Source organism: Pelobates fuscus, chromosome 4, assembly GCF_036172605.1.
Source record: "Pelobates fuscus isolate aPelFus1 chromosome 4, aPelFus1.pri, whole genome shotgun sequence".
NCBI classification, from domain to species: Eukaryota; Metazoa; Chordata; class Amphibia; order Anura; family Pelobatidae; genus Pelobates; species Pelobates fuscus.
In genome coordinates, this window is record NC_086320.1 from 297,563,031 (window position 1) to 297,635,119 (window position 72,089).

A 72,089-nucleotide genomic window follows, 5' to 3' on the forward strand; every position below is an offset into this window, starting at 1 on the left:
ATCACAACCCATTGGTCTGGCTGAACTGGGTGGCAGGGGACAATGCCAGGCTGCTGCGCTAGAGTTTGGCGCTGCAGCCCATTAAACTTCAGGATCCACTACCGCCCCGGGAAACAGAACGGTAGCATCGACGGGTTATCCAGACAGACTGATCTTGAAAAATGATCTGTGAGCACCCCCGGACACCCTCAAGCCGATCAGTATCGGCTCGTGGTTACGAGGAGCATTGTAGCAGACTCATTCCTTTTCTGTTCGGTTGGTCCACCTTTTATACCTCCCAGACCACCGACCACCCCTGGCTGTTAACCACAATTAAGTATTTAACTCGAGTGCTTTCCCTAGGTGGCCGCCGTTCATATAACCGAATGCATATGCTCCAATGAATGGCGGCCATTTTGTCTCCCATACACGGGCAGCGGTACATAGAACTATTTTCAGTCACGTGATCCTGCAAACCCAATCAAAAGATTGTACTGCTGCCCATCCAACTTCCTGACCAGCTAGACGAACGACGTTCAAGACATAGGAACTACCGACTGGGGGGAGCATTCACTCCCTAAAAGTCAGGGGGAACGTTCGATGGTCTTCACACAGGAACCCCTGAAAGTAGACCGGCCGTTGCCCTAGTTTTTCTGGAACTGTTTTGGGCCATCGCCTCGTGGTCGGCCGGTCATAACTTTGCACGCATGGCGATTTCGTTCTGAGTGCTATTTGGACAACTTGGGAGCTCAGATCCAGGATATTCGGGGACATAAGACTTGTAGGGTTCCTGTCAAATATGACTTAGTTTTGGGGTGTTTTATGTAAGTTTCATGTAGTTTCCTATAACTGAGAGATAATTGAGTTACTCAGTTTTGACTCAATTATCTCTCAGACACAGATGCCTGGGAGGGGCTTGTGTATTTTTGAATGAAAACCCCATGCTGTGGGTCTGTGCATAAAAGGCTGAGTTTGTGCAGAATAAATCAGTCGTACTCCCAGGGAGGGATAGAGCTATGCACTTCAAAGTGCCTTGTTCCAGAGTTCCTGTCATCACAGATCCAGTGGAGGAAAAGTCCTTGTCAGGACTAGGGCTCTGCTACAGTGCGTAACATTGAGCATGTATGTGTCAGTAAACTTGTCTGTAGTGAGCATGTGTATCAGTGAGAATATCTGTAGTGAGCTTATGTGTGTCAGTGAGCTTGTCTGGATTGAGCATGTGTGTATCAGTGGGCTTGTTTGTAGTGAGCTTGTGTGTCAGTGAGCATGTCTGTAGTGAACATATGTCAATGAGCTTGTCTGTAGTGAGCATGTATGTCAGTGAACTTGTCTGTTGTGAGCATGTGTGTATCAGTGAGCATGCCTATAGTGTGCAAGCGTGTGTCAGTGAGCTTGTCTGTAGTGAGCATGTCTGTAGTGAACATGTGTCAGTGAGCTTGTCTGAAATGAGCATGTGGTATATGTATATATATATATATATATATATATATATATATATATATATATATATACACACACACACACTCTACATGGCTGTTGTGCCTAATCTTTAAATTCATGAAGCTCCAATATCAAAAAGCAATACTCAATTACCCTAAGGTTTTTAAAGATATTGGTGGGTACCAAAACCCTATTCAGTATGAGTGAATTGAGTATTTGAGAAAGGGAAATACTCTCACCAAGTACTTGTAAATTATCAATACAAACTTCATTGATTAACAGAGACTTAATTAATAAGTAATAACATTTAATCTATAGTAGACATTCAGCTTAAGGAAACAGTTTAATTATCTGATTTTCAGCTTAAGTAAGACATTACCATTAGAGAAGCTTAGTTGTCACTCCGCTGCATACGACTGAAAGAACTTCTGGCAGTCAGGCTTGAAGGGATCCTCTCTTACTGGGAACCAGCAATACGCGTCTGTATTACAGGTGGGTAGTACTCCAAGCAAGTGCCACGTTTTCTTGTCTTTTATACCTTTTTTACCAATGGGATGGATAGTCTGTACTTTTCCACCAAGTTTCCTTATCAGTGCATCCCAGCAAAGACCTTGCAAAAGCGTTGGATGGGACCGGCAGCTGGCCATACTGTTCAGGACCACCAACAATGCCATGCCATGTCTGTGCGGTTTATTATCTCTTATCTATAAGCTAGCTCTGTACTAATAATTATCTTGTGATGGTACCCATGACTCATTCTGATGCTGTGTTTTGTGGTTTCAATAACATTTTTAGTGCTTTGTATTAATAGCTGTGGCATCCATGCCTGCATCTAGTGATACTGCCTGTGTGTGCTTATGTGCTTACCTTATCTATAAGAGTTGAATTTGCTCAATAATGATCAATCAATCATTCTTAATTAATATGGAATATTATTATCACAACGGCACAATGACTTATGGGGCTGGCATACATTTTTTTCAAGGACTGCTTTGTATCCCCAGTCCAGCCATGACCAGAATCACAACAGATTGACAGACTTCCTCGAGTCCAATTCTCTGCTCAACCCACTTCAGTCTGGTTTCTGCGCTCAGCACTCTGTGGAAACGGCTCTGACCAAAGTATCAAATGATCTACTCGCTGGAAAATCTCATGGTCACTACTCTATTCTAATTCTCCTTGACCTTTCCACTGCTTTTGATACTGTTCTCATTCTCTGTAATCTCGGTCTATGAGATATTCCTCTCTCCTGGTGCTCCTCCTAGCGCACCCAACGTTCTTTTAGTGTTTCTTTCTCTGGCTCTGCCTCTTCCTCCCAACCTCTCTGTTGGTGTCCCCCAAGATTCAGTCCTTGGTCCCTTACTGTTCTCAATCTACACTGCCTTGGTAAACTCATCTGCGTCCTTTGGCTTCCAATATTACTTCTATGTGGATGACACGCAAATCTATCTGTCCTCCCCTGATCTCTCCCCGCCCCTCTTGGCTAGTGTCTTTGACTGCCTCTCTGTTATGTTTAACTGGATGGCTGCCCTCTTCCTTAAACTTAACTTATCCAAAACAGAACTTCTGGTCCTCCTCCCTCAAGTGTTGCTACTCCCATCTCTGTCTCCCTCCACGTTAATGGTGCTACCATCAGCTCCACCATGCAGGCCTGCTGCCTAGGTGTTCTCTTTGACTCCGACCTCTCCTCCACCCCATATGTCCAGTTGATCGCCAAATACTGCCTCTTCCATCTCAAAAACATTGCCGCATCCGCTCCTACTTAACGCCAGATGCAACTAAGGTGCTGGTGCATGCCACAGTCCTCTCTCGCCTTGACTACTGCAATCCGCTTCTCAGTGGTCTTATATGCTCCCAACTTGCCTCATTGCAGTCTATAATGAATGCGGGTGCGAGGCTCATCTTCCTGTCCGCCTGCACCTCCCATGCCTCACCCCTCTGTCAGTCCCTGCATTGGCTTCCTGTAAGATATAGAGCTCAATATAAATTCTTGCTTTCAAATCTCTACATAATGCTACTCCCACCTATCTATCCTCCCTAATACAAATATATGTCCCATCTAGGCCCCTATGCTCGGCCAAAGACCTATGTCTACCACTGTTTGTACTTCCACCTCTGATGCTCGCCTTCAAGATTTCTCTAGGGCTGCACCGTTCCTGTGGAACTCCCTTCCCTTCTTTGTTAGATGCTCAGCCAGTCTCCACTCCTTAAAAAATCATTAAAAAACTCACTTTTTCACAAAAGCATATCAATTAAACTGTTAATGGCTAAAACAAAAAAACACACTAAGTCTTTATTGAATACTATTCTACTAATCTTCTTCCCTAATACTTCCCTTACCTTTTGTGCAGGGGAGGGCTGGCAGCCTTAGGCCTGCGGGGCAAATTCACTCAAGTGGCCCATTGCACCAAGAGGAGAGTAAAAACACCTTTCCCATGTGATTGAAGGGGGAGGGGCGGTAGTCACCTTAACAGACACTCAATGACAGACACACACACACACACACACACACACTGTTACAGGCATACTGAAACACACACACACACACAGATATACTGACACACACACAGAGACATACTTGCACACACACAGACATACTGACACACGCACACAGACAGACATACTGACACACACAGAGACATACACACACAAACTTTCCCCTTTTAAAGCCAGCAGACAGGGGCTGAGTAAGGGGACAGGGGTGTGTAATAGGGGGCTAGGGGCTGTAGTGGTGGGGATAGGGGCTGTAGTGGAAGGTATGAGCTGTAATTGGGGGGTTAGGAAATGTAGTGGGGGGATAGGGGCTGATGGCTACAATTTGGGAAAGGGTGTGGGTGATATGGGTTGCAATTGGGGAATAGGAGCTGTAGTGGGGATGTTATGGGGCTGAGGGGGGCGGGGCAGGGGCTGAGGGGAGGCAGGGGCTGTGGAAGGGGATACAGGCTGAGCAAGGGGACAGGGCTGCTGAGCAGGGGGGGGGGGGCTGGGGAAGGAAAGGGACAGGGGAAGGGGGACAGGGCTGAGCAAAGGGACAGGGGAAAGGGGACAGGGCTGAGCAAAGGGACAGGGGCTGAGTAAGGGAACAGGGGCTGAGGAAGGGGATACTAAATGTATTCCCCCCCCCCCCCCGAGTCTTAACTTAGGCCAGGAGCAGGAGCCTGCAGGGGCAGGAGCAGCAGCCAGCAGCCAGCAGGAGAAGCAGCCAGCATACAGCAGTCAGTGAAGTCGGACTCTCCAGATGATGTCAGGAGGAGGGGCGTGACTTCCTTTGCTCTTCTCCCAGACGCACCAGCAGTCTGCAGGGAGAGAGGTAAGTTGAAAAATTTGAGTCCCCAGCCAGAAGCAGGGGATTCAGATTGTTTTTCTTTTTTTGCTGGATGTGGATGGCCCTGGGTTTAGGGCGGCCTGGGGGGCAATTGCCTCCCTGCCCCCCGTCCCAGCCAGCCCCTGCCCTCTAGCATGTAAGCTCATTGAGCAGGGCCCTCAACCCCTCTGTTTCTGTGCGTCAAACTTGTCTGGTTACAACTACATGTTCTTAGTCCACCCATTGTAAAGCGCTACGGAATTTGTTGGCACTATATAAATTTAATAATAATAATAACAACAGGGCAACAAGGAGTGTGAGAGGAAATTTTATATAAATAGAGCTTCATTTTACTCGTCAGTGGTAGAAATCCTTATTAGCATACTTATAAAGTACATATTTTGCGCCGAATTCTGTCCAGGGAATTCGTCATCCTCAGCATTCAGTGTCATAGAGAACGTCGGGGTATTTGGGCAAGAGGTAAGCAATCCTGACAGAAGCTGAGTGAACAGCATAAAATTGGAACTGTTCTGTCGAAGCTGGGAAATATTTGGGGCTTATATGAGAAACCCTGTCGTGTAGTGTATTTAATTCATATCCTGATAAAAGGAAACCAATGCATTTTTTGACCTAAAGTAACATCCCTGAATTCATTTCCCTCCTGCAGTATTTGCACGTTTCCCCTTCAGTATTTCCTGCAGGATTTCAACATATCAGTTCAACACTTTTCATGTACTAATCATCAGCACGAAGATGTGATACATGCCCAGAAGATCATGGTGGTTACCATAGCCCCTGTTTCAGGTTCACCAAATCAAACTGGGATGGTAATCACTAAGTGTTGTCATTAGAAAGAGGATGTGGCATTTGTGTGTTTTCATTGTTAAATCAATTAACTAATCATGGCCGTGATCCCAAAAGGAACTTATGTGATTAAATGTGATTACAGCAGCAGCACACTAATTCCACATACCGCTACGTAGCAATTTCAAGTCTTGCCCAAAAGGATGCCGAACTCCCACAAGTTTCCCACAATAGGCAATCTTGCAGATATTTTGGCTATACTCTGGCAGACTATATACCTGGTGATCCTTACGCAACAGAACAACAGAAGAAATTGGGGAACTACGATAGTATACCCCAACTCTTGCCATCGTTAGCCTGGGGAGCCGGCACTGGTTTTCCAGTATTTAGTATTGTATGTAATAGCCAGTGCTCAGAAAATTGGATGGAGAATCAAGCTTTGCTAAGGATCAATTCACAGACCATAGATGGCTAACAGGAGTAATGTTACTTTGATTAATTACCTTCTATCTGCTGGGAGAGATAGAAGGATATTGCCTGTAACACTGTACAGAGCTCTGGATCAGCACACACACATGTTGACGGTTACATGGCGTACAGTAATTATATCTCCAACCTGCGTCAGCCGAGGCCCTTTGTATTATCACATAGGTCACGCTTACTAATGCATATTCATAATCGTTCCAACCCTTATATAATACACTTATGGGTATATTTTCTTTTGTCTATTAAACGGCAAATAGCTACAAGGTGAATGTATAGCAGAACTTTTGAATTATAAATAAAGCATCACTGCTTCTAATTCCATTCGTTTTTATTGACCATGAATGTAATTGTTACGCGGTTTATAATATGATATGCTATTGTTATTTATTGACTGCAATCTGTTCATTTGACGAACAATATTGATTCTTCTTTATTAAATGTTAGTATATAAGACGGTTGACCGAATGTTTTACTCAGCTGTTGTTGGACTACAGTGCTCACAAATCTCCTCCTGTCGAAGGATTTCCATGACATCATTGCTACAGGATTCATTCTGTAGCAAGCATTGATACATATTATTTTGCTGTATTGCTATACATAACATTTTGTAAAAAAATTATAGATCCATACTATTATGTATAATAGTGTTTAGTAATATTACAATAACCAGGGTATAAATTCAGTTGTTAGGTACATTCATTAGTCTCTATTCGAGTGTGTTTTTCCCCTTGAATTAGATCAAAATTATGTATGGTAAAATAATATGGTTATAATACAAATGGGAGGGGGGGGGGGAGGGGTGTGTGTGTATGTGTGTATATATATATATATATAGTGAGTGACATCAGCAAAGGAGGATCAGGCTGCAAGGAGACCTTGGCCTAAGTACTGATAGTTTTTGTTTTATTTTTTAGAGGGTGACCAGGAAGGGTTAATCTGACCATAAGCAGTGTTTTGGATGGAGTAATATATAGTTTTTCCCACCTTTGCACTTGCTAGATTCATTGTTAACCTAAACATGTTTTCTTTCTTAACATGTTTTTTTTCTTTTCTTCTTTCAGAGTGCAACACAAATATATTTCTTTTACATAAAAATGTCATCACTAAACATGGTTATGTGGAGGATGGAAAAACATATTGCAAATTGTAGGCCAAATCAGCTAAAATGTAAAGATACATGAGTTGCAGAATTTTTCCACATTTGTAATGAAAATGTGCCATTCTTCAATTAGTTCTTAAAGGGACAATATAGTCACCAAAACAACTTGCACAACTTTCACAAACACTTACTGTAAAGAGTCATATAATGTTTAAACTTCATTTACTGCACATTCTTTTTAATAGCCTTCTAGGCCCTAAAAGAGCCTCCTGTGTTTGATTAAAGTTCAATTTGCAGAGCAGGAGATAAAAAAACATCTAAAGCAAATTAACATCTGATTGAAAAAAAACACAATTTATTTCATGCAGGCTGTGTCATTTACAGCCAAGGAGGTTTGTCTATAGTGCGTAAACAGAAACAAAAGTGATTGAACTCCTAAAAGGCAGAGAATTACATGGGGTGTGATCTATACCAGGGGTGCCCAAAAGGTAGATCCCCAGATGTTTTAAAACTACAGCTTCCATGATGCTTTGTCATTCTAAACACACGCACAGCATCATGGTAATTGTAGTTCTACAACATCTGGGGATCTACTTATTAGGTGCCCCTGATCTAAACACTAAACCTGCTTTGTTAAGCTAATTGTGATACCTATAGTATGCATTTAAGTCAGGGCTTGACAAATTTGCTTGGAATCGTGGAACCAGCTTTACTGAGCAAACCCTACAGTACATATGATGTGTTGATTTTGTCACATTAAGCACTACTGACATCTACAGGAAAATAATAGAATAGCACGTTCATATTCAGTTATATACATCAGCAACTACATCTTAGTGAGGGACACAATCACCGCCCGACACCACAAAGGCATGTATTCAGTTCCATCTAAATTCAGACTAAATTCAGAATTCAACAGCTACATATCAACAGGGTTGTTTACTAAAGTAAGGATTCAAAGTCAATTTTAAATTTAAACTATCCAAAGTAACTAAAGTAGAAGCATAGCTGAAAGAAATTTTCTGATTTGGCTATTTTGACCTTAAAGCGACAATTTAGTCATCAGAACTACTACAGTGTAATGTAGTGATCCTTTTCAGAGCAATCGTAGTGGGGCCAGTCACCTAAACAGCCACACCACTACTATAGTGTCATGAAAACATGTTGGCCTTCCTGACACTATAGTGTTCCTCTAAATTTTAAATTCACTTTGGATTCTCCCTTCAGTGGTGAATAACCCTATATGTGATTATGTTTAACCCAGTCATTTTCTGACAAACGATTATTGACGGAGTATTAAATACAGTGTCTTGAGAGAAACCAGAGGATTTTGCGGCACTAAATCCTGCTGCAAATGCTTGGGATGTGAGGATCACATGGATTCACAACCTTAGTATTCATCCTAAATATTTATATAGCTAAGCAGGATCCCACCATGCTGAACAAAAACCAGAGGGACCAGATCTAGTCACCTTAGGTCATAACCACTTCCATAGGCTGCAGCAGTTAAGGTACTTGGGAGTGTACCAGACTGAAACACCTTGCCATGTATGCCCTTGGCTCTTTGCGTTTAAGGGCAGTTTTGAAACTTAACTAGTATCTTGAATACATAGCCTATCTAACTTTTATCCTAACTATAAGATAAGGCTAGGGACTAATGAAAGTATTTAGAAAATTGGACAGCCTAGATGGGCCAAATGGTTCTTATCTGCCGTCACATTCTATGTTTCTGTTTCTTTGTAATTCTTTATTTTTGTGGTTAATCATAAACATCATATTACACCGTGTGTGTGATAGGTATTCAGCATTTAGTACATTTCACGGTAAGAACAGCATCACATGCAAATTCATAAACCAATTTTTATGTTTTATCTAGCATAATTTCCTCTTGGCTGTACGATCGGCTAGGTTGTCGCTTAGCTGGAGGTTGCGGGACAGTGGCTAGCGCACCTTCCAGGTTGTCGGATAGGGTTGTGTCTGGGCTTAATTTAGCTTAGGGTGCGTGAGTGTTGGGTGATCATGGCATTTTCCTAGGGCTGGTAAGAGCCTAGTTTGCTCGTGGCCGTGGGCCACTGGGCGGTTGAGCCATCATGCCAGCTGTTAAGCGTGAAGGGGCTTGTTTAGGTAAAAGGAAGATGACGGGGGGGGGGGAGGGGAAATGGCTGTGCGAGATGCCTGGCTGTCAGCTGTCGGAGCCAGATATAAGTTATGGGAATCTGTACATTTAACTAAGACATAGTAGAGCCAACAGTAAACTTATAACAAAATAATACGCTGTCAAGACATAATAATAAGTCTGCCGGCGCTGCTTGTTTCAGGTGGGTGAATCGGGTCTTGTTCCCCTTGGCACAAATGGACTGATATGGGCAATAGTCCATGAAGGTTGAGTTTCCGCTGAGGCCGCGTCTGCTGGTAGGCCCAGGGCCTGTAGGAAGGCCGGAGCGTCAGACTTGTGTGTTAGGAGGTGCGTCTTGCCTGCTTTGTTTGCCGTCAGTCGGTGCTGCCCCCATTTGTATGTAATGGAGTTCTCGTGGAGCAGTTGAGTGATCTGTCGAAGAAATCTCCTCCACGTCAAAGTGTGCCTGGAGATGTCCCTATAAAATGTTAATTGTGCCCCCTCAATTTGAATCGTGGGTGAGCCTCTTGCGGCTCCCATGAGCACCCCCCGGTCAGAGTCCCGAACAAACTTCACGAGTATATCTCTGGGAGCTTCTTGGGGAGCTTTGGTGGCTTTGGGTAATCAGAAGCAGGAATCTACCCCTATTTGCTTTACTTGTTTGGGTAGTAACAAAGTGGCTATCAGCCTTCGGCAGTAGTGGGTCAGCTCAGGATCGGTAACCAATTCTGGCACCCTTCGGATCCTCACGTTCCGTGCCTTCGCCCTGTCTTCCTGATTAGCTAGTTGTGTTGTTAGGGTGCTGCATTGTGTTTGCAGTGACAACAGGGCTGCATCTGTGGCAGTTTGGGCTACCCCTGCGCCCTTGAGGCCCTCTTCCACCTGCACCACCCGGTTTGTGAGTCTGGAGACTTCCTCCCTGACCAGCGCCATGTCAGCTTGGAACATCATTTGTATCTCTTTCACTAGTGCCTTTATGTCGGCTTTTGTGGCAGTGGCAGAGTCACCCAGGTCCGGGGATGTCATGGTTTTTGCTTGTACCTTTTTTGTTGGTGAGTAAGTGGCTGTTGGGCTCTCGTCTTCCGACGATGGGGAGGTGTAGGTCCCGGTCGGCGCCATCTTGAACGGGTCCGGCCGCGTGGCTGTGCACAAGAAAGCCCCGATATCTCGGGAACCCGAGCTCGGGTCTGCTTTGTATTTCTTCGCCTTCTTGCCCATGATGTAAGGCACTTGGGAGGCTTATGGTGGCTCGGTAAACTTGCTGTTTTCTGCCTGTAGTTAGCAATGTGTTTTTTTTCCTCGAGGAGCTGCTGCAGGCTGCGTCCAACTCGCTCGGGCGCTGGCTCCGCCCCCCCGATGTTTCTATGTTTCTATGTAACTTTAAGATGCTGGGTGTTCAGCTCCTCGCTGCTGTTAACTGCAGAAATGTGGGACCAATTAGCAAGGACAGTTAGGATAGTCCAATGACTGTGTGTTCCAATAACAGAGTTATACTATTACCAAATTCTGGCACATTACCAGAACTATGTCCCACTTTGATCTAAAGTCATGCTGTCAAATCAGATCAGTCAAATCTCTGATATCATGTTTATGTACCCAGTGATGGTCTCCACACTTAGTGTGCCTGTGTGCTGCCACAAGCAGTCGAATGGAAAATATTTGCCCAATAAATTGTAATTACCTAACCTACCCCATGATCACCACACTACTAACAGGGCATATTGAAGGGTAGTCTTGCTGTTTAGGAAGTATCAGCCATTGAAGTGCAGGGAAACATTATTTAAAACAATATTCACATGGTTGAGCTTTTTAAAACCAGTTTGCCTCTCACATTCAAGTTATATGGTTGGCATATAAAGGGTTAACATATCATAGATTGGTAAAATAGGTGAGCTTCTTAAATTGTGTAAATTAGAGGGTGCTGAACGCAAGGTAGAACCAAAATACAACTGTGGTAAATCAGTCAGAAGGAAGGATGGGCAAGTCTGTAAATGTAATGTGAATATACACTGCTGCAATACAACCTATATTGTGCACTGCTATCAGAGTGTAATAGTTGCAATAAAAGTAGGTTAAAGGACAGCTAAAGGCACCCAGACAAGCCCAGCTCAATAAAGTGGTCTGCATACAAAGGTCCTTTGCTTTAAAACTTTACTTTACGGAAAGCAAAACTCACCTTTCAAACTCTCACAGGGTGTACTTTGAATTCCTTTCTCGATTTTCAATTGTCATTTGAATAAAGAGAAAATGCTCTTAAGTGGTGTTGGTGCATAGAGTGTCCTTTAACATTAAGAAACTGCAAATATATAACTACAGACACAACTTCACTTCTGATTAGTCGATTTGTCTTCTGGATGGTAACTTTTGGCATAATTTGAATAATTAAAATTAGAGAAAACCCTTAGTCCTTAGCATGCCACTACTAGCTGATCTACTCAAATAGTTCTTGATTCTTCAGTAAAAGGTAGTGTTGATGTTGTTAGGATAGAAAAGCTATCTTGTAGGTGCAGCCTTAGGAAGTTCGAGGACCTTTCCCCCCCTGCCCTTATCTAGCATGGTGCACTGTATAAATGCATAATTGGAAGGGAAAAAAATGAGAGTATGTATGCTGCCCCATAAACGCTCAGCATTTAACTTATGATGAACTATTGCTGTTTCTGTCTGCAGTCCATGGTCCAGCTGTCAGTGGTTAATGCATTACTGAGCATGTATGTGTCTTTTTTTTTATTTTTTTGTGCCATACATGATAAGTATCCTATTATCTACTGGCATGTAATCAATATGTTGATGGCAATTTTGTATTGTATATTTGTTTTGATACCGGAGAAACTGACGGAAGCCAAGCACAGAGAGATGGACACAGGTTTCTTCAGGAAGGAAGAGATTCTTTATTGGATCACCGATCGGGACTCAGAGGGACTAATGTCACCAAAATACAGCAAGTTCTGAGCCCCGGACAATAGTGCAGGCTCCTTATATAGGCATATAACTCCTCCCATATTAAGCTCCACCCGCACATTCTCTCAACCAATCAACCCAAATAAGAATTAACTTCCTGTTTGACCGCATGGCTTGTCCAGCACAATGGAGGAGGGGGAATACTATATCCTGTATTCTTGCACATGCTCCGTACACTACTGATCGTATCTTGCCTCGTGCAACCAACTGATCGATACGTCAGCATATGCACGTACACATGCCACGTGGTAATCTCGGCCTACTAAATTTATTTTTACCGAGATTCCACCACATTCCCCCCTTTGATGCCTCTTGATATTTTACAATTACTTGAGGCATCACATAACCTTAGTTTTGCTTACACCGCAAGTTACCTTGAACCAGACCAGACTTATCTTATGATGTGAATCTTCAACATTCATCTTCTTGCATTGGTTCTCCCTGATCTAGAGCCTTATATTTATATATCGCCATTATCTGTGCAGCAGCCTTCCTCTCTGCTATACTTCCTATCAGGCTTTGCACAGACCTAACTACTAGGGGTATAAGACACGGTAGGAGTAGACACAACAGTAAAATCAGTAGGACTCCACCTACCACTGCCTTAAGCCCTCCAAACCACTCATACCAGCTACCAAACCAACTACTTGGATTGTACCCTTTCCATACCTGAGTAGGCACATGCGCTAGTTTAACCATATGGCTAGTAAGCTCAGCTATTGCTTGCCCTTCGTCATCTATTTGAAGACAGCAATTGCTTAGGTTAAACTTCCCACATACACCTCCCTCTACTGCCAAAAGGTAATCCAAGGCTAACCTATTCTGGTATACTGCTGTCCTCATCCTGGTATTATGTTTCGCTAGAAGATTGAGCGCTTGTGATGTTTCATTTGTGATAATCTCAACCACCGCCTGTAATCTTATAATGCGGTTGAGCATATAAATAGGGGTTCTATAACCAAAGGTACCATCCTCAGCCCACGTGGCTGGCCCATAATAATCTATGATACGCTGGGGAGGCCATTCATTATCTTCCCAGGCGCCTATCTCTATGGGTCCCCTTTTCTTCCTATGATTCACATCATACACTTTAACACCTAAAGTCTCACCTGTTTCAATCGGTAACAAGAAGAAGGATGGTTTGAGCATACCCAACACACATGCCCCTTCCCAGTCCTGTGGCAGCTCCGAATAGGCTTTCTTACCACAGATCCAGTACAAATTTGCTGGGGCTCTCCAGGTAGATGTGATAGATAGATCAAACCACACATCCTTTAAATTGGCGTATCTAGCAAACGGGTTTGATGGTTCTGAGACATTTGAAGCCGACCACCAAGTTGTATTTTTAGTATCATCATCATAAGCTTTTTGCCCTAGACAAGTTAATTCTCCTACAGAAGTATTATACATTATTCCTTTCCTTGCTATGCAAACATAACCTATGATGGAGGTCTTTAATCTCCACTCAGATTTACCTCTAACACTCATATGATAATCGGCTTGTGTAGATATTAGTTGGTCAACTGCCTCAGAACCGGACATTACCTCCTTTGCTTCCCAAGGCCATTGGTCTCCCATGTTAGTACCTCCACACACATAGCAGTTGGTAACATTAAGACTACCGGCAATACTTTCAGCTAGGTCTATGAACAGGTTTTTAGCGTTATGGGGGATCTTATTATCTATACTCATCTCTTCATAAAAGGAATGGTATACTTGATGAGTCTGGGAGGATACCGTATCAGTCTCTATTCCTATAAACAATAATGTCCCAGGATCTAAACCCGTCCCGTATATCTGAAACCCAAATAAATTTCCATACTTATCTAGGAACTTGTCGGGGTTATTAATAAGTATATGGACTGGGTTGCATTCCATAGACTTACAATAAGGGCTAGTCGGCAACTTAGTCACTATCATGTCTTTATCTACTGTCTGTCCCCAAGTCGCCCACCCCACACAAGACCAATATGGGCAAAAGTTATAGTCTTTATTTGGGCATCTAGGACTTACATATTTATTTTTACTACTGGGACAAATATATTTATCATTAGACCCATACGTCCTCTCCCATCTAAGATCCCCACATACATTCCACGGTTTTCTACCACTCGATATTGCTTTACACGCATCAAATAGCAGAACACCCGAAGAATGTACGGATTCTAACACCGTCTTATTAATTAGGGTCCCCTGAGGATCTCCATTCCTGAGAGTCAACCAAATTGTACGAGGTTGATACTCTGAACTGAAGCACTTAGGTTCTCCTACTCCTAAATGGCACACACTATAGTCTATATTTAGGTATCTACATCTTGATACCTCTCCTTTACACTCGTATTGTGAATGCCAAATTAGGGTTTGGGAAATATGGTTACCTGTTCTCGTAGTCTTAATGCATACCTCACAGCTAGGAGTGTCGGTACCTCTACCTTCCTGAATATAAAAACACATATAAATAAACACAATCAAAAGCACATCTTTCGCCGTCATCCTCAGTCTTCGTCCGTGCGATGGAACCTCAGCTTCCAGGATGTGAGGGCTGCAGGGAATGGAGTTCTGCTCGTCTTCACAGGTGTCCCTTCGAGACTTTCCTGGCTTATACACTATGTGTTGGTAAGAGGACAGGCTTTATTATGGCCTTCTCACTCACACCTGTAACAATAAAATTTGTAATCCACAATAATTCCTCGTTACTCCGACTGAGTAGTGCGTTTCAACCGGATCTTGCAGGGATTCTCTGGATCTGCTGTAACTTGCCAAGAATCGACTGCTGCTGGCTTAACACTGGAGTGATGTATCCACGGAGTCACTTCTGCTACTTTTATCGCTGTAGGGGTAGACAAAAGAACAACATAAGGACCTCTCCACTTGGGCCCTAACGGTACATTATTCCACTCTTTAATCCACACTTGGTCTCCTGGATGATAACTATGAACAGGGGGATAAATATTCACAGGTAATCTATCTTGTACCCATTTCTGTACCTCCTCCATAGTCTTACCCAACTCTACAACCTGCTGCCGGGTAATTCCTTCTCCCAACTGACTCAAATCCCCCCTTAAGTTACCAAGTACGGGAGGTGGTCGCCCATACATAATTTCAAAAGGAGAGAGGCCCATCCTTCTGGTAGGGGTACTGCGGATTCGCAATAGAGCTATAGGTAAGAGAACGTTCCACTTAAGTTGGGTTTCCTGACACATTTTAGCCAACTGGTTCTTAATAGTTCTATTCATTCTCTCTACCTTACCAGAACTCTGGGGTCTATATGCAGTATGAAGCCTCCACTTTATACCAAGCATATGAGTCAGTTGTTGTAGGCACTGGTGAACAAAAGCTGGACCATTGTCCGATCCTATAGAACAGGGTAGTCCATATCGGGGTATTATTTCTCGTAGCAGGAATCTCACAACTTCTCCTGCTTTCTCTGTACGAGTAGGACATGCTTCTACCCAGCCTGAATAGGTGCACACAATTACCAGCAGGTAACGATGTCCACCCGATTTAGGCATCACTGTAAAGTCTATTTGTAGATCGGACATGGGGAGTCCCCCCATAAACTGGACTCCTGGTGGCTTTACTGGTCCTTGTCTTGCATTATTCTTAGCACACGTTACACATCTGCGTACAATGGCCTGAGTCAAGTTGGACAATCTTGGTATGTAGAAATGTTTCCTGAGAGATTCTTCAGTACTGTCTCTCCCAGAATGTGTCCCGTTATGATAATTTTGGACAATTTCTACTGCTAGTGATGCTGGTATGACTATTCTTCCATCTTCTAGCTGATACCACTTGTTCTCCAGATACTTTCCCGGTTCAGTCTTTAACCACTCCTCTTCTTGAGCTGTATAAACTGGAGTCCATTGAGACAGTGGGGTTGGTATTAGAGCAGCTATATGCCCCACATACTCCTGTCTTCCTGATTCAGCAGCACGCTTAGCTGCACTATCTGCCATCCGATTTCCTTTGGTTACATCACCATCTCCTCTCAGATGCGCTCGACAATGTATAATACCGACTTCTTTCGGCTCCCACACTGCTTCCAATAGTTGTAGGATTTCAGCTGCGTATTTGATTTCTTTGCCTTCTGAATTCAGTAGTCCTCTTTCTTTATACAAAGCTCCGTGGGCATGAGTGGTTAAGAACGCATACTTAGAGTCCGTATAGATATTTACTCTTAAACCTTCAGCCAATTGTAACGCTCGTGTTAGTGCTATCAATTCTGCCTTTTGTGCTGATGTTCCTTTCGCCAGTGGCCGAGCTTCTATCACCTTGTCTATTGTTGTTACTGCATATCCTGCATAGCGAATCCCTTCTTTCACATAACTACTGCCGTCGGTATAATATTGAACATCGGGGTTCTGGATGGGAAAATCACGAAGATCTGGTCTACTTGAGAATACTTCATCCATTACTTCCAAACAATCATGTTGACTTTCAGTAGGTTGTGGCAAAAGGGTAGCTGGATTTAAGGTGTTTACAGTCTCTAAATGCACTCTTGGGTTTTCACACAACATTGCTTGATACTTGGTCATACGGCTGTTACTAAACCAATGATTTCCTTTGTAATCCAACAACGTCTGTACTGCATGTGGGACTCGTACATAAAGTTCTTGACCCAGAGTGAGTTTATCGGCTTCAGCTACTAGCAGGGCGGCTGCAGCTACGGCTCTTAGACAAGGTGGAAGTCCGCTGGCCACTGCATCCAGTTGCTTAGACATGTAGGCAACAGGTCTTTGCCATGATCCCAAGTACTGTGTCAATACTCCCACAGCCATTCTTCTTTGCTCGTGTACATATAAGTAGAATGGTCGTGTGTGATCAGGTAGACCTAATGCTGGGGCACTCATCAAAGCCTTCTTCACATCTTCAAATGCCGTTTGCTGTTCTTGGGTCCATAAGAAGGGATCGTGCTCTGTACCTTTGATGGCTGCGTACAGAGGTTTTGCTAATATCGCATAGCTGGGAATCCATATCCTACAGAAGCCTGCTGCCCCCAAGAATTCTCGCACTTGTCTTCTATTCTTGGGTATTGGTATTTGGCAGACAGCTTCTTTTCTCTCTGGCCCCATAATCCTTTGACCTTCAGAGATATGGAATCCCAGATACTTGACAGTTGGCAAACACAACTGAGCCTTCTTTCTAGACACCTTGTATCCTGCCTTCCAGAGAATATGTAGTAGATCGTGCGTTGCTTGCTGACATTTTTCTTTTGTAACTGCTGCTATCAACAAGTCATCTACATATTGTAACAATACACATTCTCCTGGGATAGACTCGAAATCCAGTAAATCTTGACTTAGAGCTGAACCAAATAGGGTAGGTGAATTTTTAAACCCTTGGGGCAGTCTTGTCCAAGTCATCTGGCGTTTTGAGCCCGTTACAGCGTTCTCCCATTGGAAAGCGAAAATACATTGACTTTCTGCGGCAATTCGGAGGCAAAAGAAGGCATCTTTGAGATCTAAGACTGTGAAGTAAGTAGCCCCGCCCGGAATTAAAGCAAGCAGGTTATATGGATTGGGTACAACTGGATGTATACTAACAACCGCATCATTGACTGCTCTCAAGTCCTGCACAGGTCGATACTCATCTGTACCGGGCTTTTGAACAGGCAGCAATGGGGTGTTCCAGGGGGAAGTACAGAATTTTAGGATACCATACCGTATGAACTTATCCAGATAGGATTGGATGTTCTTCTTAGCCTTCTGTGGGATGTGGTATTGTCTTAGGCTCACTGGATAAACCCCAAGTTTCAGTTCAATTTTTATAGGTGGAATATTGCGGGCCAGTCCTGGTGGGTTGTTCTCTGCCCAAACTCCTGGTATGTTAAATAATGTCTCATCACTCCTAGGGTTTTGGCTAGTCAACACTGTATAAAGTCGCCACTCTTCTTCCTTTGGTACGGATAAAGTCATAATACCTGAAGGTCCATTAAACTTTAAAGATGTTGTTCCATTTGGTAGGAACGTAATCTGCGCTTGTAATTTTGATAGCATATCACGTCCCAGCAATTGGACTGGACATTCAGGCATATAAAGGAATTGGTGTTTTACTACGTGGCCTCCCAATGTACAGAGTCGACTTTTAAGAACCGGTCTTTCAGCACTTCTTCCAGTTGCTCCTATCACAGTAATAGTCCTTCCAGATGGAGGAGCAACTAGATTAGTCACCACTGAATGTTCAGCACCAGTGTCGATCATGAACGCACTCCTTTTTCCCCCTATTGATACATCGACCATAGGCTCCGCTCGACCAAGGGGGATGGAGCCCGGTCGGTATCAATAGTCCTCCATGACCGTGTCAGCCAATCCTACGAAGTCCCTACCTTCTCTATCGCGGGACCTTTGCGCTGCTGGAATATACCTGTCTTCCCTAACACTTCCTCTGTTCCCATTACTCCCTCTATAACCATTACTCCCTCCGGGGCCTCCTCTACCTCTCGCTCTGCCTCTAAAGTTTCCGTAGCCTGCCCTGGGTTGGTCTCTCTCGTACTGCTCTCTTTGCGGACATTCGTTCCTCCAATGCCCTTCTTCCCTGCAATACGCGCACTGATCCCTACTCAAAGGCTCCCTACTCCATCTATTATTGCCTCTATCTGGGCCCCGTTTATCTACGCCTGCGATCGCTACCGCTAGCATATCAGCCTTTTTACGCATCTTGCGCTCTTCCTCTTTCTTACTTTCTGTATCCCTGTTCATATAGACCTTATTTGCTACCTCCATTAGTTGGGTGATGGACATACCTGCAAACCCTTCTAACTTTTGTAGCTTGCGCTTAATATCTCCGTATGCTTGGCTGACAAAGGCGGAGTTAACCATTCGGGAATTGTCTGTGTCTTCCGGATTAAAGGGGGTATACAAGCGGTATGCCTCCAATAATCGGTCATAAAAGACACTGGGCGCTTCATCGCTTTTCTGAATCACCTCAACTGTCTTCGACATGTTAATGGCTTTCTTTCCTCCTGCTTTCATGCCAGCAATTATAGCGTCTCTATAGGCTCTGAGTTGAACCATATCAGCACCATTTACGTTCCAATCGGGATCAGTGTTGGGATAATGTGTTGCGGCCCATGCTGCTGGATTAGCTTGGTTCAAAGCACGGGCTCTATCCTCTAGTGCTTTAATGGCTGCTTGATTTATTCTTGTCCTTTCCTCATTGTTAAATAAAGTCATTAATAACTGCTGGCAATCAGCCCATGTCGGATTATGCGTCTGTACTATTGAGGTGAACAGATCAGTCATGGCTTGTGGTTTCTCAGTATACGAGGAATTATGGGTCTTCCAGTTTAAAAGGTCGGTAGTGGTAAATGGGACATATACGAAGACTGGGTCAGCGTGTGCCATTTGACCTGCGGCATCGATATAAGCTGACCCGGGATTTAGGCGAAGAGGCATCTGATAGTGCTTTAATTGTTGGGCACCAGTCAACTGTCGGGTTTGGATGGGGCTACGTAGAGAGGCGTCAGTCATGGGTTCCGGTCGGGGAGAGATAGGGTATGGGGATGTGGGAGGTTGGTTTTGGGAAAAGGTCGTAAATAAAACACTTCGAGCCGAGCTAGATGAAGCTTGACCGGAAGTCTGAAGTGGCGCCAAATCAGGATATTCGTTTTTAATGGGGGTGGGTTCTGGTTCCGGAAGGGGAGATTTAGTACGAGGGGGGGTGGATCCTGTACTGGAGGAGGAAGCGGAAGTGGATGAGGGTAATGAGGGGAGGGGTGCAGGACTTCCTGCGTTTGCGTCACTTCTTCTTAACGGAAAGTAAGGGGGCGGCAAAGGGATCTCGGACTCAGGGGGCGTGTCCAAAATGGCGACACTGCTCCTCGTGGCATGTCTGGAGCCATTTTGGCGAGTCATTTACGGCCTGTCTCCAACAGTCAATATAAGGAAACTGGCCGTAAAGTTCAGGCCTACCTGATACAGCCACGTGTAAGCGCTGTACCAGAGTTAGATCCAAACTGCCACGTGGCGGCCATGCCGCAACCAAAGTAGGCCACTCTCTAGTACACAAAGTAACTAAACGCACAGGAGACATCTTAACCCCAAAATCACAAGTTTTGAATCCCTTTTTAAAATTCTTCACCATACAACCTAAGGGATCCGGAATCGTTGACTGCGACGCACCCATACTTAACAATGGAACGTCGTCGACAACGAATACTATACACGCGTACTATTCAACAGTCACACCCGTTTCCTCTGGCAACAGCACCACGTGGTACGGTTACCAAGTGAAACGTACACAATAACAATAAACACTCAGGGAATTCCCGTACACACACAGCTGTTACACCAGTCACTATATAATCAATATTATGCCCTTTGGCGTAACTATACAGTCACCCACGCTATAATTCTCTATATACGAATTACCCGTCTATAACACACCCCAGTAACATCGTCTTTTACAAATAGCGGTTACAGTACGGTTAGCATAGGTCAAAGCACAAGTTAAGGTCACAATACAATTATTAGTGGTTATGGTGTTAAAACATGCAATTGACGACAATGATTAGTACTTATATACAATGTCAGTAAATATACAGGGTTATGGTACCGTGCACTATAATACAGCAACACACTATTAACACTCTCGCTAGACGGCTGAGCTCGCGCTATCTAACAAGATATACACTTTACTAAAACAATCGTTAACACATTTACAATTCCCAACTAAACTATTGGCCAGTACCTTGAATGGACTACCTAAAACTATATACACCCGTTTTGGTTAGCCACACTGCCCAATCACCACATATATAGCGAGCTAGAGAACCGAATTTACACAGGCGCCTCTTAGTCGCACTATCAAAAGTCTAGTGGGTTCCAAATTTACACGCCTTCCCACTTAGCCCAGATAGGATGAGAACTAGCGAACCGAATTTACACAGGCGCCGCTTAGTCTCCCGGTCCCTCCGACCTAGCGAACGTAATATACACCCTAGAACGCTAGTCTAGACAAGACACCGGTGTCCGGCTAGGGCTATTTACACCAGAACCCCGCCTGACTAACCAAATCAAACGGTCTGACTAAAGAGCGTTCGATCGAGCGGTGCGCCTTCGCTCCTTCCCTCCGACAGAGGGGGCAGATACACAGATTCAAAAACCCCTTTGGGCCTACCGCACAATCGGTATACCCCTAATGGGTCCTGCCGTCTAAAACAGCAGTTGTCTTACCTCCTCGTTCCTGAACCTGAGTTCACACTCATCGACGGGGACACCCCAGCACTTCTCACGTAGAGGCCGATGATCTCCTGGACAACAGACCAGTGGCGCCGAGACGAAGGGAGGTCCACGCAGAAGTTCAGGGGTGCAGCCGTAGAGAACGTGGGCAAAGATAGACCGTCTCACGCCTCTGCCTCTCAGCTACCGTTGAACGATGAGCTTCCCGGCCAATGCACCAAATGATACCGGAGAAACTGACGGAAGCCAAGCACAGAGAGATGGACACAGGTTTCTTCAGGAAGGAAGAGATTCTTTATTGGATCACCGATCGGGACTCAGAGGGACTAATGTCACCAAAATACAGCAAGTTCTGAGCCCCGGACAATAGTGCAGGCTCCTTATATAGGCATATAACTCCTCCCATATTAAGCTCCACCCGCACATTCTCTCAACCAATCAACCCAAATAAGAATTAACTTCCTGTTTGACCGCATGGCTTGTCCAGCACAATGGAGGAGGGGGAATACTATATCCTGTATTCTTGCACATGCTCCGTACACTACTGATCGTATCTTGCCTCGTGCAACCAACTGATCGATACGTCAGCATATGCACGTACACATGCCACGTGGTAATCTCGGCCTACTAAATTTATTTTTACCGAGATTCCACCACAGTTTTATTGAACTTATTGAATTTTTCAATAAATAAGTTAAACAAATGCATAATGTAAGGAATTTGTAACTGTACTGCCTCCCTAATTTAATATTCCTTGCTAGTGAAGTCAGCCAGAATCAGCTGTGTCATTGCAACACCTCTTAGGTGAGTACTAACAATTCACCTTGCTTCTCTCCGCTTAAAGGTAAGGAAAGAAGCCAGGTGAATTGTTTGTGTAGGACTCACCTAAGAGGTGTTGCATTGACGTGGCAAGTGAGCTTACACTTAAATGGCCATTGGAGTGATACTAAAAACCTCCAGTTATTCAAATTTGCGATATTGAGCAATAAATTCTTTTTAAAACATTTTTTTTTTAATTGTATGTATTGGGGCTAATGTGTATTATAGTCATTGCTGTCACCCAGTAGTAGTGGGAGTTTGAACGCAGGGCTTAGCAAGAGTTGAACATTATCTCGTCATTTAAATGGATTTCAACATGGCAGTAACATTTGCCTTAAGTCAATGAGTTTCCAGGCCCACAAAAGTAGTAAACAGAGAACAGAAAACAATGAATTCCTTTAATTTGTTCATATTACATACACACAACAAAACTTCCTGTAAAATATTGTCACTCAACTCACGTAACTGCGACAAAAAAACGACAAACAAACAACAAACCATTATACCATTATCAAAGTATCATGATCGGAGTGGCCGTTAAGGTCCTCTTTGGTTATCGTTTAACCTTTTTGGTGATAAATGCTTCATACCATCCAAACAGAAAACAGCTGCTAGCATAGTTTGGATCATGTCAGGAATATGGATTATTCCATGTGAATTCCATGTGAATTCAAAAACTTTAATTCCATTTGTTCTGATAACAAAAACGAACAAAACTAAAATGACAGTATAACCATTTTTTAGCATTCATTTAACAAACGTCCCTGAGAGTTTTTATCCCTCTAAAAAACAGATTCCTATAATATCTTCAAGGGTTGTTTCCTAAACTGAGAATTGACCAGGAATTGAAAGTGTTGGGCCAATAAGGACACATTTCAACAACATTTCTGTTTTTGAGGGTTTTTGGATCAGCATTTTACCCTAAAATGTATAATTCCCTAAATGGGTCCAGTTTAGCGAACGACTTTGTTAGTGTACAGTGAACATATTCTCTTCATCTTGGTAACTGGCACATTGCCAAGATTGTCTCACAGTCAAGAGGATTATATTTAGTTAGTTAAATATTACAGCTTCACATTGGTTTTGGTGTTCTATAATTATACACAGTACATTACAGTGTGATTCGCATGTGCTTTTAATCTGGCATCTCAAATTCTGAGTATGGCTTTGTAAATGTCAGCATACCCGCTCTGGCACCTATCAGAACACTATTTTCAGGGATGAAATTTCCAATGGCCACATTGCCTTTAAATCGGCCAAACCTACCCTTCACGTATTGTTTCCCATTCTCTTCCTCTATCAGAATCTGTTCTTCTTTTCTGATCTATTTTTTGGGCGGGGGGACTTCTTTGTCTTTTGTATTTTTCCTACACTTCACTTTCTCTGACACAAGGAGCGGCTTAAAGGAACACTATAGTCACCTAAATTACTTTAGCTAAATAAAGCAGTTTTAGTGTATAGATCATTCCCCTGCAATTTCACTGCTCAATTCACTGCCATTTAGGAGTTAAATCACGTTGTTTCTGTTTATGCAGCCCTAGCCACACCTCTGGCTATGATTGACAGAGCCTGCATGAAAATAAAACTGGTTTCACTTTCAAACAGATGTAAGTCACCTTAAATAATTGTATCTCAATCTCTAAATTGAACTTTAATCACATACAGGAGGCTCTCGCAGGGTCTAGCAAGCTATTAACATAGCAGGGGATAAGAAAATCTTAATTAAACAGAACTTGCAATAAAGAAAGCCTAAATAGGGCTCTCTTTACAGGTAGTGTTTATGGAAGGCTGTGCAAGTCACATGCAGTGAGGTGTGACTAGGGTTCATAAACAAAGGAATTTAACTCCTAAATGGCAGAGGATTGAGCAGTGAGGCTGCAGGGGCATGTTCTATACACCAAAACTGCTTCATTAAGCTAAAGTTGTTCAGGTGACTATAGTGTCCCGTCCCTTTAATTTAGCTCCATTTCCTGTGTCAAGGAGAAGGGTGAGTACTTTCTCTGACACAGGAAATGGAGTTGACTGAAGCTTCTCCTTTGGTCAAAGAAAGTCAAGCGTAGGAAATATACATAGGACAAAGTAGTTCCTACATCAGAAATAAAACTATATCAGAAATAAAGAATATAACAGCTTCTGAGAGAGGAGGAGAAGAGGAAACAATAGTAGAAAGGTATGTTTGGCGTGACAGTGCTGCTTTAATGATAATATCTACCTAACCATTAAAGGAACAACCTGGGCACCAGCACAAGTTGAGTGCACTTGACAAGTTTTGGCCTCATATTCGTGCAGTATTTTTTTCTCCCTAAACAAATCTTTTTAGTTTAACTCTTTAAAAAAAAACAAAAAAAAAACACATTTTTGTAGTTTTCTGCAATATAACTCCACTTTCTTAGCCACCATTCCCTTCTCACAAAGCAACTTCATTATTGGATGTTGAATGTGAATATGGATGAGGAGAAAATGCACTTAAGTTGTGTTGGTGCCCAGAATGTCCTTTTACATTAGTTAATTTGTCTTCCGGATGGTCATTTTTGGCATAATTTGTATGATCATGATCAGCAATGCCCTTTTAGCATGTAAGCAGTAATTGAACATATCCATCTTAAAGCTCAGAATGTTGGCATGTTGTGAGCTATAACATGTCTGGTCCCTATATAAATGAATCTATAGGAATACAGACTCCCACCATTGCACACAAAGAAAACTGCAGCAGAGTTCTGAGGAAGGTGCCCAACTTTTAGCATTGTAGTTGTCCTAGGTCAGCTCTTGTAATTCCACGGGATGCACAAATCACCGTCCTGCAGCACAGAGTAATAGTGTGAGATGCATAAGTGCATGTTGGACAAATAAGGTAAAGGTTCTTCAATCAAGCGTCTACAGCATTCAATCATCTGCACACGTGTAACACTGGGCTCCTTGTACAGCCTACTGAGGGATGATCTGGTCTGGCACGCTTTGGTCAGCTCTCGCTCCACAATCTTTAACCTTTGTAAGCAAGAAAAAGTGATTTCGTTAGGGCTCATCTATCCCACCACACCACTTTCTATGTAATACTTTGGTTTTCTCTTTGTGTGGTATGTGTTTAATTTATGAATTAATGTGTGATAGAGGCAGTTATAAGTCACATGTTCTAGAATAGAATCTAAAATGTTACCACTTTTCAGAACATTGAAATAAAAAGCACCTCTAGTGTTCTGAGTGACTGCCACTAGAGGTGTTACTAGGCAACAATGTAAACACTGACTTTTCTATGTAAAGGCAGTGTTTACATTGCAAAGCCTGCAGGGACAGGATCTAGACACCAAAACAATTCATTAAGCTGCAGCGGTTCTAGTGACTATAATGTCCCTTTAAGCTCCACTCTTTGTCACAATTGTCAAGCGTAGGAAAAATACATAGGACAAAGTAGTCCCTACTTTTGTCTTATGTTTTTAACAAAAACATATCAGGAATTAAAGGATCACTATAGTGTCAGGAAAACATAGTGGTTTTCCTGACACTATAGTGCCCTGAGGGTGCTCCCACCCTCAGGGTCCCTCTCCCGTGGCGTTATTTGGAATTTTCCCACGCTGTGTAATTTGACTCATAACACTCTGATTGGTGGATTAAGTAACCAATCAGAGTGTTATGAGTCAAATTACACAGCGTGGGAAAATTCCAAAGAACTTTCCCACACTGTGTAAAATGACACAGAGCACTCTGATTTGTGGATTTCAAACCAACCAATCAGAGTGCTGGGACAGGTAAATGTAGAGACTTACCTGTCAGTCTCTTCATTTACCTGTCAGAGCACTCTGATTGGATGGCTTAAACCCACCAATCAGAGTGCTCTGAGCCTAATTGCAGGGCGGGGCAAGGCTTTATAAGAAAATAAGACATCGAATGGTAAGTTTTATTTTTTTTACAGGTACTTAGTTAAAGGTCCCCCCCCTCATTATTTTTAGGGTGAGGGGAGTAGGTAGAGGGGGAGGGGGTAACTAGGGGTTTGGGGACCCCTAGTCACCTGGAGGGGGGACACATTTTTTTAGGGCCCCCACCCACCGCTCAGGGGTGGGGGCCAGGGGGGAGGACATTAGGTCCCCCCCTTATTAGTATTTAGAGCCCCCACCCACCGCTCAGGGGTTGGGGCCAGGGGGGAGGACATTAGGTCCCCCCCTTATTTTACTGTAGGGCCCCCACCCACCACTCAGGGGTGGGGGGTCAGGGGGGAGGACATTAGGTCCCCCCCTCTATTCCAATTTAGGGCCCCCACCCGCAGCTCAGGGGTGGGAGCAGGGGGGGAGGACATTAGGTCCCCCCCACTTATTTTACTGTAGGGCCCCCACCCGCCGCTCAGGGGTGGGGGCCAGGGCGGAGGACATTAGGTCCCCCCCTTATTAGTATTTAGGGCCCCCACCCGCCGCTCAGGGGTGGGGGCTGGGGGGGGCAATAGGTCCCCGCTTTTGTTTAAAAGCTCCCACTCGCATGTGTTTTTTTTATTTTTATTTTTTTTAAACAGTGAGCAGCCACAGGCTGCTCACTGTTTACTAGACATGCCCCTACTCACGGTATAGCGAGTAATGGAAAAATTTACTAATACTAAGTAATTTTTACTTAGTATTAGTAAATTTGGCTGCAATACCAATTTAGGTCTTTCAGCCTTTTGGTAGATAACTCCCTAATACTGTGGGAATTAGGGAGTTATCTACCAAGCGGCTGCAAGAGAAGTCTTGAAATTGCGAAATGACGAAGTTCCGAAATTCCGAAGTGTAGAAGTTCCGAAGTTGCCGAAGTGCGAAAGTCCCGAATTTTGGAATGCCGAACCGAACCGAAAAACACCCTCCTTCGAGCCTGATATGCGAATTTATCTCCTCCATTTTTCTTCTGTTGCTCTGCGAACCGAGCAAATGTCTGTCATCTGTTTGTCAGTTTGTTATGTATTTGATTGTTAAATAAAATTGTAACATTGTTAAGTTGAAGAAAAAAAAAAAAAGAAAAAGAAACAGAGTATGTAGATAAGTGATAGAGAGAGGAGAAACCGAACAATACATATGATGATTTGGTATTTGATAATTTCACTTATGACTACACAAGAAATGAAACAACAAATACCATACTCTGATGTAATTAAAAAATAATAAAAAAAAAACAGAAAAATCAGAGGCACTCTATGTAAAATATTGCAAATATTGTCTTTAGGTGATTAGATGGGCTAAACTAGAAAATGAAAAAGTGAGAGCATATACTTTCTAGAATAAAATGACTTACTCATCATTCCTTTTCAGTTTTTCCCTGGCTTTTCCTGCATGAGTCAGAAGAAACCACTGTAGAGCTGCTGAATCACATGTTGTAGGTATGTTAAAATGCCCCATTTCATGTACCCGAGGAACAAACCGATCACTACAATGACAGGTAAAAGAAAAACGCACATGATTTTTACTACCATAGGTTAGTCCCACTCACAAAGGAAACCTCATCAGGAAAAGCAAACATTTAACTGTGATCTAATCTCCAAAAGAAATACAAGCCTATCAGTCCTTACCTATGTCAAAGAGATCAATGTTCTATACATAAAAAAGGCAAAGAAAATGCTCAGACCTGAAAACAATCACAAACACAAGGTTGTTCAAAGACTTAGAGTATAAATGAGTTTTATAATATTTTCTCACTGAGAAAAAAAAATTCTGCAGTAGTTTTTAGGTGATGAGATAATTAGTTTAAACCCTTTGCTGTGGTGACAACGGAGTTGTCATCCACAGCGATTCTGAACGACAGTGTTATCTGCCTATCTAAAGCATAATAAGAAGAAATCAAACAACCCCTCCTAATTATACTAATGAAGGCACTGCCTGACACACACAATGAGTAAGTGAAATGGACTGTTACTTTAAAAACAGGATACGGTAAGCAGAGCTTATAAAACAAGAACAAGAACATTGCATTTGTGTCTGTTGTCAGTGTTCACTTTACACTATGTTTGGCTTAGGACATGAACCCTTTGTTCACTGTACCAAGGCTGGTGTACACAGGGCAGGGCAGGAAACTGATGTAAGTGTGCATACCATAGGGCATGTTAAGGAGCTGTTCCTCAATAGTGTGACCATGATCAAACTGTTCAGGTGCTTGTATAGGTTAAAGGGAAAGTGATGATTACCCATATGTAAGAAGGGGAAATACTAGGTACTACAGGCGGGCGGCAAGGGAGCGCTGTCCTGCTCTTACTGCTCAGCTCCCTTGCACGACCCGCAGTGATGCCGGGAGCCAGAATATGACATCATTCTGGCTCCCGGCATCACTGCGGGCCGAGCAAGGGAGCTGAGCAGGAAGATCATAGCTCCCTCATCGCCAACATTGACCAGACGCCTGCCCGCCCGCCCACTGAGGAGCACAGGAGCCTGCACAGCCAGCCATACAGCCCAGCACCTACACTGGATCCTCGGGACATCAGCCCCTCTGGACCCCAGTAAAGAATCCACTCCTGCTCTCCCAAAGGTAGGGGCCCTGGGTGGATTTTAATGAAATTATTGTGTGTGTGAGGCAATGTATGTGAGTGTGTCAGTATCAGGGTGTGTGTCAGTGTGCGCGCGTCTGTCTGTGAGCGCGTGTGTCTGTCTGTGAGTATGTGTCTATCAGTGAATGTCTGTGAGTGAATGTGTGTGCATGTGTATGTGAGTTTGTCTGTTAGTGTGTTTGTGTCTATAAGTTTATGTCTGTGAGTGAGTGTCTGTAAGTATGTGCATGTGTCTGTCAGTGAGTGCATGTGTCTGTGTGTTTCAAATAAAACTGATCAAATCAGTGAGGATATGTGTGTATGTATGTATGTATATCTGAGAGGGTGTGCATGTCACTGAGTCGTATCAGTTTGTGTCTGTCAGTGAAAGTGCGTTTTGGTCCTGAACAGGAAGGGGTGGGGCAAATTTAGATTAGGGGGGGTGCCCGAGTTTCGACATGCCTAGGGCAGCACAAACCTTAAATACACCACTGACCAACATAGGATCTTGTAGGTTAACTCCTGAGTCTTGCTAGCTATGGCACAGTGATAGACTAGGTCACAAATCTTTTCAGGAAATCATCATGGTAAAGAGGGCTGTATTAAGATTAGTAGGAGCTATTGTGTGAACAAGATCTTGTGTGAACTGATGCCATGAATAACAATAAGCAGTCAGCATCTGTCAGCTATACCTAATCTTCTGGGACTAGCACACCCTTGTCAATGGCTTTAGGGTCTTGCAGTAACCCAATGTGGCTGGGGACAAATATGGGATTAGTTGCAGAGGACACTCACGGTAGGTGACTGTCATTGTCTCTTAGCCTGTCAAATATGTCTTCTTTAGGTGTCACCAGGAATTGGCAGAGAGAGGAGGAAAGTTGCCCTTCTTCAGTTCCGGGGCCTTACCAGAATTGGAAGATCTTGTTAAATTTCCCCATTTCACTGAGGCAATCAGAAAAAAACTGTGCTTTTGTCACAAAGCTTTCAAGGAGAAAGAGTTCAATCAGCTATTTTTCTCAGCAGTCAACACCACCCTGCTTGGAGATTATTTTAGATGCCTCCAAATGATATATTTCGCCAAACAGGAAGAAGTAAAACTGGCTGCCCACACTCCCTGACCTTTTTCAAAAAATTATGTATAGGGGAAACTACTCCGACAGGGTTGATTATTATACTATATCAACACATTAATCTCTCGTTATGAATGGGGGAAGCTTAGATATGTAGATCAATAGGGCTGGGAGATGCTGGAGAGGAGAGATTGGGAGAGAATATGGAAGGCATGTGTGTAACCCTTCAGAAACAGACATTCAAGACAATGTTCTGCTGGTTTACAACTCAAGCTTTGTCACATTGGTAGAAGTGCCACTGGCACCTGTTGGTGGTTATGTGAGAAAAGGGGTACATACTTACACATGTGGTGGTCCTCCCATGGGTGGCTAGGTTCTGGAGGGAGGCGAAGAGAGCGATTATAATACAATTTTCCAAAGACACTTTGACTTAGACCCCTGGGCATGTTTGTCCTTTTAAAAGCAACCAGCTCACTTTATGTACATTCCATAAGATTTGGGCTTAATGGGAGCAATATGAACCTGTAGAGCCTTAGCCTACCAACTCTATGCATTCTTGGAAATCATTTTACATTTTTTTTTTTTTTACATTTTCGAACTCTTTTCATTATATTTGTTAAGTTCAAATAATTATTTTGAACTTCCAGAGTATCAACTGCACACCTGGCAAAATAAACATATCTAGTGATTATGCAGTTGTTAAAAATGCCAAATTATTTTGCATGTTATAGTTCTGTTATCATATGGTTAAATATGCAGTTTTGAAAGGTATTTATCAACTAACATTGTATTATCTGCATGTCTGTTCAAATATAAAGAATAAAATAAAAAATAAAAAGCAACAGGCATATATGAGAAAAGAATCTATACATACACAAAATACTTATTATAGTTTCCAATGATATGATCAACAGTATCCAGAACAGATATATGTATATATAGAATTAAACAAATGAAAAAAAGCACACACTGTGTAATGTGAATATAAAAAATTATATATATTGTTTATAGATACTGTTGATCATATCATTTTAAACCTCCCACTATAATATGCATTTTGTGTATGTAGAGACTGGGTATAGATTTTGCACGATTTATATTTAATGTTTATGTAAAAGTTTTGGGAAAGCACATTTTATTATACACACAGTACCAACACTTTTTTCCTCCACTTTTTCATATCTGAGAACAGCATATGCATATCCCTCACTACAAAAACTATAGATATTTAATCACTTACTTATCCAGTATCATCTGTAGGCCACGAAGGCTACGCGGGTGGATCAGTGCTCTTCTGTTAAGAAGCTTGTTGTAGAATGCATTTAATGTTGCATAGTACTCCTCTATTGTCAACATTGGCTGCAGCTCCTCAATGTACACCATTTCAATGCCACCCAAAATTAGACTCACACGTTCCTGCAGATACTGCAACTTCCTCTCTAGTTGATAATAGCTGGGCAACCTCTCAAACAGCTAAAGGAAAAAAAAAAAAAAAACACATTACTGTTGTAATCTTAAACATATTAACAGTGAATATAGATCATATAATGAGAAATAGAAGCATTGTTTCATTTCTCCTCTTCTGTGTTTGCCTTCTCTAAGCGGATTCCCTAAAAATAAATGATTGACAAGGAGCCAAGATGGAGGTGCCCAGTTGTAGGCGAAAAGACATGTGGACGTCTACATTTAATATTATATATTTTACATAAAATCTAGGGATAAGTAAGAATAATATTGAAATCCTGAAAGTGACAGTTCCCTTTTCATATTTGACACGCTTTGATTCATAGAGGCTCACCGGTGATGCTTTAATGTAAAATATGGATATTGTTTTTAAAGGATTCATACTTTGCAGAATTTGGTTATTGGATGGGTAAGTAGAAGAGTTCACAGTCAATCAATGTTGCCCATGTTGGGTGAAATGGACATTGCTATTGTAAAAGTGCCAATTTCTTCATTATTAATGTGGCTGAAATCAGGGTGGGCTCTTGGTCCTGTTAAGAGCCTCTGTGTATAGCAAACCATTCTTAAATGGTTTGATATTAAACTGTTGCATGGTACTAATGGACTCTAGGCTAGACCTTTACATTCAACTGCAGTGGTTAGGTTGCTCAGAATGTCCCTCTAATGCCATCTAATGAGAGATTGGAAGGTGGAGGGAATTTCATATTAGTCATTGTTAAATTAAAAAATAAAAATAACTGCTGCGAATTTATAAAAAAGGATTTTATTGTCTTAATGTGTATATTCAGAATTATAGAAAGCAGAAAATGATGCATATAACCAACATTTCTTTTTTAATTATCTTTCTTTAAGAGAAAAGAAAGATCAACCTAAGTCGTGGAAAGGTTTAATAATTTGATGAATGATATTACTTGGTTGAACCACCGTTAAGAAAAGCTTAAACTTCCATGGTTTTGTTTATTTATATGTGGGCTACTCACCCATTTTTCTGGATAAAATGTAAAACTCGGTTCAAGGACAATGACCGGTGCTGTTCTTATTCGCTACGCACTTTTTATGTGAGACCAGACTACTGCTGCACTCTATGTACAATTATTTTGAATATTCTTAAATAAAGAATTTAAAAAAAAATACAAATTAAAATGACCAATAAGCCATCAAAACTCATAATGCTCATCTTCACGTGTACACATATTTACTTGATTTGTACCAAGTTTTTTTTCATTAAACCCCCGCCCCCCCCCATCTTTTTTTTTTTTTTTAAATCTTTTCATTTTTTTCATTGCTTTCCATGCAAGAACACAGAGTGTTTTATTTTCTACCGATGTAATTTGTTGACTATTAGGGTTTAAATAAAGTTCTGTATTGGTTTAGTAGCTATATGCTGTGTTTTGCCTTTGGTTTTTAGATTTAATTCTAAACTGGCTATGCTTTTTTTACTTTATTCGGTAGTTGGAGATATTTTGAAAGATATTTTTAAACAAGTAAAAAATGTAAACAAGCTTTTGCAAGCTGTTTTAGATAATGACAGTGTCCTTTTAAGTAAAGGCCACTAGCTGATTTAGAAATAGAATACATGCACACAAATAGATATTGTAAGATCAGTTTAGTAGGAATGCATCTTTTAAATTTGTATATTCAGAAATAAGAAAATAATGCATTTAACCAACATTGTGTTTTTTTTTATTTTTTTTAAATCATCTTTCTGTTAGCCACAAAAAATTATTAAAAAAATGAACGTAACCATCAACCTAGTTTTGGAAAGGTCTGATCAATAAATAAAGAATATTACTTAGTCGGACCACCTTTAAGAAAAAAACTTTTGAACAATCAACATGTGCTGTTGTAAAAAATAAAAATAAACGAACAAATAAATTAAATCAGCAGAGTGTTGCTCATTTGCATTACACTCAATGATGAGACTTTGGCCATTTACAATATAATGCATACCAATGATAACAATCCAACAAAGAAAATCTGCATTGCTCTGTTAATTGATTACTTGAAGTAGTGGAATAATTGTTGCACTTTTACTGCCTTAAACATCTACCTTTGTGTATGTGTGATATCTTGTTAGCTGGTATTTTTTGTATTACTGAGACAACTTTGACCACTTTCATTATCATTGATCACCTCAGTCCAATGATGGTGGACATCCATGGTTCCCAACATGACATGACCAGTTGCACTCAAGCCCGTGCAGTCTGTAAATATCACAGTGCGACCTGGAAAGGTAAAGAAGGTACTGAGTAAAAGTATTTAAACATACCCATAATTTTCATCTCCATATAGCTGTGAAGGAGGAAGCCAAAATGGTTGGAACTACAAACACCAAAAAATACCATTGGAAACCCAGAGCAATCGAGTAAATGAGCTCAAGACATGTTTTGTAAAATATGTCATTTAAAATTGATACTGTTGTAGAACAGATATTTTTGGTGGTGTACCACGGACACAATGGTGAATATAAAGGGATTTACAATATTTACCTTTAGCCATCTTTAGAGACTCGGGACTCTGCTGTGTTAGGCGGCTAAGGCTTTGTAGCTGACTACACCGATGAGCAATACCCCAGCTTCTCTGCCATCTGCGTATATGGATGAAGGATTTCTTATAAGTCTTTTTGTTTTATTTTGTAGTTATCAAAATACACAAACATAAAAAGGTAAACATTACTAATTTACAATATGATCCCACAAAAAAAGGTTAATGTATAAATGAAAAGCATCAGTTTAGATTAAGATTTTTCTTGTTGGAGTGTGCACTGGTTTAAAGATAGAGTGTAAGAGTAGTAAATAGAAAACCTTCAAGTTAGACAAAGCAGTAGAAGAGTACTTGGGTTTCTAGTTCTGTTTAGTAACAATCCTGAAAATCATGTGTCAACTTGCAGATGACACATAACTAGGTAACATAGTGTGAGAAGTATATTATTTGGGCCGAAGAGGGATTTGGACAAATTAGGGTACTGGGTAGCAATTGGCAGATGAGGTTTAACACTAAAATGTTATCTGTTTTTGAGAGGAGAAACACTCAAGCAATGTATATCATAATTTGTACCGAGTCAAAAAAAATTATAAATAAGAACAACTTGGAATAAATAGACAACAGACTAGGCAGCAATGTTAAACAGCTAAGATAAGTAGGTAGGCCAGTGAGGTATTATTATGCATAGAGAGAGGCATAGATGAGAAGTGTTGACTCTAATCAAAGAAAATAAACTGATGGCCGTCTCACTGCTTTGATGCACCATACTTTACCCTCATGTATAACAACTTGGCTTGCTTGGGAAGACAATCACACCTGATACCTTGTGATGTCCTTGGTAGTACCTCTTGCAGTTGGGCCTCATTTCCTTTACTCACCCTTTGTATCCCTCTCCTCACCCTCATTCCTTAAATTCCATTTTACTGAAAATGTAAAAACCTTTTGTTGGTTTTTTTTGGTGTTATGGCTTTAATGTATGTACCTAACTTTAATAAAAAAATAAATAAAAAGGGAATGAAAGCTTTTAGTTATGAAGAAAATATAGAAAACTTGTGCAAATAACAAAAAAAACAAGTAAATCTTAAAAGGGATATGATAACATTATACCACTAAATACAGGGCCAGCACAGGCAGCTGTCTGGTGTCTGCTCACAAAAGACAAGGGGTCACCTAATTAGACTTGAAGAAAGGAGATTTCAACTATGGCAAAGGAAAGGGTTATCTACAGTATAAACAATGAAAATGTGGAGTTAACTGCCCTAAAGATTCCCCCCCACCAATGATCAGATTCGATAATCACATCTAAATGCTTTTTTGGACAAATAGAATATTCAAGGGCATAACAGTTAATTTGTGGGCTTACTAATTATTGTCTCAACGAGAAATATGTCTGCGATTTTGGATTTAAGAAGGATTTTTTCAAACTATGTGGAAAAATCAAAATCACTATAGTGTTTATGGTGTCATGAGACCACTGGCACTACAGCAAGTAGTCAAACTATTTTCTTTTCTTTTTTTTTTTTTTAATTCTTTATTTTATTGAGGTAAGTGATTATTGTGGTACAGAAAAAAGAGAGGGAGACTTGCAAGAGTTGTACAGATTAGGGTCACTATAACAGATTACAGAAATCTCCTAGGATTATCAACCTCTTTTTATATTATATTAACAAGCTTAGACCATAGGTGAATAACAGGTGTAGTATTTGCTAAACATTGCGAATTTCCTGATAATAGTATTTTCTGTTTCTAGCTTAGTTGAGTAGGTTTTTGCTGTAAGCCTTTAAAACACAGGCTAAACAAACGGAAAGGGATTAGCGAACATGCTCACTATTGACATGGAGCTAGAAAATAGTATGGCTTAAGCATGTTGGGTTACAGGCTTTGCAAAATAACATCAGTTACAGTTTTCTGTAGATTTAACCACCAGGGGACAGTGGAGAGCCGGGCTTGTCAAGTTGGGTACATATGTAAGCATTATGCATGTTAAGTGCTTTCTGTGGGGGGCTCCGGGGCTGCATAAGTAAAAATCCACTGTAGTGAATTCAATGTGGTGTTAAGAGTAGTGCACTAAAATAAAGATTACACAGTGATATGTTGTTACTTTAGGTGTATGTGGTTGGCAGTCGCTTGGTCATTCCTGCAGCTGTGTCTGGCCGGCTGGCTGTCTGGTTGTGATCAAGTTCCTTGTTTCATGCTTTGAAATGCTTGGGTACCTGCCGGCCAGGAGTGTGTTCGCTGTTACCAGCCTTGGGTTGGGAGTAGCGCTTGTGCCAGTGTCCATCGCTCCGCTATGTCTAGGCAGGGTCAGAGTCCGAATATAGTCCCCACAGACCCGCCGGTGGCAGTGGGAGGTGTTGTTTCGGATGCTGTGAAACGAGCTGAGCCGGCGTGGTGAGTATGTACCTTTTAGGGTTATCCGATATACTCTGTTGCCAGCGGGCCGCGTTCAGTACACTGTGTACTTGTCAGCGTCAGTTCCCAGACGGCGCCCAGCCGTTGCTCCGATGTTGTGGCTTGTAGTAGGCGCGGCGGCCATCTTGTGTCATGCGGTTTCAGGTTAGGTTTTTCCCCCTGTTCAATTGTCATGGGTGGTGATCTCCACTTCCCCGGTGGGGTCCGGGATAACCCCCCCGGCCCACAGGGGGGGAGAACGGGGCCCTCTGCAGGCAAGCGAGAGGTCCCGTCGGACCAAGCGCAGGGGATCGGCCGCTTCCCCCACCAGGGCCTCACGGCAGGCCGCAATCCCGCCCGCCTCTCAGTCCGCGTCGCCGCAGGACGGGAGCCAACAGCCGCCCCGAGGGTTCATGCTTAGGTCCCCTTGCCTTCTTATTAGTGCTGATGATTTTTCAGGCGAGATGGGGTTGTTTAGGGCTGATTTTCGGGGATTCCTCGGGGAGCCGAGGTGCCACGCGTCCATCCAGTTCGGCGGTCAGGCCCCGCCCGGTCAAACTATTTTCTAATGCAATGGAGGTAAGATGTGTGTCAGAGAATGTGTTAGTCTGCTTCAGTCAGTATGTTTGTGTATGTTAGTCTGTATGGGCCAGTGTGTGTCCTTATGGGTCGGATGTTTGTCTGTATAGCTCATAGTGGGTCTGCATGGGTCAGTGTGTGCGTGTCTGCACGGGTCAGTGTGTGCGTGTCTGCACGGGTCAGTGTGTGCGTGTCTGCACGGGTCAGTGTGTGCGTGTCTGCACGGGTCAGTGTGTGCGTGTCTGCACGGGTCAGTGTGTGCGTGCCTGCACGGGTCAGTGTGTGCGTGCCTGCACGGGTCAGTGTGTGCGTGCCTGCACGGGTCAGTGTGTGCGTGCCTGCACGGGTCAGTGTGTGCGTGCCTGCACGGGTCAGTGTGTGCGTGCCTGCACGGGTCAGTGTGTGCGTGCCTGCACGGGTCAGTGTGTGCGTGCCTGCACGGGTCAGTGTGTGCGTGCCTGCACGGGTCAGTGTGTGCGTGCCTGCACAGGTCAGTGTGTGCGTGCCTGCATAGGTCAGTGTGTGCGTGCCTGCATAGGTCAGTGTGTGCGTGCCTGCATAGGTCAGTGTGTGCGTACCTGCATAGTTCAGTGTGTGTGTATGTGTCAGTGTGTGTGCCTGCATGGATCATTGTGTGTGTCTGGCATTGTATATGTGTGTATTTGTGTTTAGCAATGTATTAACTATCCACTTACTTCAGGTGGAAGGGGTTTTCATCCACACTTTTTTCCCCACCGCAACTCTTTTGGTGTGTGTGTGTATATATATATATATATATATATATATATATATTGAGGAAGACCCATAGGGGTCGAAACGTCAATCGGGACATATTTGTACACAAATTTGAATACAGGTAAATCACTTTAACAGGACCTGGAGAGTGCACACACACACAGACTGGAAATTACTGGAACATGACAGATTAAATTTTGTCAAACTCTTACCGCACGTCTGACAAGTGAAGCTCACGAGAGAGCTCTTGCTTTAAGCGTTCTAGTTCTTCTCTCAATGGTAAGCTCGAGTGTAGCTTCTTGAGGGCCTCATCATGGTTATTCTCTAACCAGGGGCTAAAAGAAAATATACAAGGATCATTACATGGCCGTAGAATAAATACAGACTGACATAGAACACATTTTAAGTTATATGTCAGGAGACAAAGCTGACCTATAAAATATATGAATTCCAGCATTACTGGACTTAAGGTGGATCTGTCATGGGCAACTGTTTTTTTAATTGTTCCCCTACTTGGTCTTATGTATTTTACAAGAACAAGATTGAAAAGAAGAACGGATTCTGAGAGAGGAAAATAAGTGAAAGGTAAGTTTGTGGTACCAGAGCAAGATCGTATTTGTAACAGACAAAAACGTTATAGATCAGATCCGAAAATCCCACAGGTGAGGGGATAGGTGTGGACACTGGATGTAACGCCAACCGATCTACAATAGAATGTGTTCTGTGATAGTTGTGACAGACCAGATCTTATCTACATGCATTTAAAAAAAAAAAAATTTAAACAAAGCATTGGTTTCGATCCAAAAGGAACAGTGACCAGAAACCAGCCATGGACTGTACAGTTTCAACATGTTGGGTCTTGTTCTGGTACTAGTTCTGGTCTGGAAGTTGAAGTGTCTCTGAGAGCATATTACTAAGTACCTAAGTAAATGAATGTAGTAATGTTTATTTAATGAGTTTCAAGGTTGAAAGGATGGACTTTAGTCTTTTTTTAAGCCTAGACAACTATGCAACCATGTAAAAAAAAAATGAAACACAAGGTATGTTGCGGAAAAAGAAGATACACACTTATTGCAACACGGTCTACATTTTGCATGCCAATAAAATTGTGTCTTCAGTGTTCCTTTAAAGTGGCTCTGTCACCTCAAACTTACCTTTGTTAATTGAGAAAGAAATTGGCACTTGCCTTTAGCTCGACCCTTTCTCAAGATTTGTCAAGCATAGGAAAAATTCATAAGACAAAGTAGCCGCTACCTGTCTTATGTTTTAAAGAGAAATGGATTAGAAATGAAAAGAACAGATTTTGAAAGGGGAAACAGGAAACAATAGGAGAAAGGTAAGCTTGTGGTGACAGGGTATTTCAAGAAATTAACCAACGTATAGTTCATTGTAATTTCTTAATACGGTACAAATAATATTTGTAATAAAAAGAGCAGATAAATGTACATACGAAATAGTGGTTTCAACGCGCTGAGCTTGCTCTAGCTCCTCTTCAGGATCTTTAAAGCCAGTGAATGTATAGTAGGTCTTGTCCCACTTTATGGGCCTGTAAAATGTGTGTGGGTCTTTCTGTGGCTGAGACTCCATGCTGGCTCCAATGTCCTGTACATGGTCCGTGGATAAGCTGCATGAATTAAGGATATCTAACACAGTTCTTCGAAGGTCCCTGGTATGCAAAGTGAAACTGACTGTTCGAAATTCTATCGAATGCAAGGAAAAACAAAACACAAGAAACCAAGAAAAATAAATTAAGGATCAAAGTGGTTAACAAAAACCACTTTTTGCCAAGAAGTCGATGCATAGCAGATGTGATACTGCAACAATTTGAAGCTAGCAAAGCAACATGTAAGCTGTAGTTCAAAAACAGCTGGGGGATCTACCTTTTGGCCACTCTTGATATAAAACACATTAAATTGACACTATAGTCACCAGAACAACTACAGCTTAATGTAGTTGTTCTTGTGAGTATAATTATTCCCTTCAGGTATTTTCATGCAAGCACAGCCTTTTCAGAGAAAAGCCAGTGTTAACATTGCCCCTAGGGTCACCTTCAGTGGCCACTCCTTATATGGCCACTAGAGGTGCTTCCTGGGGCAGTGCTGATGAGTAGGCACCACTGCCGTTCAGCATCTCTATGCTCTCCATCCTGCCTCTTTGCCAATTTCACCCAATCCAAAGCTTTCCCTATGGGAAGTAAATATTCTCTACAGAAAAGCACTGGATTGGCTAAAAATTTGGCGTAAATTCTGATGATGTCACCAAGGAGGTGGATGGGGGCGAGGCCAGTGCCGGCGGGCCCACGCTGCATTGGAAATAAGGTGAGTTTTAACCCCTCCTAAGGAGGCTAAGGGTGAGCAAGCCACCTAAATGGTGGTTTTAACACTATATGGTCAAGAATACATGTTTGTGTTCCTGACCCGATAATGCTCCTTTAAGTTCTTTCTAGCCTAATTCATTAAACAGGAACCATAACTAAATATTCCAAATTACAACAATAAAAAAACGTTTATATTAAACAGATATGATTTTATGGAGGGCAACAAAGAATACGACCAATTAGTATGTACTACCTGTTACATAAAAGTAATACTGTAAACTCCAAAACTGTTATGTAAAGCGAAACTTACTGTTCGAAATTCTACAGACTGCAAGGAAATCCTATTTAGTGATTCAGGTTTTGATCCCCAATCGGGAATATGGTACACATATTCAAAGGCAATGAACTGCTGTATTTTAAGATGTGACCCAAACATAACTTCAAAAGGCATGTTTGGTAAAGTGCAAACAGGGCTGCACTTCTTGCTTGATTATATATTTTATTAGCACAGCCTTTGGTGGTTTGCAAAGTGTTTTTTGGCTGTGCTCAGTTTTTTTATAGATACATAATATCATGCATTGTATAGAACATCTTACCTAGTGCTCTCGCAGGATCTTGAATATTCACAGCATTCTGTTCAGTTTCTCGGACATAGAATGTGAGCTGTGCAGGTTTGTGAGATCTTAACCCTGGTTTCTGAAGACTTTCCAAGTAGCCATTTAATCTTTTTAGAGAGTTTTCATTAATTTCCTTTAAGAGAAAAAAAACAAAACACACTTAAACTATACTTCGACGTGAGATCTGTAAACTGTGTTATAATATAATAAGGTCATGGGCAAAAATAATCGCTTTTTGGAAGGATGTAATGAGATTTTACATTTTAATAGAAGTTTGTCTCATGAGTCATAAGTTGCATCTTACGTGGAAGCGATAGGGGAGCGTACTTCCAAAGTAATTTATACTATAACAAAATTCAAGGAAGGTACCACACATATCTTTATGAATCAGATTTACATTTTTTTGCATGAACAAGTTGGAATTTCACATTTATGGTTTGGGTTGAGCCTCCTCTGAACAAATCATTGAATTATATGCATACACAATTATAAATATTGTAGGCTTGTGGATACTGTGAATTGATATATCTGACTTTGCATCTGTGTGTGTATCCCTGCCTCCCCCCTTTGTCAGTCCCTACATTGGCTTCCCCTAAGATATAGGACTCAATTTAAGATCCTGATACTTGCTTACAAATCTCTACACAATGCTGCTCTGACCTACTTATCCTCACTAATACACAAATATGTCCCATCTAGTCCCCTATGCTCTGCTGGAGACCTACGTCTAACCTCTGTACGTACTCCAACCTCTGATGCTCACCTTAAAGACTTCTCTAGGGCTGCACCGTTCTTATGGAACGCCCTTCCCCTCTCTGTTAGACTTTCACCCAATCTCCACTCCTTAAAAAAAAAATCTTTGAAAACGTACTTCTTTAGGAAAGCGTATCAATTAAACTGTGAACAGCTTTCCCTCCCCGCACCCTGTTACCTCTCCTGAAACGGTCAGCAAAACAAAACACTAAACCCTCAATGAACACTATCCTAGCAATCTACTTTTCTACCCTCTCCTTACCTTTTTTTTTTTTTTTCAATTCTTTATTTTTGCATGTGCATATAAGTTACAGACAAGCGTGCAGGGCCACGACAGCAACTGCAGGCATATTCATAGCATTGCAATGAGTGGCATGATGGTACAGCACATTTTTTATTTTTTACATGAACAGAAAGATTGTCGGCAGAGTTTTGTTTAAACGTTAGAGTGATGCGGAGTGGTTTTAAGTTTAGATTTAGTACAAGATTGTGTCTGCGAGTTATAAACCGGCCTGCATAGCCACTGTAGGAAATACAGGCTGGTATTCCATATCAAGCATTCGAAAGGCACCAGCTAACAGCACTATATCTCGTAGAGTCGGCATAGTTCAAGACAATTAAACAAGCATTATAGGGGTGTCTAAAGTGTGAAAAGGTTAGTTAATAGTTTTTTGAAAAAGATAAAACAAGCTAGGAACATTTTAAGGCTTATGAATATATAAACAAACTAAATAGTGACCGCTAGAGCATACACATGAAATCACTGCGCGGCTGAAAGGTACCGCAGTTTTACAGTGCTCCCCTCTCACCACTTAATCTCACTATAACACAAAAGCACACATGTGAGCTAGCAGAAGCAGGTAAACTTCTGTTGATAAAACTAAAAAGAATATGCAACTCAGCCATTTATCATTGTAATGGTGGGGTGGTCTGTTCCGGGAGTCAGCCTTGTGTGTCAACATAGTCAGGTGGTCATTCAGCCTATACCCCTGCTGGGCTGTGGGCTGCCATGTGGGGATAGTTCATGAGCCATGCTGTATGTCGGGGTGAGGTACTTCCCATGCCCCAGGTCTGTTCCAGAGCCTGCGCCATGTTACCACGAACTTGGGTCCTCTTTGAGTCCAAATTATTCTCTCCTTACCTTTTGTGTCACTATACCCCACTCCCTCTAGCATGTACGCTCATTGAGCAGGGCCCTCAACCCCTCTTTTCCTGTGCGTCCAACTTGTCTGGTTACAAATACGTGTCTGTTAGTCCACCCATTGTACAGCTCTACAGAACTTGTTGGTGCTTTATAAATAATAATCTTAATAATAAATAATAATAAAAGGGTTTTGCCAATTATCCATGTATTGCATTTTAGCTTTTAGGGCCCTATTTGACAATTTATTTAACCCCTGATATACCTCTGCCAACATTATTACATTTAATATATTAGATTAAATATATGTATTCCCTCCTGGAGTAGTGCATACTATGTGTGACAGACCTTCAGGTTAGATTTTGCATTTATACTTGTATTTTCATTTATTCGTTTTTTCTTACGTACCTTTCTCCGTGCTGTAGCACGTTTTCCTTGATAGAGGCATGGTTATGGTTTCCATAGTTACCTTGTTTCATTTAAGGCACGTGACTTTACCACCATCCTTTATAGGTTAAATTTGGGTACGTACTTAAACGTTGCACTATTGTTTTGGCAATGTCTTGATAAAAGTCCCAGAGAGGACTTTTTTTTCTGTGTAATGTGTAAAATGCTAGCTGCTTAAAATAAAGCGGCAGTACTTTTGACCACTACTAAGTCTCCCGAGTGCTCTCTTACAAGCGGATTAGTGTTTTAGGCCAGAGAATTGACACTTTTTAATTTTTTTCCTGGCTGTTGTGTGGGGTATTATTCTTTCATGGAATAAATAACATTTCGGTGTCAGGTCTAGGATATATTATATTTATTTATAAAATAGTTTACCAGGAAGCATATATTGAGATTTCTCTTGTTTTCAAGTATGTCCTGCGACACAAATAGAACTGAATACAACTGCCTGATCAGATCTGTGTGAATTACAGATGTCTTTCGTTTGATACGAACTGTAACAATTTGTGCTGACAATGTATGTATGGTGTCAAGATCCAGCACTTACTATCCTTCCCTTTTCAGGGCCTCTGCCAGCTTGCAGTCCATGACCTGGTCCACTCTGTATTGGCCTTCCTTGCTGGGAGTACTGAGGCAGCTGATTCCACACGGTCTCAATTATGCTTTCTATCTCACATGTGCGAAGGGAACGACATATTTAAAGGCACAGTAAAGCTCAACAGAGCAATGTTATATTGTATGCCAGGTCTTTATGGAACATGATTTTGCAATCCAGCTAAAGTTCATTGTATGTTATCTAGAACACTAACTGGTGCTACCAATAACTGCAATAAATTTCCTAACAAGCCTGTGTTTTCTATTTATTGCTGACCCAGCCTGTTCCTGACTACATATCCTGGTTGAGAAGTTTTCAATCTGTTAATCCCATAAGTGATAACTTCACTACATCTGGGCTCCACAAACAATCTACTGTCCAATGGTACCCCACAAACAAATGTGTCTTTATAATATACGATAAGATACTAATGGCTGTGTGCAGGCAGGCTTGCAGTATAATCTCTTATACTTGGGCCTGTGTGTATACAGCGTACAAAATCTGATAGCCAGAGTGAAGCATAACTTTCCCCTTTGATGTCACTGAACCAGGAGGTGGGATTATAGATGGAGCCATTTTTGCAAATTGATGCAGTTGTAACAAAATATTTACTTACTGGAGTTCTTACTGCGAAGTTACCCAGGCCCCATCCAATGTCACTTCGTCCCTCGTGAGGGTTAATCAAATGCTTCACATACTGAAGTATTTGGACTGTTTCACCAGCACAATGCGAATGCCAGTGCTTTGAGTTGGAGAGGGAGAGGGCAATGGAGGGAAGGATGGGATTTACTATTTCAGCAAATGGAGTACCATAACCCCTTTATATGACAAAAGTGGTTATGTGCCTGGAGTACCCTTGCCTCCTTTCTTTACTGAAGATGCGTCTCCGGGCACTGCTCTGCTGCCTCTCCTCCTATTCTTGGGCAAATACAGATGCAATAGATGAGCAGCAAAGGAGCAAATGAGAGTGAGAAGCTGATTCCCCCTGCCCATTGCAGCTAAAAGAAAACAAAATGCACACGCATTTATTCCTCATGGACAGCATGTGATAGACAGAAAGCTAGCACACTCAACCTTTTAGCTGGCACACTCAACATTTAGCTGGCACACTCAACCCATCACTGCCACCCCTCCGCTGCTCGAGCAAATGCTTTTGCATTAGTCTGAGCGCAGGAAGTGAGGCCACATACCAGTGAATGGGAAGACATATTTACGGTTAATCTCTTTGAATGTAAGACAGTGCCAGGGGGACTACAGGCCCCTCAATAAAGTGGTTATGGTTCCGGAGTGTATTTAACAAATCAAGACTTCATGTGTATATATAATTAGTACAATTCTTAATATTAATTTACATTATTTTTACATTAATGGGGTACTATAGGCTCCAAAACAACTTAAGCTTAATGAAACAGTTTTTGTGTATAGATTATGCTCCTGCAATCTCACTGATCAAACCTCTGCCATTTAGGAGTTAAATAAGTTTTGTTTCTGTTTATGCACAGACCTCCCCTCTCTAACTCACAGAGCCTGCGAGACAAAAAAAAATGGCTTAAATTTCAATCAGACTTTAAATTGCTTTAGTAGTTGTATCTACTGCTCCATAAATTGAACTTTAATTACATATGTGAGGCTCCTGCAGGCTCTATAAGGCTAATATCAGAGCAAGAGATAAGAAGTTCCAGATTTAGCAGACTGTGCAATAAAGGAACATAGAATGTCTAGGTTCTTTTTCAGTAAGTGTTTAGGAAGGCTGTGTAAACAAAGTGATTTAACGCCCAAGTGGCAGTGAATTGAATGGTGAGACTGCATGATATATACACCAAAACTGCTTCAGCAAGCTAATGTTGTTTGGTTCCCATAGTGTCCCTTTAAAACAAACAGAAGTAACATTCAAGACTATGCGAAACATGCAAAGACTTACCCTTTCTCTTGGATGCTGACCAAAGAAATCTGGATGCACTGCAAAATAAAAAGGTCTTAATGCATTGATCGCATCTGCACCTGACAGGTATCTGGCTTGGAGAAGATGTTTCTGATTACCCCAACACAGTCTGAAAAAGGATAAATAAAAAATGTCAAACACAACATTCTCTGGCTTTAGAAGATCAAAGAAAGAATTTTGCAAATCTTACCTGTAGGCAAGCTAAGGTGTCACTTTAAGCATCATAACAACCTCTTTTCTATGCATAAATGCTGCAGTCCCAGTCTGCACAAGCTGAGCAGGCACATAACAAGTTCCCATCTTCCCTTGAGCTATGGCTGCAACTAGGGAGGTTGCAGCACACATCCTGTTCACAATATTGTGAATGTGGCTGTGAACAGGCTGAAATAAGTCACTATATGACTGCAATTGACTTATTCAGTATTTCAGTATTTTTTTTTTTCAGTTTGTCCATTTTGGTCTAAAATATGGATAAAATATAACTCTATGGTCTACTCTTCACAAATCCTGGTTAAGTGAAAAACCAACTTTACTTCCTACTCATTGAAGTGGTCTGGGTGCAATGTCCCATCATCCTTAAGCCTACAGTGGTAAGTCTCAGAAACTGCAATAATTAACTCACAGGGTTAACTCCACCTCTCGTGGCTGTCTACCAGACAGCCACTACAGGGACCTCCGGGTGTTTAGACGACTTTTGGTGCTTTCCTATAGGGAAATCCTAGATACCCCAGACCCCAGGGTGTCCTTCCCTGGAGTATATGGTAAACCGTGGAGATGCTGAGATGCTGACTGCACTGGTGAGATAAATCGGGATCAAAGGCATGCAGTGTGGGGGAAAAACAATAAAGTCAAAATAGAAAATTCTATTTTGACTTTATTGTTTTTCCCCCACACTGCATGCCTTTGATCCCGATTTATCTCACCAGTGCAGTCAGCATCTTCACGGTTTACCATATACTCCAGGGAAGGACACTCTGGCACTATAGGGTATCCCCCCCAGAATATACAGTTGGGCTACATTTTATGCAGACACTCTGGCACTATAGGGTTGATCTGTGTTTTGGTGCTATATACATCTAGGTAGACACTATTTTACCGTATGCTAGCATGAGCAAATAGCCTCTAGGGGTTTTGGTGCAGTACTCTCTACAGTGATTTGTCCTGTACCCCCCCCCATCGTCAGTACAGCCACATGGACCAATCCCCACTCCTATACCCCATGGATTTTTTTAGTCTCTGTACGTTTTTCTATTAAAGATTTATTATTTTCCTTACTCTGTACATCAATTACTCTGTACACCAAGGGAGTGAATACCCTATATGTGGGCACACCCTCAGTCGAGTGTGTTCTGGTAGATGGATTTTTGCTTTCCTCTCCGAACACCTTGATTCTTGGGATTTTCTCTATTTTCTAATATTTATTGCGTTGGGTCAAGCCCTTTAGTTGTTGCCCACTTAGTCCTTGCCTTGGCTCCAGAACTGGATCTTTCTAGTTCTATAGCCATCCTCCTTTCCTTAACCCCTTAAGGACACATGACGTGTGTGACACGTCATGATTCCCTTTTATTCCAGAAGTTTGGTCCTTAAGGGGTTAATATACATTCTCCATGTTGGCATTATTTGTGCTAAACAAATCACGACGCAGTGTAATATGTCATCTGTTGTTGTATTTGCCTAATTTTAAGACCTGCTAAGGAACACATGATTGTTATTATGCCATGATATGTAAAAACATAGAATTTAAAGATGGTATACTTTCTTTTTCCCATGACTGTATATAAAGCACGCAGTGGGTACTCTGTGGCAATGTATGCTGTCAATCAATGTACAACACATTATTTCATGATGGCTAATTAATACGACAGCAATTTGTTCGTTAATAACAGATTTCACCGAAATATCACTATTCTTTTTTTTGTCTAGGACGCCAATTTACAGTTACTGCTATGCTAAAATGATGCTATTTGCCCTTTTACATAATAGCATTTTTTTCTGCTTCATTGTTAAGACGACCTTTCCTGATAATTAAGTGCAATTATTGTTTTAAGTGAGCTGGCTTTTAATAAGGTTATCCAGTAGCTGAAATGCTTTAAACACTAGATTATACCATACTGAAAGGAGGTGAATAATACTGAAGTTTCTACTAGCTGTGGTTCACCTTTGACCTAAAGTAAAAAAAAAAAAAAAAAAAACATAACCAGGAGAGATGGAGGTGTCTGGTGGTCTACTTACCAATAATGTCTACATTCAGTCCAGCTTAGATAATTGTAGAGGAAAACCTAGTGACACGCTTACATCTTAACTAATATGATATCTGCCTGCACATTGTCTAGTTTTCTTAACCTTCTTGGACATCAACCCAATTTATGTACAGGACATTCTTCCATTGTAATGTAGTATAAAAAAAAAAATGGGTCTATACTGTACAGTAGACAATTTATTGTGGGAAGTTTCTTGAGCTTTGAGGAGTATGGTATACCATGTTCTAAATGGGGATCCATTCAATAGCATAGTGTCCCAAATTTGGTTTCTAATCCAGATGTTAAGAACTACTGATCTAGACTAATCATTAACGGTGTGCTTAAACGTGCTTTACAAATTCAATGTGTGTTTGTCACCTTACATTTTCTTTAAGGAAGTTAAAACAATATTCTTAGATAATCTGATCAAACAAAGATATAGTTAAAAACAATGGCCGATGTGCATGACACATAAATGACTTTATAAGAATATGCAAAAGTAGAGACCATTAATGAACAGATCATTCATTTAATATATTCTGAGCTGTTAAAAGTGCTTAAAAGACCAAGACCCAATGGAACACTGTACAGTGCGATGGGAGGATTGACATAACTTTGTGAAGGGGTGCCTCAGATCTAGCCTCCACTGAATATTAAAGCTGAAACCCTTTCATTTTAGAAGTGGGTGATAAACAGCAGGGGGCACTGTGGGAACACCATGACAAGTGATTCCATGTCAACTAAAAGTACATGCACAGCAATATGGAACCTTAAAGTCTTAGTTCATCTTAATAGCTCACCTGCTTGAGGCTCTGTAACAGCCAAACATGTCAGTGTTACTGTAAAATCCAGCATACGATGATCGAACGAGAACCTTAAAAAAACCGAAGGAAATAAAATACCATGAACCAAAGCCAAGATGGACACAATGTTTGGATAATACCCACAAAGATGGCTACTATAAATGGAAATGTGAGCTTCTATTTTGAAAACTTTGTAAAGAAACTAATGTACGTGTCTATTAAATATATTCACAGTAAAATGGTCCCTAAAATTGGCTTCTGGATTCCGATTTAGAAATATGTTTGTGTACCACATTTCATGTTACAAGGATATTTTTATAAGTTATACTGTGTAACTACAAATATCTCTCCCCCCACAAGCTAAAAGGTAGGAACAATAACGCAAGATTCATTTCTCCAGCAGAAGATGGAAACATAGTGGTTTAGTTAATAAACTGCAAATTGCGTTGTGATTTGAATGCAGAATTCCAAAATTTCGGCAAAAGCAGCATATATGTAAACAAAATCCAGTTCAGCTATGGTTGCAGCTTGATTATTTTTAAAATGATAAGTTGACTATTTTTTTAAGTGTTTTAATTGTGTTTGCAATTTCCTGCAATTTGTCATTCGTGAATAATTCCCACAGGTAAGCAACATTCCCTACATCGTAATTTTGTTTTTTAAAATTATTAATTATTTATTTATCTTAATTACCACTGGTTTTCTAAGCGTGTGGAGAGGATGTATAGTATAGATAAGTGGAAGTGTGCAAAAAAAAAAAAAATTAAAAAAAATTAAAATTACAAAATATTTTTTTTAAAACAGTCTAGATAACTTTGTTTGTGTTTTTTTTTTTGTTAGTTTTATTTTTAACGAAAAGACCAGTTTTGGAGCCCAATTTGAAGAAGGATTTTACATTAATTTGTATTTACAGCAGAAAATCGGAAGTGTGAAAGCATTTATTTGACTGACTTGAGTGTTTCTTCATATTATGTTACCATGTATTGAACATCCTCTTACCTGTAGAATGAAATTTATGAGGATGTATTCATGAAACAGAGCATTAGAATTATTTGAGGATTACAGTGCAAAATGTATATAAAAATAGCACAGTTGGAAGACAATCTTCAGTTTTGCCAAAATTGAGATTCCCCCACCCCCACCAACTCTAAGGTATTTTTTTTGTTTATGACCATTCTCAAGTCAACACAATTTAATGTGTAAAATAAGTTACCATAGCCTTCATTTAGGATTCCTAATGGGATTTTACTGGGGCATGTCATTTCATTTATAAAGTGAGAGGTTTCACCTTATGAATCTTTCTGTCCAGTGGTCAAATTTGCTGTGTAATAATTGCTAGTATATTTTGGACTTTGATTTATTTCTACACCTTCCCTCTAACAAGTCCTTTCTTTCGAGACAAGATGAAGAAACATAATAGACACCTTTTTCCAGAGCTCAATTGCCAATCTGATTAAATCGGAGCACTTACCAACTCAACAGATGCAATTGACTTTAGTGCAAGAAATGTTTCATTTCTTCTTGAATTATTTTTTGCAAGTTACATTTAACTGGCCACTATTATATTATGTGTGCATATATTAAAGGGACACTATATTCACCAAAACATCTCTAGCTTAAAGGACCACTATAGGCACCCAGACCACTTCAGCTTAATGAAGTGGTCTGGGTGCCTGGTCCAGCTAGGGTTAACCCTTTTTTCTATAAACATAGCAGTTTCAGAGAAATTGCTATGTTTATAAATGGGTTAATCCAGCCTCTAGTGGCTGTCTCATTGACAGCCGCTAGAGGGCTTGCGTGCTTCTCACTGTGAAAATCACAGTGAGAAGACGCCAGCGTCCATAGGAAAGCATTATGAATGCTTTCCTTTGAGACTGGCTGAATGCGCGCGCGGCTCTTGCCGCGCATGCACATTCAGCCAAAGAGGAGGAGAGCTCCCCGCCCGGCGCTGGAAAAAGAGGTAAGTTTAACCCCTTCCTCTTCATCCAACCCGGCAGGAGGGGGTCCCTGAGGGTGGGGGCACCCTCAGGGCACTATAGTGCCAGGAAAACGAGTATGTTTTCCTGGCACTATAGTGGTCCTTTAAAGAAGCCGTTTTGATATATATATCATACCCCTGCATTTTCACACCTCACATCTCTGCCATTTAAGAATTAAACCACTTTGTTTATACAGCCCTAGTCACACCTTCCTGCATGTGACTTGCACAGCCTTCCTTAATAATTCCCCTGTAAAGAGTCATCTAATGTTTAAACTTCCTTTATTGCAAATTCTGTTTACTTCAGAATTAATTTTTTTCCTACTCTGTTAATAGTTTGCTACACCCTGCAGGAGCCTCCTGTATATAATTAAAGTTTGCGAGTATCCAGACATAAACCACCTTGAGGTCTTGATTTTTTTTAACATTTAACTTTTTTTAGTAGTTTGTGGCATTGTATATGATCCCTGTAAAAGTGGGCTGTGTATGGGGGTTGCTTGTGTAATATGTCACAATGTGTGTTTGGTGTGTTTTAGTGAGGGGCTGCTTAGGGTACTGTATGTGACAGGCTGCTTGTAGGGCTGTGTGCATGTATGTGGTTTGTCAATGTGTTGTGGTGATGTGTTTGTCTGTGGGGGGCTGTTTGTATTATTTGTATGAGGGGGAGACTTATTCGGAAGCTCAGTGTATATCTAGCAGTGTTTGTGGTTTCCGTGCGGTCCAGTGTGGACCGGGCTGACCAGGTACAGGATAAGGGCAGGAGCTGCAGTAGGTTCTGTGGGCTGCTCTAATCCCATTCACAAGTACTGGGATAAAGTGATCTGAGGTTACTTCCTATAAGTGCTGAAAAGCGTAAATTGAGGATTGCCCCTAACCACTCAGTTTGTACTAAGGACTCCTGATGAGCCAGTTTAGCTTTGGCAGCCTTGAGTGCCATTTAAAAGCACCTAGAGTGCCGTGCATGGCACACGTGCCGTAGGTTGCTGACCCATGTACTAGCCAATTAGCCTGACAAGCAATTTCCTTATTCTAGAGCTCCCCTATTAGTTATTATTGATCTTCTGAGAGCCAGCTCTTCACTTACAGTCTCGATAATTTTTTTTCCCAAAAGGAGAACAATTTAACATCTCAATGTACTGGTACCCCGTTTAGTTGCACAAGGTAGTCTCCTTCCTTTATTAGTGATATCATTATATCACCACTACTATAAAGATACTACCTGTGAATTGTTACTACGAAAATGTGGATATGTCTTTTTATTTTTTTACTGTGATATTAGTAAATGTATCTTCCTATGCCATGCAATTAACAAAAAAAAGAAAAGAAAAGATGTATGTTTATATTACAGTACGTTTTGTAGTGTGTCAGAAAACCGGAATCTACATTAAATATTTTTCTATTCATGACAGTTATTCCAATTAGATTAATTAGTAGAGGAAACATTTGTCTTTTAAAAAGAAGTCAGATTTCATTGCACACTGTGGGGTTTTTTTAATTTTTTTTGTGGCAACTTGTCTACTGAACCAATCCAGCTAATCCAATCTCTCTCTCTATATACATATACAGTATAGAGACCAACTTGGAGGACACTTATTGTGGAAATTAAATAAAACAAATATATATATTTATTATTTTCTAATTCCTTTTTATTATTATTATTATTATTATTATTAGGTATCCTCAAAGTAGACTCCCCCATAATAAGATATCGAAACATTGAGTGTAGATGTGAATGATTCTGTTACTAGTGGCAGCACAATGTCTGTCACTATGCATTTCGTGTAGCCGGTTTACAGTATGAGCCACACAATGCTGTCAGCACACAGTGCCGTGTATACAATCACTGCCCCTCAGACAGCAGCAGGCCCTGCGCTACCCGTGTCTTCACACAGCGCACGGCCCTGCCAGGGGCTGCACAGCAGCTCCAAGCGGTTACCATGGCTACGCAGAGGCTGTGACGTCGCCAGGAACAAGAGACCTGCTTTCACAGCGAAGACCCAACGGGCTATGAGACCTCACCCGAATTGCCTTACCTTCCCTTACAGAGGTCGCGAGCACCGAGTCGTTCGCAGAGCAGCGCATTAGACGAGACCAATCAAACGGCGAGTGCGGGATTGTTGACAAAAGAATGTTAGCCACGACGTAGCCTGCCCTCCCCGCTATCCGACCAATCAGGAGCCGCCAATCCGGGGAGGCGTGACTTGTGGCTTTATATAAGGGCATTGTCGGTAGCAGAGCGATCAGTATAGAATGTTTAATAAAAGAGACAGATATGAGCAGCAGCAATGTGTGATTAATGTGCAGTCCTTGCAACACGTGTCTATACCGATTAATTCCATTTATATGCAATGTATCAATAATATAAAATGTAAGGACTATGTGAATGTACAAACATAGTGAAAGTATACTTGTATAGATTTCCCAAAAGTTCAATTAAAACTCCCACTAGGGATATGAACTTAAGAAAATGGAGGGATGTTTGTGTGTGTATATATATATATATATATATATATATATGTATATGTATATATATATATATATATATATATATATATATACAGTAGTGGGATTAAACATTTTTTAGTAACCAGTTCCGACTTTGCCAATGAACAGCAAATGCATAAACTAGGTATATCATGCCAATGAAGCAATAAATACATAAACTTGGTATATCACGCCAAAGAGCAGTACATTCTTAAACTGAAGGGATGATGACAGTGTGGGAAGTTATAATGTGAGGGGATGGTTACTGTGTGTGGGGGAGGGTGATAGTGTGGGAGGGAGCCAATGTGTGGGTGATAGTGTGGGAGGTGGTGATAGTGTGGGGATACAGACGATGTGGGGTGGTGACAGTGTGGGAGGTGGTGACAGTTGAGGGATGGTGACAGTGTGGGAAGTGGTGACAGTGAGGGGGATGGTGAAAGTGGTGGTGGTGACGGTGTGGGAGATGGTGACAGTGGAGGTGGTGACAATGGGGGGGTGGTGACAGTGGAGGTGGTGGTGACGGTGAGGGAAGTGGCAACAACGAGGGGAATGGTGACAGTAGGGGTGGTGGTGACGGTGTGGGATGTGGGGGGATGGTGACAGTGGGGGGATGATGACAGTGGTGGTGGTGACAATGGGGTGATGATGGTGACAGTGTGGGAAGTGATGACAATGGGGGGATGGTGACAGTGGGGGTGGTGGTGACAGTGTGGGAAGTAGTGACAATAGGGGAGATGGTGACAGCTGGAGGGGTGGTAGTGTGAGGCAATGGTGGCAGTGGGGGGGGGGGGGGTAGCATGTGGACCTTGGCTTAGTTAAATACCTTTTTTTAAATGTGTAATCCATTCCCTGGTGATCCAGTGGTCTCCTCCTCCTCCCTGGTGGTCCAGTGGGGGTAGGTAGACAGTCCGCCAGAGCCTCCCTGTCTGCAGCTCTGCCGGGTGCAGGGCCCCTCCGTGTAGTCTGCCACTGCCTCCAGTCTGCAGCTTTGCCGGGTGCAGAGCTGCAGATCATGGAGTAGAGATCTCACGATCTCTGGCACTTGATGTGTCACAGCGTTGCCGTGGTAACCCGCTGCAATGTTGTGTTTTGCCGGAGATTACAAGATCTCTACTCCATGGTCTGCAGCTCTGGTGTCGGCCCTCGGTCATGGATGAGGGCCGATACCTCTGTCATTTTAGTAACAGGTTCGCATGAACCAGTGAGAACTGGCTGAATCCTACCACTGTGTGTGTGTATATATATATATCAGTGGCGTAGCGTGGGTTGTCAGCACCCGGAGCAAAGCAAGTAATTTGCGCCCCCTAACCCGTGGATTTTAGCACTCGAGTCTCTTCCACTAGATTAGTTAAAGAAACCCTTACCCCCCAAGCACATGTATTGTTTGTTATGAAAATACTTAGGAGTGCGAACATGCATTACACATTCTCCACATTTTCAGCCTTCTAAACACACACACACACACACACACACTAACAGACACACACACTCACACTAACAGACACACACACACACATACACTAACCGACACACACTAACAGACACACACACACACACACTAACAGACACACACACACACACTAACAGACACACACAAACACTAACAGACACGCACACACACACTAACAGACACACACACACTAACAGACACATACACACACTAACAGACACACACACTAACAGACACACACACACTAATAGACACACACACACTAACAGACACACACACACACTAACAGACACACACACACACTAACAGACACATACACACACTAACAGACACACACACACTAACAGACATACATACACACACTAACAGACACGCACACTAAAATGACACACACACACACTAACAGACATACATACACACACATACTAACAGACATACACACACACTCACATTTTTAACACATATTTTTTTTTAAATGTAACCCCCCCAGCATCCTTACCTTTGGAAATGCTGGGGGGGGGGGGAGGGGGTTCTCTTCCTCCCTGGTGGTCCAGTGGCTGCTGGGCGGGCGGCATTGACGTCATATTCCGGCTTCCAGCCTCACTCTGCGGCGCGCAAGGGAGCTGAGCAGACAGCTCAGAGGAAGTGCTCCCTCGCCGGCCGCCCACCAATGCCGCCCGCCCAGGCTAGCAGCCCGCCGGCATGTCTGTTAGCCGCAAGGCTAACAAGACATTTGCCTTGGGCATTTGGGGTCGGCTTTTTTGCCACCCCCTGGAAAATGCCGCCCAAGGCAAATGCCTTGTTTGCCTCGCAACCAATACGCCCCTGGCGCCCCCCCAGATGTTGCGCCCGGTGCGGCCGGCCCCCCCTGCACCCCACACGCTATGCCTCTGGTGCTGTGTGTGTGTATCTGTAAGGCTGCTGTGTGTAAGGGTGCTGTTAGTGTGTGTGTGTGTTAAAGAGTGCTGTGTGTGTATGTGTAAGGGTGCTGAGGAACCCGGCGGTGCTGCTGGCAAGAGCTCCCCGTGTCCTCTCCTGCCTCTACCCCTGCCTGTGGTTAGGTGAAGGAGATCTTGCATCTCCTTCACCGGCCCATGGAGGGAGGCACATAGCGCGTGTCGAGAGGATTAGGGTGTGCCCAGGCACACCCGGCACCCCCTTGCACACACCTATGATACTGAGTCATGGGGAGCAGAAAATAACTGTCAAAAGACCTGCGTAACAAGGTAATGGAACTTTATTAAGATGGAAAAGTATATAAAAAGGTATCCAAAGCCTTGAGAATGTCAGTCAGTACTGTTCAATTACTTATTCAGAAGTGGAAAATTCAGGGATCTCTTGATACCAAGCCAAGGTCAGGTAGACCAAGAAAGATTTCAGCCACAACTGCCAGAAGAATTGTTTCGGGATACAAAGAAAAACCCACAGGTAACCTCAGGAGCTATACAGGCTACTCTGGAAAAATACGGTGTGGTTGTTTCAAGGAGCACAATACAACGATACTTGAACAAAAATTAGCTGCATGGTCAAGTTGACAGAAAGAAGCCTTTACTGCGCCAATGCCACAAGAAAACCCGGTTACAATATGCCCGACAAAACCATGACATGCCTCACAGCTTCTGGCACACTGTAATTTGGAGTGATAAGACCAAAATAGTGCTTATGATTGCGACCATGAAGCTCTATGTTTGTAGAGGGGTCAACAAGGCCTATAGTGAAAAGAATACTATCTTGACTGTGAAGCATGGTGGTGGCTCACTGATGTTTTGGTTGGGTGTGAGCTCTCAAGGCACGGGGAATCTTGTAAAAATTGATGACAAGATGAATGCAGCATGTTATCAGAAAATACTGGCAGACAATATGCATTCTTCTTCACTTAGATTTTCCAGCATGACAATGACTCAAAGCACAAGGCCAAGTTGACCCTCCAGTGGTTACAGCAGAAAAAGGTGATGGTACTGTAGTGGCCATCAGAGTTTACCTTAATATTATCGAGCCACACTAGGGGAAATCTCAAAAGTGCGGTTTATGCAAGACGATTAAAGATGATGATGAACTACAACTCCTGTGATTCTTTATATTAAATAGTCAGAGAATCATGAGAGTTGTAGTTCAGCAATATCTGGAGGGCCAGAGAACCCTGGCTTAAAGGACAGAAGGTTAATACATTTTCTAAAAACAGCCTATATGCATTACGCTTGTCAAGTGATATGATGTTTGGTAAACTTTGTGAAAAACATTAACAATAGAATCTCTAGCCCTACCCCCCATTTTTTTTTTTTAAATCTAGCTTCAGTAAGCAATTTAATAAATATTCGGATGGAATCGTTAGATCCAAAACTTACAGAATACAACCTAGGGAGGATTGTTAATGTTTTTCTGATTGGTATTATTGGTTTTGCGCATGTCTTTATTCCTAGAATTTTTAGGCTCATCGTGATTTGTCCTTGTATGTTGGGTTTTATTCAATTTTTTTCACACTGACATTTGCGTAATCGTTCAGATCTCGATGATATTTTTTATTTTTGTTTATAATGATCGAGTTCTCTAATTTGTTTAAATTGTTTTGGACTTTTTCTGGCAACTGTTCAAAATCTCTGGTTCCTACAAAAGGATCTAATTTAGTTTGTTGCTCTTCGTTGCATAACTATGATATTAATTAATTATAAACAAAAAGAAAAAATATAATTGAGATGAAAAACAATAACAATAGAATCTCTAGCCCCACCTCCCCAAAAAAAGATTTAGAAAATCTAGCTTCAGAAAGCAACCATTTGATAAATATTTTGATGGAATCGTCAGATCCAAAACGTACAGAATACTACCTAGGGAGGATGATAAAAAGAAACATACTAGGGAGAGATGAGAAGGAATACGCAATTTTGACATTCCTCTTAGAAATAGGTACGAGCGCTTGAGGAGTGAGAAAGATGAAGAGATTTTTTTAGGGAGAAAGAAAGCAGAATATGGAACACTGACCAAAAGAGGCAGAAAATCAGAAGAGGAACTAGAGGAGGGAGAATTAAATTGGGAAAAAAAGGAGAAAAAGATAAATGATGTAAGAGTCTTCAGTCTATCTAATAAACCACTATCCCCCACCTATGAAAAAGTTTTAAATAAAGGTTTTAAATTCGCTCCTACCTGCCCAGTTAATAAATTTGAGGCATATGTAGATATTAATAGGTATATTAGAAAATTGTGTTTAAAAAAATATTTTAATAAAAAATTTAGTATGGTTAATGAAAAATTAACCGTACCAGATGAACCTAGTTCTAAAATTATACACACCAAATTTAAGAAAAAAAACACCTTTTACCCAAAATACCTAAAATCAAGTAAGATGAAAGTTTTCGAAAAGGCTTGTTTGGAAGATATATATATATATATAAGATTAAGCCACTTTCAAAATACGAATATAATTTTTTTTTTTTTAAAGAAAAGCAAATTATTGATTACCTTAAAAAAGATAACTCCATTGTTATAAAACCTGCAGATAAGGGAGGGTGTGTGGTCATTTTAGATAAACAATTTTATCTACAAGAAACGTATTGCCAATTACAGGACAAAGAAACATATAAACTACTCTCCAAAAATTCGACAAATGAGATAAAGCTTAAAAGCTTAAATATCAAGAATTTTTAGACATAGGTCTTAAAAATAATGTATTAGACAAATGAGAATATTCCTTTTCATTGTTAGAACATCCCAAAATACCAGTTTTATATGTTTTACCTAAGTTACATAAAGACCCAGTTAACCCCCGCGGGAATGCCCATTGTGTCTGGTATTAATTCAATCCTTTCACCCCTTTCTAAAAATATAGACTCATTTCTACAACGATTAGTTAAAGCGCGCCCGTCATATCTCCAGGATACGATAAGCCTTTTAAACTTATTGAAAGATTTTAAATGGGAAGAAGGTTTTTACTTGGTGACATGTGATGTTACAAGCCTATGTACTGTTATAGAACATTATAAAGGATGCGAAGCAGTGGAATTTTATTTAAAACAGTCTCAGAAGTTTTTAGATGATCAAATTAATTTTATTTTGGAAGGTATTAGGATGATTTTATCTAATAACTATCTAATAACTATTTTTGGTTCTATGGCAATTTTTATTTACAACCAGAGGTAATGCTATGGGGACCAAGCTATGCTATTTTTTTCATGTCCTATTGGGAATGACTATTTATTTACCAAAGAGGAGAGCTTGGGGCGAATTTGGTCCTCTACAGGAGATACATTGACGATATTTTTATGGTTTGGAAAGGATCAGAGGATGATTTTAATACCTTTTTTAATTATTTAAATGACAACAACTGGGGAATTAAACTGACCAAATGTTTTCCCAATAATATAAATTTTTTAGATCTCAATATTTATATTCTTAATAACACCCTCAGAACCCGAACTTTTTTTTTTTGTCAATCTTTCTTTTATTAAGGCATTTGTTAAATGGGATACAGAACAGAGAGAAGGGGATGTAAGTTTGTCATACAGATTGGGATCATGCTAACACAATGCATCATCTCCTATGAGTGACTGCCTCCTTTTATATTATTTAAGATTACTAACAGGTTTAGCGTAATAATAGTAAAGTAGTTAAACATAAGCCAACCATCAAGTGGATTATAACATTTATGTAACTTGAGAAGCAATGCACGTTTTATATAAACCGCAGCTTATCAGCACACCTTATTACAGAACCACAGCTTAACGGCACACCTTTTTGATGTACTACATGAATATATCAGCTGTGTAGCCATTATGTGTGTGGTATAATTTGCTGGGCTAAATATGCATAGGATTGGCTAGTTGCGCTTAAGGTTACAGGTGTGTGGCTTGGGTGTAGTGTGCCATACGTAAGAGTAATATAGTAGCGTAGAGTATGATAAGGTAGAGTAAAGCACTGCCTGTAACTATAGTGCTAGATTATTAGAGCAGTACTGGGGCAGCGTTTATGAGTGCGAGTGATATAGATACACTTTACTAACCGTCATTTCAAGCTATGGCAAAGTGGTTATTCAATTGCCTATTATTTAGATACATGCTAGACTGTGATTCATTAGGGTGTAATTAAACAGGCTTTAATCTAGTAGAGAAGCCGCAGGCTAGGTAAGATCGGTCAGTGTGCACCTGAGGTTTGTCCTAAGTCAGTTTGTTTGCCTGGCAATTCCCTGTGCATGCCATTGTGGGCAGTCCATTCCCTGCTCGGGTGTATCAGTCTCCCTATCCGGCGTGCGGTCAGTCAGGCTGGGCTGCAGATACAGCAACTGGTTGTCAGCATTTCGTAGCGCAGCAAATCCGAGGCTCTGCGGCTCCGGGCTGTAATGGGGGCCTTTGCTCTTGGTCTGTGGGTCTTCTTTCTCCGATTGACTGGGTCTTGTAGTGGTGGTCATCTGATAATCTTGGGGTAAGGAGGGTGAACTCGTGCGGTGGGGGGCTTCTCCCCAGCTCCAGGCTGTATGTGAGGTCGACACCATATGGCCACAGACTCGGGTACTTCTCAAGGCCGGGTTGTTCCCTTTGTGGGCGCTGAGGAAGGTCCTGGTGGTCGTCCGCCGCCGCCAGCGGGTGACCTTCCCGCGGTGTGGTTGGTGTTTTGGAGGATGTCTCCTAGTGACCCCCAGCCCAGATGGGCACTCCGCCCTTCGAGGTAAGACGGCTTTGCCCGGGATCTGCTCCGTCCGCTTTGCGACGTCTGCTAACTCCTCCACCTTGTATTGAGTGGGGGTTCGTTGGGCTTCCCTTCGCTCCAGTCTCTCCCAGAATTGCCGGAGAAGGGTTTCTAGGCGCTCATGTAGGAACCGAGATGGGCAGGCTCAGCCACGTGGTCTGCAGCCGCCATTTTACTAGCGGCGGTTCGCTTGCTTGTTGCATGTCCTATTCTGTTGCTTTCATCCGCAGTCCAGGTCGACTTGTGGTACATGCTGGTTGGGACCGGGATAACCCCCACCGGTCTTGGTGGGTCGGGAGAGCTCCCTGCCCTGCTCGGTGTAGGCCCCAGGCCTCTGTTCTGGGAGCTCTGTGGGTGCTTGAGCTTGTGAGGTGTCCCCCGGTTCCCAAGTCTCCATGGTGCCCGGTGAGGTAAGTAGGGGTTCAGGGTTGGGTGTTTTTAATGAAAATCGGGTCCAGGCTCAGGAGCTCATGGAAAGCATGTCTGCACAGCTCCCCGGTCAGGCTCCGCCCCCCCCCAAACTTTTTTTTAAACGAGTAGGTGTTAACAGCTTTATAGAAAAAGACAGCTGTCATCATCAACCCTGGTTGTAAAATGTCCCCAAGGGTCAATTTCTGAGACGAAACTGCTCCGATAAAGATTTTATTATTCAATCTAATGTTCTTAGAAAGCTATTTGAGGATAAAGGTTACAATAGCAATAAGTTGGGGGAAGAAATCAAAATTACCCAAGATTTAGATAGATTACAACTACTAAAATATAAGGAGAAAAAGAAGGAGAATTATGAAAATAAACAAATTCCTTTTATTTATTTATTTTAAAATTCTTTATTTTTATTGTGCTTTGAAAGAAAACATGCAGGCTCGTGGTGCCCCAACAGCAGTCCATGAGCTTATATTCAGGTTTAACAGTTGGTGCATTAAAGAGAAACTCCAGTGCCAGGAAAACGATCTGTTTTCCTAGCACTGGAGGGTCCCTCTCCCTCCCACCCCCCAATCCCCAGTTACTGAAGGGGTGAAAACCCCTTCAGTCACTTACCTGTGGCAGCGGCGATGTCCCTCGCCGCTGTCTCCTCCTCCGCGCCGCTCCTCCTACTGGCTCCGTCGGCCAGCGGGCGAGACTGATCCCGCCCACCGGCCGAGGAGACCTAATGCGCATGCGCGGCAATTCCGCGCATGCGCATTAGGTCTCCCCATAGGAAAGCATTGAAAACTATTTTCAATGCTTTCCTATGGGGATTTGAGCGACGCTGGAGGTCCTCACACAGCGTGAGGACGTCCAGCGACGCTCTAGCACAGGTTTCCTGTGCTATGGACCAGGAAGAGACCTCTAGTGGCTGTCTAGTAGACAGCCACTAGAGGTGGAGTTAACCCTGCAAGGTAATTATTGCAGTTTTTAAAAAAACTGCAATAATTACACTTACAGGGTTAGGAGTAGTGGGAGTTGGCACCCAGACCACTCCAATGAGCAGAAGTGGTCTGGGTGCCTGGAGTGTCCCTTTAAGATTAATGGCACATTTTTATATACGTTAGAGCAGTGTTTCCCAACCCAGTCCTCAAGGCACACCTACCATTCCCGGATTTAGGGATTACCCAGTTGTGTCTAAGGTGTTTTTAGAAAAAAAAGAAAAAACACCTTAGACAAAACTGGGTAATCCTTAAATCCTGGACTGGTAGGTGTGCCTTGCGGACTGGGTTGGGAAACACTGCGTTAGAGTAATGCTAAGTGAATCTGTAGATTAGACATTGCGAGTGGCATTAGCAAAAGATGTATTTACAAGAGAGAACTAGACAGGACTGACATAGGTTAATAACATGAGTCTAACATCTTCATAGCAGGCTGATGTGTCTACCTATATATCCAGGTATTATGCTTACTAATAGCTTGGCCGAGGGTTGAACGCCAAGTTAAATTAAAATGCTGGTCCCCAGCGTTAATAGGAGAGTGGGCCTAGGGGGTCATTGAGCGGCAGTGGGGTTGGCTTTGCACACAGTGTGTATTTACGGCTATGAGGCGGATGTAGAGCAGAACGGTGAAAACAATATATAAATTCCTTTTATTTTTTAACTATGGTGTCTGAAAAAAATGATTAATCGTAATTGGCATATTTTAAAACAAGAATATGAATTTGATGATTTTACCGGTTCCAAACCCAAATTTATTTTCATGGAGCCAAGGATTTGAAACAAATTAACGAACATATTAGAAATATAAAGTAGGGCTTTGAACTCCACATTGTGTCCAAACATTTTTTAGAACATCATCATTCTAACCCTATTGAATTAGAATTCATGGGCATAGATAGAATACAAAATCACTGGAGGGGAGGTGATGGCGCCAACAGTCTTGACAGACAAGAATTGAAATGGATTTTTGAACTGCAGACACTTTGCCCTAAAGGACTTAATATCGATGATGAAATCAGCACTCTTCTATGACTTTGTGCTCAATATATACCACTTTGTTAGAAGTCACGTATGCACTTTATTGTTAGTTCCTATTCAAGTCAACGTTGCCTTTGTTAATCCCTTGTATATTTTAATATTTCATATATTTTTAGTTTGCGTTTATTTTGCACCTTTTAAATTATGTGCCCATAGCTATTATAAGGTGTACATATGCATTTGCACTAAGTATATAAACTGCCTTTGTTATATTTCACTTATTAGTATGTGTGTCTCTATTTAGTAACGGTTATTTTTATATATTTTCAATAACCATCTGTTTTTTGCCCTTACCTATTCTACTAACCAATATTGCGCCCCATGGACTTGTTTAGCTATACTCCCACCCCTCTGTGGGAGGGAACTGTGTCAAAGAAGAAAGTCACCCATGCCATTATAGTAAAACCAGAAACGGATGTGCCGCCAATCGACCGGAAATGGAAGTGCCGCCATCTTGGATTCTCCATGTTCCTGGCGCATACAATATCCAGCAGCAGCACTTTGACGCTCATTCTAGGGCGGGAACTTTTATATTTGGGAGGCTTGAGATTGGAAGGGTACTTACAGCATGTGTTATTTTTTTCACCATTTTTATATCTGGAAACCGGAAACAACACCCGGAAATACCAAATATGGACATTATACTTACACACCTGCTATTAAGTTGTAAATAAATAGTATGTCTTTACCTTTGTTGATAGATGCACCTGAGTAAGACCTGTCATGGGTCGAAACGCGTAGTGCTTTATATTTTATCACTACTGTTTGTTGTGTTCTAAATAAAGTGTATTTTATATTTATTTGGTTCCAGATATTTAAATTCTGATCCTGTATCTAGATGGAACACACTAAGGAAATCAGATATACTACATCAACCTAGAGTGCTGAAAATACCAACACAATCCAGAGCCAACCTTGAGGGCTCTCTAATTCATGAGTGTCATATATATATTTTTTATGCGGATACCACGTTATACAGTCTTTGCTATGTTGCTTTTATGTTTCTTTTAATAGATTTCTTCAAGCCTACCCATCTTGCTGTGATTTGCAATAAGCATTTGTGCGCTATCACTTTATTCTATTCTTAAAGAAAAAATACTAACCAGGACCAACGGTCCTTTTGTGATGTCAGGTAATACAACTCTAACCTATTCGAGATTAATTGAGACAAGACACTGAGCATTCTTCAATCATAGGGTTGAATTATAAATCCATCAAAAGCCATCAGTTTCCCCCCAACAACTTGTTTTTTTAAGGAGCTATGTTCAATACCAAAGAAGGGACAGTCCAACTACCACAAGAAAACGTTTCCAACCCACTTTACCCTGCCCACTAGTGTCCCACACCACAGGATGCTGACTGGCAGGGAGCAGGTAGTCTGAAGTTGTGTATAAGTTTTGCAAAGTTCTTTAGCAAAACAATTCCAAGCAGTGTTTTCATACTGCAGCCAGAGCTGTTCTTCAAAAAAATCTCTGCAAAGTACGGTTGCTGAATGTTTAGCAGAGCTCTAAAGTAATAATTAGTGTTGATCACACCCACCAAATTAGGTTTTGAACCCTGGTGTATTGCATCTGGTAAATGTCCTGACTAACATAGAGCATTAAAGGACCACTTTAGTCACCCAGACCACTTCAGCACAATGAGAAACAGCTATGTTTACATTGCAGGGTTAATCCAGCCTCTTGTGGCTGTCTACCTGACAGGTGCTAGAGGCGCTTCTGCGACGCTGAATGCGAAAATCACATTCAGTGTGCAGAACGTCCAGAGGAAAGCATTGAGAAATGCTTTCCTATGGGCATTTGTAATGTGCGCGCGCGGCTCTGGCCGCGCATGTGCATTCGGCTTGAGTCGGGAGCTGACGGAGTGGGAGGAGAGGTCACCAGCGCGAGGGAGCCCGGCGCTGGATTAAAGTAAGTAGCTGAAGGGGTTTTAACTTCTTCAGCCCAGCGGGAGGGAGGCCCTGAGGGTGGGGGGGACCTAAGGGTTATATAGTGTCAGGAAAACGAGTTTGTTTTCCTGACACTATAGTGATCCTTTAATACAGGGTTTTCAACCCAGTCCTCAGGACCCCCTACCAGTCCAGGAATTGGGGATTACCTGGGTGTGTCTAAGGTGTTTAGAAAAAGGGAAAAAAGAACACCTTAGACTCTAAGGTGTTTTTTTTTTCTTTTTCTAAACACCTTAGACACACCCAGATAATCCCTAAACCCTGGACTGGTAGGTGGTCCTTGAGGACAAGGTTGAGAACCCCTGCTTTAATGCTCTGGTGGTATTATGCTGTCTGGGCATTAAGCCACGGTCATCCCCTTAGTGGGGCAAACAAGTAATGGGTTAAGCTCTCACACATTTTAGACATATTCACTCTTTTGGGCATTACCAGCACTGCAAATCACATTACTAGCACCACAAATCTGCCCAGTCCTAAATTCATACCTCACAAAGTTGGGATTTATGAAGTAGTACCAGAAAACAGTACAGTTGCTTGCCTGGCAGTTAAAGGATCACTATAGGGTCAGGAGCACAAACATATTCCTGACCCTATAGTGTTTAACCCACCATTTGGTGGCTTGCCCCCCTATAAAAGTTTAAAACCTTAATTCCAGCGCTGCATGGGTCTGCCAGTGATGGCCCCGCCCCCTTTGTGACATCAAAAAGGCCAATTTTTAGCCAATCCAATGCTTTCCCACAGGGAAAGCATTGGATTGGCTAAAATCGGCACAGGGCGGGGCCAAATGCCGTTGGCCAATCAGGACCTCCTCATAGAGATGCATTGAATCAATGCAGAGCAAAAAAAACAGGGCGCAAGAGTATTCTGAGAACGGGCAGCAGCTGAAATAGCCTGCCCTTCGGTGGGTCCCCGCTCAGATCTCAAGCTGGTTTTAGCTCATCTTGTGCCATTACAGAGAGAACATCTCTGAAACATATCAGACTGGTCTCACCCATACGAGCAGTCCCGATCCGAAATGACAACAAGTTCCCTCTGCACAAGAGATACAGCAACCCCAGACGATTGTTTCAGCCTTGTTAGGCCTCATCAGTGAGGCATAGCTGATATATCTCTAGGCACCGTGAGCAAGGGGTCCACGACCATTAAGCTGTAGTTGTTCTGGTGACTATAGTGTCCCTTTAAATAAAGCAGGGCTTTACGACACCCCTACGTTTCCATGTTTGCTTCAATTTTTCATGTAGTGGAGCAGGGCCACCGTTGTCATTTCTGGAATTCAGGAATAGAGAACAAAGTTGTATAAGTAACATTAAGTGCAAGCGAATAAGTATTTATTGAGTGGTTTAGATTATACGGTTCTCTAATGATCAGAAAGATGAGCTCTGATACTTAAGTGGCAGACCCTTAGGAGGATTCTGTTATTTCTTGGTCACTTGCCTGCAATGCATAAATATTAACTGGTCAGCACGCAGAGAAAATGATCAGTCTTCAATCATATAGTAGAAAGAACTACATACACTGAAACAATGAATAAATTGCACCTCCTTTTAAATTAAAGGCCATAAAATGAGGAAGTTTGGTTATAATTGCCAGTAGGAAGAGTAAAATATAAAAAAAAATCAGAGGATAATTTGAAATATCTTCAAATATGTATTGGCCCCATAATATATTCTAAATTGTTACACAGATATCCTGCTGGTTCACCTCGAAAGCGTTCACACTTCAGTGAAGAAAGCTTTTCATTGGGGTTTTACATACTCTCATATGTTTTATGTAGCCCCTAGTGGTTGTGAAGGTGTCAGAGCAGCCAAGCTCTATAGTGGTAGCCACTTAAAAAACATTGGATTTGTAGGGTATATAGGTATTTCAGTTTCTCCGATTCATATAGACTGTAAGCTCGTTTGAGCAGGGTCCTCTTCAACCTATTGTTTCTGTAAGTTTTCCTGATATTGTCCTATTTATAGTTAAATTCCCCCTCTCATAATATTGTAAAGTGCTACGGAATATGTTGGCGCTACATAAATGGCAATAGTAATAATCTAAAATGACAAATACCTACAACCCAATCTCTTCCTTCAACCTTATTCCAGAGTGGTCATTCTAAACTCTGGTATTTTAAATTATTAAAGGAACACACCAATGTTAGCAATTAATATATTGATATTTAATGTAGTAATTTAATTAGATTTATTTTAGAAAACAATACCATACAACCCCTTAATTTGAATGTCCTCTAATTCACCAACAAGACATTCTAATCCACAGCTCTGCATCTAGGAGATCATCACTGGTGATGATCTCTGGGACAATGCTTCTTATAGAGAAGCATTGAGACAAAGTGCTGAACCACAATCAACACCTACTTACCAACCGTTCCTCTCTGACAATTTGACATGTTGGGGGTTATGTCTATGTGATCAATGCTTCTTCTAAGATTTTTTGTTTTGAAAGGGTTTGGAGTGCATACATGACGACATAAAATGCACAGAGCTGTGCTGTTTAAGTTGCATTTATTTTTGTGTTTTTGCATTTACACCAAACTTGCCCCAATCTGCTTAAGACTGTCTCCTTTAGCTTTTATTTTTTTTGTAAAGTCACTTTTTTTTTTTTTTAAATTCTTTATTTTTGAAGGTGCAGTGAAGATAACAAGTTACATTGCTGTCAATGGGTGTTACATTATTTGGTAATCGTGCACGATTTGGCGACAGATTCAAGTTTCGTTGCACCTTTTTTTTTTAAATGATTACAAGAGTAGGTATAGTCAAGTGTAGCAAAGAAGGGTAACAGTAAAACTGTACCTATTGTTTAAAACAAGTTAACATGAGTTGAAACCTTAATAGTTTGGTGGTCGTAGATTGTTACAAGAGATAACTATATGCTAAGGAACATGTCGTGTGGCAAGCAGTTAATTGTTAGGCCGGCTTTTCCAGCTTAAAATAGTTATGCTAGAGTGATAGATCACGCTAAGAGCAGTTATATGCTAGGCAAACAGATCCTGATGTACACAGTTATATGCTAGGCAGATACGTCCTGATATAAACAGTTATATGCTAGGCAGACATGTCTTGATGTACACAGTTATATGCTAGGCAGACATGTCTTGATGTACACAGTTATATGCTAGGCAGACACATCCTGGTATAAACAGTTATATGCTAGGCAGATATATCCTGGTGAGAACAGTTACATGGAGAAAACAGTCATATGCTAGGCAGGCATAACATGTTAAAAGCAGTCATATTTTAGGCAGAACTAATGTGCCGGGGTCTCTTATATGTAAGGCATACATGTCATGCTGAAGACAGCCACATGTTAGGTTACTCTGGCAAACTAAGGGAACTGAGCCTACCCAGGCGCCAAAAATTTTGTTAATTGAGTGAGCCCCGCTACAGCCCGGCAGAGTGATTGTCAAGTTGAACTAGGACATAGATTTAAAGAAGAGTATGATGATGGCCTGTGAGTTGTTAGATACAGGTCAGACTAGCTGGGAGGAGTTAGCAAGATCTGCTTTCAATGGACCCCGAGCTAAAGCACATACAGGTTTATGGGAGACCCTTATCCAATTGGGGTGAAATGCTAAACAGTGAACCTTAGCTATTTGAGTACATTATGTTCCGTGTAGTCAGGCTATCCTCCGCCAGGTCATCTGTGCAAGAGTTCTGTGGTCGGAACGATGGTTAGCCAGGGTTGTAAGAGTCAAGCGTGTGGGATAAAGTAAAACAATGGTAAACTGTGAGGCAGAAAATATAAGTGCGTGGCCTGTATAAAGTCTTGAACCGGGTGGAGGCAGTCCTCTCAGCCCACGCCAGTTGTAAGCAGGTTGGATGCGTGCATGTGTATCCTGGGTATATGCTCACTGAGGGCTGACAGCGTCTCTCGGGTTGCTGAGTTTTGGGGGCTGCATCTCTCGCCCATTTGGTCTCGGGCCTGCTTAGGGACCATTTTCGTTGAGCCTCTAGCCTTAGTACCTGGGGAGTCTGAGTCCCGTCCGCCGTGTGGGCGGTGGAGGATCCTGGTGCTTGGTTGCCGCCTGCGGCGGGCTATTCTCCGTCTATGCTGTGTGCGCTGCGGGTTGGGTGCTCCTGAGGCCCCTGTTCTGTACGAGTGGGGCTTGGGTTTGACGGCGTGCCGGGTGCGTTTTGCGCCGCTTTGTGGGCCTTTCATGCTTTTATCTGCGCCCCTCTGGACTCCTCTTTGCAGCTCTAGCTGCGCGCTGGTAACTGTCGCCCGTTTTTCTAGCTTGGCCCAGAATCGGGCAAACAAGTCGTCCAGGCGTTGGAGCATCCCCTCCGTGGAGTACGGTGAGGTGAGTGAGTTGCCCTTGTCCGCCATTTTAGATGCCCATGTATCTTGTGGTTGTTGGTTGCTTGTGGCAGGCCCCGGTTGCCCGGTTGTGTCCCGCTTGACAGGGAGGACCGGGATAACCCCCACCGGTCCATAGGGGGGGGATAGCTGTAGTCGCTTGTCACCGCCAGTTGGGGCCGTAGGAGAGCGGCCGTCTCCCCTCGGTCCGATTGCTGGTAGGCCGCAAAGCCTCAAGGTGTATTTGCCAGTGGAGGAGAGTCCTGCAAGAGGTATCCCCGGAACCGCCGGCATGTCAGGAACAAGGTTTGATGTAGCCTTGCGGCCCGGTAAGCAAGTGGCTTGAGTATTCGTCGAGTTTAAAGCGCTGGCCACGGGAGCTCATGCAGCACACGTCTGTGTAGCTCAGCTGCCAGGCTCCGCCCCCTAAAGTCACTTTTTATTATTGTCTGTCAACAAAATGAATAAGCCTCACGTCCATGGATTAAATTTGTCGGTCATCCCAACCCCTACGAGTCGGGGGGAGGGCCAACCTCCACGTCTGCTCCAGTGGAGCTGGTGTTGGGCCTGTCATGTGGGGATCAGGTCCGTCTCGGGTGTCCTGTTTTCCGCTTAGCCCCCAAGGTCATGCCAGCATCAGGTAGCTATGTGGGCGTTGGGGTAGCCGTTAGGTAAGGGCTCTGCCTGGCGAAGCTAGGTGTATGCTTTGTATGCTAGTGGGGTCCTCAGCTGTAGTCCCCCGTGGGAGGCCTCGAGATTTGAGGTAGGGTCGTGGGAGCATGAATGCGCTTGGGTATATATCACGATGGTCGCGTTAGGGTTCCCTGTGTGTCTCCTAGGGTACGGTAGTCTAATGCCAGTCTACGACGTCACTGCTAACCCCGGGTAGCCCCCATGTACATTGAGTGGTTGCCCCTTGATTCGGGGGTCATGTATGCATCCGCCAAGTTGGTGGCTAGAAATAGAGTCCCCAAATCCCCGCCCCGGGGTCTTAGTGTGTCCCTGTTGTTTATTATTTGGATCCTGTGTGATTCCTCATGTGATATGGGTTTGTACCCCCCTGGGTCCCCTGTACGCCTCCATCAGTAGGTCTGCGGGGGTTTTAGGGTGCGACCCGAGGAGCCGCGCCAGGCGATTCTGGGCGTCCCAACACCTCCCCACCAACATTCTGACCCCTGTCTGGGTGATAAATAAGACCTAAGAGCAGTAGAGATACCATGGCCCCCATTGCTCTACGTGTTTTTCCTGTCTCCCCATCAGGCTGGCTATCTTCAACCTTAAGTCGCCATTGTCGGTCGGGTTCGTGTTTTCCAGAGTAACGGTATCAGGGCCTTAGCTGCATTTAGCAGGTGTCTAAGAATCGACCTCTTGTACGCCGATAGTGTGCCTTCTGTGTGGTGTAATAGGGCTAGGTCTGCTGTTAAGGTCGCGGGTTCCCTCAGTATATCGCGTATCTCCGCTTCAAGTTCTTTCCAAAATGGTTGAATCTCGTCACAGTCCCACCAGATGTGTTTGATGGTTCCCACTCCATTTTCGCACCTCCAGCAAGTGTCCGGTATATTTGGGTTAATTCGATGTAGGAGGGACGGCGTGCGGTACCAGTGGGACAGTAGCTTATAGTTCATTTCCTGGTAGTTGGTGATGAACTCTTATGCTGGCGTAGTAAGATTTGTTCCCATTGACCTTCCGTGAATGTGGCGTCCAGGAGTTCTTCTCACTGCCTCTTAAATAGGTTGTTTGTGTCTTTGTCGCCCGTCACCAGTTTCTGGTATATGATCGAGACTGAGCCATCCGATTCAGGCGTCAGGAAGCAGAGTCGCTCAAACCAGGTCAGGTCCCTGTGCAGTTTGTCCTTGTTCGGAAGATTGTGGTAAAAGTGCTTAAGTTGCGCATAATGGAATTGGTGTAGGAGGGTAATTCGTTCGTCCGACAGGTCTCGTATGGTCTTCAGTCCAGTTCCAGTTAGCGCCAAATGTAGCGGGATGTAGCCTCCGTGGGCCTCCAATGGCCACGCTGATGGTGAGAGGTTATCTCCTATGTTCGAGTTGTGGGTGATGGGGATCAGCGGGCTGGGAGAGGGGGAGATGTAGGATGCCTTCCTCAGTCTGGTCCATGGTTTGAGCATGTGAGTGATGGGGGAATCGTCCCCTACTAGGTTCGTGGCGTTGTTTCCATCGTGCCAGATGTATTGGTGCAGCTGGTTTCGGGTGAGGTCTTTGCATAGTGCGGTCCACCGTTTCTGAGGGGTGACTACATGGAGTTCCCTAATGCGCTGTAGCACCGTAGCCTGGTGGTATTTGTAAAAATCGGGTAGGGCGAGTCCCCCCCATGCCTTGGGAAGACTCAGCTTACCGTGTGCTATCCTGGCCCTATCTCCTTTCCATATATATTTAAGGACCGCCGTCCGGAGTGTTTTGAAGAAGTTTTGGGGTACGAGGCAAGGGAGCGTGTGGAAGACATAGAGTATCCTGGGGAGGATATTCATCTTCACCACTGCGATTCGCCCTTGCCAGGAGATGTGGTTGTAGTTCCATCTCCCGAGGTCCTCTAAGACTGTGGACAAAAGGGGTGACTACATGGAGGGGTGACTACAGGCGTGTAGTTGTACGCGTAGAGATCCTTCGTAGCAGGGGTAACCTGGAGCCCCAGGTATTGCATGCTGTCCGTGCACCAGTGGAACGGGAATCGCCGTCTCAGTTGCCCACACTCCTCCTCCGGCACCGTCACGTTTAGTATCTCGCACTTGGGCATGTTAAGTTTGAGCCCTGATAGCTTACCATATGTCTGAAATTCCATTAGAAGGTGGGGGATTGACTCCAGGGGTTCAGCCAGGAAAAACAACATGTCGTCTGCATATGCAGCGACCTTGTGTTCCTGCGTTCCACCGCTAAGGCCAAGTATCCTGGGGTTCTTCCGTATTCTATCCAGGAGCGGTTCCAAGGTGAGTGCAAAGAGAAGTGGTGAAAGTGGGCAGCCTTGCCTGGTCCCGTTCTTTATGTTGAAGCTCTCTGTGAGTGCCCCGTTTACTCGGACTTTAGCATTCGGTTGGTGGTAGAGTGTCTCGATCCAGTGTCGCATTTGGTCACCGATGCCCGTCTTCCGTAGCGTTTCCATCATAAATCGCCAATCCACTCTATCAAATGCTTTTTCTGCATCCGTAGATAGCAGAAGTAGCTTCTTCCAAAGGTGTTTCGCTGCGTGTTGGATCACAAAAAGCCTAAGGGTGCTATCCCTGGCCTCCCTGCCCGGAATGAATCCCGTTTGGTCCGGGTGGATCAGTTGCGGCATGTACGGCCGTAGACGAGAAGGATAGGATCTTCGAAAAGAGCTTGATGTCCGTGTTGAAAAGCGAGATCGGGCGGTAGTTACCAACCTGTTCCGGGTTTTTACCCGGTTTCGGGATCACCGTGATCGTCGCCGCCAGGGACTCTTTGTGAAAGGATGCACCTTCCCGTAGGCTGTTCAGTGCGTTAACTAGCCTTGGTACCAATTCCTCACCGAACTTATTGTAGTACTCCACCGGGAAGCCGTCCGGGCCTGGTGCTTTACCATTTTTAGCTACTTTGAGGGCGAGTTTGA

General features: G+C 42.4%; 1 protein-coding gene across 3 annotated transcripts; it reads right to left on the reverse strand.

The window, feature by feature from the left end:
* Window positions 1–24,681: 24,681 nt before the first annotated feature.
* TCAIM (T cell activation inhibitor, mitochondrial) lies at window positions 24,682–52,350 on the reverse strand. Of its 3 annotated transcripts, none has more exons than XM_063452226.1 (11): window positions 52,243–52,350; window positions 48,229–48,302; window positions 45,168–45,205; window positions 40,290–40,443; window positions 38,827–39,076; window positions 37,589–37,711; window positions 33,677–33,774; window positions 33,321–33,412; window positions 30,964–31,196; window positions 27,432–27,563; window positions 24,682–25,169 (listed from the first exon to the last, which is right to left on the reverse strand). In XM_063452226.1, the coding sequence occupies exons 2-11, from the start codon at window positions 48,281–48,283 to the stop codon at window positions 24,944–24,946; spliced, it is 1,401 nt and encodes a 466-aa protein (XP_063308296.1). In that variant the 5' UTR covers window positions 48,284–48,302; window positions 52,243–52,350; the 3' UTR covers window positions 24,682–24,943. The 3 variants fall into 3 exon arrangements, with proteins under 3 accessions (XP_063308296.1, XP_063308294.1, XP_063308297.1); XM_063452224.1 differs by having other exon boundaries at window positions 45,168–45,297; XM_063452227.1 differs by lacking the exons at window positions 45,168–45,205; window positions 48,229–48,302; window positions 52,243–52,350 and having other exon boundaries at window positions 38,827–39,000; window positions 40,290–40,379.
* Window positions 52,351–72,089: the final 19,739 nt, after the last annotated feature.

What these genes read in the sequence shown, in the direction of transcription:
- TCAIM (XM_063452224.1), bottom strand. Translation starts at nt 48,257, where the DNA reads ATGTTTGGCTGTTACAGAGCCTCAAGCAG. An exon ending in AGATCCTGCGAGAGCACTAG is followed by an intron (nt 39,077 to 40,289) that starts GTAAGATGTTCT and finishes TGCATTCGATAG; the next exon opens with AATTTCGAACAGTCAGTTTC. An exon ending in CTTCACTTGTCAGACGTGCG is followed by an intron (nt 33,775 to 37,588) that starts GTAAGAGTTTGA and finishes CCATATACGCAG; the next exon opens with ATGGCAGAGAAGCTGGGGTA.